Source organism: Pelophylax lessonae, assembly GCF_965119305.1.
Source record: "Pelophylax lessonae genome assembly, chromosome: 8".
In the NCBI taxonomy this organism is placed as follows: domain Eukaryota; kingdom Metazoa; phylum Chordata; class Amphibia; order Anura; family Ranidae; genus Pelophylax; species Pelophylax lessonae.
The window spans coordinates 28,311,923-28,384,011 of NC_138775.1; the positions used below are offsets into that span (position 1 = coordinate 28,311,923).

Here is a 72,089-nt window from a genome sequence, read left to right on the forward strand (position 1 = left end):
ACCTATATATATATATATAGATATATATATATATATATAGATATAGATATAGATATAGATATATATATCTATATATATCTATATCTATATCTATATCTATATATATATATATATATCTATATATATATATATATAGGTATATATAAAATTATTATTATCTTTATGTACTAGTCTTAAGGGCACACAGTATTATATTATATTATATACTATTTATATATTTAAAATAGTAGTAGTAGCAGTATTAATAGTAGTAGTAATAATAATAGCAATTATAACGATGGAGTGTAAAATCTTCACAATATTGTGTAACCTCAATGATCCAATCATGTGCAGATTAAATATTTAAACAGGAATGTTTTTTTTTTTTTTTTCTCACCTGATTGGCTAATTGAAGTGAATAGCCACATTTATTATGTGAAGATTCCCAACACGTTTAGTAAGGTGGGGCTGTGGGCGAACCTTTGCATTTTAAATGATCAAAACAGGTACAATTTGTATGTTTTGAGATGTAACCAGCTTTGTGCAGTATAGTTAAAATTAATTAACTAAAAAAAAAAAAAAAAAAACTATTAATGAACATACTGCATTTTTTAAATTTGAAAAAGAATACATTTTAAATTGCTAAAATGCTGAAAGTATATTTTTGAAAGGACATTTATATATATTTTTTAAAAAGTAAAAAAAAAAAAAAAATCTCACACTTTCAGGTATTGCACCACCTTTCCTGTTCAGATTCAGAGAAATGAATGCAATACTTTACCTCTGAGTTGGCTTGAAGAGATTTCCCCACATTGCATGGGTCGCAGTTTACACAAATACTTGCGTGTAAAAAAATGACTACTGCATGAACACAAAAGAAAAATTCGTGACTGATTGATTGTTTTTGTAGAAATTTAAGCCCTCCAGTCCTGCTTCCTGCCTCCAGATCAGGGCAGAGGGTGGACACTTACTTGTCTGCAGCATTCTGCTTTCAAAATTCCTTAACTGGAATACAATGAGCATTGCTGGGTCTTCTGGGTCTTTTATTTTTCAAGAACACTCCATAAAAATAAAAAAAATGGCATTAATAAATAAAAACCAAACTGCAAATGATTGCACCCCACAGAGCTTGCAAATATCACATCCTAACATCAGATTGATCTGAACGTTGCAACTTTCACTTTTGTTAATATATTGTTACAATGCTATTTACTAGAAATGTCACAAATGAAAGGAGATGTAACAGATAAAAAGAAACATAAATAGAATATACTGTAGTATATGAAAAATACGGATGTTTTCTGGCATATCGTGGGTTTAAAGGCTAATTAAAACAAAATAAATCTGGGTTTCTAGTGTTTACCTGTCTGTGATGTGCAAATGTCTGGCAACCAAATCAATGTTGCGCCTAAAATGAAATGTCGCAGGTCGGGTATACTGTAGAATGCTGTAATGTGTGCGATTTTTTATGTGTTTGTGAAGGACAGTGCAAAAATATTGTGAATTTGTTTTTAAAGAAAGAAATCCGGTTTCTTCGTGTTTCCATTTAGAAGGGAGAGAGTGTGTCAACTGTGGAGCTACAGCCACCCCACTGTGGAGGAGAGACGGGACCGGCCACTACCTCTGTAACGCCTGCGGGCTCTACCACAAAATGAACGGTCAAAACCGACCACTTATTAAACCGAAACGGCGACTGGTAGGTGCCAGGCATTGGGGTGGGGACAGGGGCTCCTTTCATTTACTATTCATTTTCTGTTATATTTGCCTTTTTTATTGACTATAAATAACATTGTTCTAAAACAATTGTCTATTGACTAAAATAAATAAAATAAAATAAAAAGCAGCACTTAACTCCTTTTATTACCCAATTGAAGATCTTGTCTGCAAAGCTAGCAATCTACTTTAAGGAATGCTAATAGCCAGGGCAATGCCATAGCTTGCTATGTGGCTGAACCTAATCCAGAACATTTTCAGTACATTTTAAGAATATGGTCCTTTAAACCACTTGGCTGCAGAGTTAGCAATCTACTTGTCATACAATGTCATAGCTTGCTATCTGGCTAAAACTGGTCCAGATAGTTTTTAGAACAGTCTAGGAACATGGTCCTTTAAATCATTTGGCTTCAGAGCTAGCAGTCTATTTTTGGGAATGGCAAGGGACAGAGACCATATCATAATTTATTCCAGTGAGCATCTTGTGTGTGAAGCTAGAAATCTAGTTTATTAAAGGACAAGGGACAGGTGAATGTCATATGTGGCTGAACCTGGTTCAGATAATTTGAGTATAGTTTATGGACATGGTCCTTTAAATCATTTGGCTGCAGAGCTAGCAGTCTATTTTTTTGGAATGGCAAGGGACAGGGACAATATCATAATTTATTCCAGTGAGTATCTTGTGTGCGAAGCTAGAAATCTAGTTTATAAAAGGACAAGGGACAGGTGAATGTCATATGTGGCTGAACCTGGTCCAAATAATTTGAGTATAGTTTATGGACATGGTCCTTTAAATCACTTGGCTTCAGAGCTAGCAGTCTATTTTTGGGAATGGCAAGAGACAGGGACAATATCATAATTTATTCCAGTGAGCATCTTGTGTGCAAAGCTAGCAATCTAGTTTATAAAATGACAAGGGACAGGTGAATATCATACCTTGCTATGTGGCTGAACCTGGTCCAGATAGTTTGAGTATAGCTTATGGACATGGTCCTTTAAATCACCTGGCTGCAGAGCTAGCAATCTATTTTCAGGAATGGCAAGGGTCAGGGACAATGCCATAGCTTGCTATGTGACTGAACCTGGTCCAGATAATTTGAGTATAGTTTAGGGACATGGTCCTTTAAATCACTTGGCTGCAGAGCTAGCAATCTATTTTCAGGAATGGCAAGGGCCAGGGACAATACCATAATTTACTCAATTAAGAATCTTGTTTGCACAGCTAGTAATCTACTTTAAGTAATGGCAAGGGACAGGGACAATGCCATTGCTTGCGGTGTAATCCATATAATTTTCAGTACCATATAGGAATATGGTCCTTTAAATCACTTGACTGCAGAGCTAGTAATCTGTTTTAAGGGGTGATAAGCAATATGATATTGTTTTTTTTTTTTTTTTTTTGGGCTAAATGTGGTCTGTAAAATGTTAGAGACATGTGCCAGTGTTAGTCAGCAGAGCTAGCAGCTTTTTTCTTGTGATGTGTTAGGGCTGATTTACTAAAGGAATTGAAAAACCTGGTCCATATTCGTCTGCTTGTTCTATTTGGGCTTGTATTATCCTTTTAAATGTAGAGCTTATGTCCTAGATTGTAAGCTCTAATGAGCAGGGCCCTCTAATTCCTCTTGTATTGAATTGGACAGAAAAGGGTATAGGTGACCTGTCTTCTATTAATTACAGTAGTTCCTATAGCTCCCATTTCATGCAAACTAGTCTACATGCACAGGATAGGTGGTGTAGTTTGTAGGCTGCAGAGCTTACAGTCTAGCTATACAGATAGCATTTCATGCAGATCAGTCTACATGCACAGGTTTGGTGGTGCATTTTTTAGGCTGCAAAGCTGACAGTCTATTTATACAGATAGCATGTCATGCAGACCAGTCTACATGCACATGTTTGGTGGTGTAGATTTTAGGCTGCAATAGCATTTCATGCAGACCAGTCCACGTGCACAGGTTTTGTGGTGTAGTTTGTAGGCTGCAGAGCTGACAGTCTAGCTATACAGATAGCATTTCATGCAAACCAGTCTACATGCACAAGTTTGGTGGTGCACTTTTTGGGCTGCAAAGCTGACAGTCTATTTATACAGATAGCATTTCATGCAGAGCAGTGTACATGCACAGGTTTGGTGGTGTAGTTTTTGGGCTGCAGAGCTGACAGTCTATTTATACAGATAGCATTTCATGTACTACATGCACAGGTTTGGTGGCGTATAGTTTTTGGGCTGCAGAGCTGACAGTCTATTTATACAGATAGCATTTCATGCAGATCAGTCTACATGCACAAATTTGGTGGTGCAATTTTTTTGCTGCAAAGCTGACAGTCTATTTATACAGATAGCATTTCATGCAGACCCGTCTACATACACAGGTTTGGTGGTGTAGTTTTTGGGCTGCGGAGCTGACAGTCTATTTATACAGATAGCCTTTCATGTAGTCTACATGCACAGATTTAGTGGTGTAGTTTTTGGGCTGCAGAGCTGACAGTCTATACATATAGCATTTCATGCAGACCGGTCTACATGCACAGGTTTGGTGGTGTAGTTTTTGGGCTGCAGAACTGACAGTCTATACAAGCTTATTGTATAAATTATCCTGGTTAATTTTGGATTTGTACTTGTTGTGCACCAATGATCCTATATACCTGCAGAGCTGCATGGGAGACCACTGTATGATTCTGGTCGGTTCTGGCTGATGCCAGTAATTGACCTAAAGGGGATTAATCACGGATCAGCTCTTCCCATATCCAAGATTGATGTGTTTGTTTTCAGTAAGCCATGCAGAGATTTGACATCTTCCAATTCATCAGACCTGGTGACATACAGCAGTCTTTACATTGCTCATACAGCCTTGCACTGACCTTTGCTGGGGGGTCACTTCCAGTAAATAGTGAGACTACCTGCAACACGAAAAGTTTGTTGTTCCTCCCAAATCTAGGGCTAAAGAAAACGGGTAACTGACTTAAGCTTCCCCCTCCAGGGCAAATACCTAATAAACGGTCAAGCATTTTGTTTATTGCCCTGGGGGGCAAATATAGCACCCCCCTTTAAATACTTAAAGTCTACAGCAAAGGGCAGTAAACCATCACAAGCCAGAAATCTAATTAGCGGCTATAGGTTACTGTAGTGTGATCAGCAGGTCATGCTTATTTTAAAGGCTGATGGGGAACTACAAGTTCCAGCATGCCCCGAGCTCTGCAATTGACAGATCCACATCTGCTAAACTATTTTCTCTGATACAGATTAACGGAAATATCATTCAGATTAACGCACATAGCATGCGAATATCGCAGACAGATGCGATCCAATTGCGAAACAATTAGCAAACTCAGGCTTGGGCTGACTGCAAAGGCTCCTGACTGACCTAATAGCAACAAAAAGTCCCTTTTTTTATCAGCCTAATAAATCAGGGGAACCACCCCAGGCTTAATGGGTCTTTCTAAAGGACATGGAGTCATTTCACTTGTGTAGTCTACAAATTGTGCGAAGTATTTTTTTTTTCTTTCTCTCTCCCTTTTTTTTCTGCACCACTCAGACAATCCATGGATTTTTTTTTATAAGCTATTCATTTTCCATGGAGTCACCTACACTTTGTATTCAGGACCTTTTCTCTTTGTTGTAATGGCAACATCTGATCTCATGCTACAAGTTTCCTATCCGGATATCTGCACTGGGCTGATAAGGAAACCTAGGCCCTCTGTTTCCGGACATAAAAAAAGAAAAAAAAAAAATTAGAGTTTACCCTAGGCGAGGCTGGGCTGTTTTCGAATGTCCAATACTTTGCAAATATTGCTGCTGAGGTTAAGAATTATAATGGATTTTTTTTTTTTTTTTGTATATAGCAGCAAGGCTTTGTTTTCTTGGAAAGGGAGCAGTCTGATTAACTGTTGCAACACTGGCTGGGATAGAGTGGCAGTTGGAATTCTTAGAGAAATATGTGGGACTTGCTCATGTGGAAGGGGAATTCCTCTGAGTCACCTTGCTGGAGAACAGCTCTTCTCTGGCTAATTGACTTTCAAGCTTAGTAGGCTGGAATCCCTGGTGGGGGCATTGTTAAGAAGCTTGAAAAAACAAATTATTAAGGACTTTGAAATGATGGAGCACATCCTTTCCTTACAGACAACCCCCCCTAGTCACAATTTAATGTCATATTTTAGATATAAAGGACAATGCTGGGGGGAGCGGTGTATATATTATATAAAATATAAAGCCAGTTTGATGCAAGCTTTGACCCCCGCCCCCCTCTATTTGTGCAACATGTGTCTTGCATATATATGATAAGGACGCTTTCCTGATGTTGGGTCCCTAATTTTTTTTTAAATAAATGTGTGTGACCTGTGTTGCCTCTAGCAATTACCAACCATCCTCCATTTTCATGCATTTAAAAAAAAAAAAAATAGAGAATTTAGGAAAAGCAAAATTGGGAAACAAAAATGTCATCAAGCTTAGACAAGTATGCAATTGGGGGGGGGGGGGGATTTAGGAAAAGCAAAATTGGGAAACAAACATTTCATCATCATCATCATCATATTTTAGATATATAGGGCAATGCTGGGGGGAGCAGTGTATATATTATATAAAATATAAAGCCAGTTTGATGCGAGATTTGACCCCCCCCCCCCTTCTATTTGTGCAACATGTGTCTTGTATATATATGATAAGGGCGCTTTCCTAATGTTGGATCCCCATTTCTTTTTTAAATAAATGTGTGTGACCTGTGTTGCCTCTAGCAATTACCAATCATCCCTCATTTTCATGCATTTAAAAAAAAAAAAAGTAGAGAATTTAGGTAAAGCAAAATTGGGAAACAAACATTTCATCATCATCATATTTTAGATATAAAGGACAATGCTGGCGGGAGCAGTGTATATATTATGTAAAATATAAAGCCAGTTTGGTGCCAGCTTTGGACCCCCTCTATTTGTGCAACATGTGTCTTGCATATATATAATAAGGGTGCTTTCCTAATGTTGGGTCCCTATTTATTTTATTTTTTTTTAATAAATGTGTGTGACCTGTGTTGCTTCTAGCAATTACCAATCATCTTTCATTTTCATGCATTTAAAAAAAAAATAAAATAAATAGAGAATTTAGGAAAAGCAAAATTGGGAAACAAACATGTCATCAAATTTAGAAATGTATGCAATGGGGGAGATTTTTTTCAAAATAAATGTATGTGACGCTATGCTTCTAGCAATTACCAATCATCTTTTATTTACATGCAATTAAAAAGAATAGAGAATTTAGGAAAAGCAAAATTGGGAAACAAACATGTCATCAAGTTTAGCAATGTATGCAATGGAGGAGATTTTTTAAATAAATGTGTGTGACATGTGTTGCTTCTAGCAATTACCAATCATCTTTCATTTTCATGCATTAAAAAAAAAATAGAGAATTAAAATGAAGGAAAAACAAAATTGGCAAACAAACATTTCATCAAGTTTAGAGATGTATGCAATGGCGGAGATTTACTAAAAGTGGTGCACACAGAATCTGGTGCAGCTGTGCACAGTAACCAATTAGCTTCCAGGTTTTATTGTCAAAACTTATTTGAACAAGCTGAAGTTAGATGCTGACTGGTTACTATGTACAGCTGCACCAGATTTAATAAATCCCCCATTGTGTGCATAAATATGATAAAAGCGCTTTCCTGATGTTAGGTCCCCATTTAAAAAAAAAAAAATGTATATGACCTGTGTTGCCTCTAGCAGCCACCAATTATCTTTAATTTTCATGAATTTAAAAAAAAAAAAAATAGAGAATTCAAGATAAGCAAAACTGGGAAACAAACATTTCATCAAGTTTAGAACTGTATGCAATGGGGGAGATTTACTAAAAAGTGGTGCACACAGAATCTGGTGCAGCTGTGCACAGTAACCAATCAGTTTCTAGGTTTTGTTGTCAAAATTTAATTGAACAAGCAAAGGTTAGATGCTGATTGGTTACTATGCACAGCTGCACCAGATTCTGTGTGCACCAGTTTTAATAAATCCCCCCATTGTGTGCTAAGTGCCGTAAGCCACAGCAACCAATCAGAAATGATCTCTCCTTGAAGAAAGCCAGGATGGCAAGAGCTCTGCACCCAGGTGTGCAATGATGTGCATCGCACATACTTTGGATCCAGAGTCTTATCATTGCAGAATTGGGTTCCTGTGCTGACATTTGTACTGCAAACTAGTTGTTGGCCCAGTATAGGTCTATAGGATTTCCCTGACAACCAGTCTGTTTCAGAGAGGTGAACAGAAGGCAAAACAAAGCATGCAAGATTTGCATGTTGCAACTGAAGATCTCTGGATAGGGGCATGGGGGTATATTTAAATCTGTCCCTACAAGTTACAGTTTGCTTGTACAATCTCACTGCAACATATGTAGACCTTATTCGCCTAACAGACATAACATGATCATAAAAATTGACTGATCTTTAGGAAAGGGACAACAGTTCCTACCTAAATGATTAGTAAATAGATCCCTTTTTTAATGCATAAAAAAATCCCTGTTCTCTTTTTCAAAGTTATGTGTGTAATGCACATGCCCTGAGATGCAGATTTTTGGATTTTGTACTAAAGTTCTGAACGTAACACATGTTTACGCATCTGCGTTCAGATCTGTAAAAAAAAAAAAAAAAGAAAGTTTTTTACGACTGTGTAAACGAGGCCTTACCTAAACTGCATAACATGACCTTCCTAAACAACCTATTCAGTTGTACCCAGTTAGGAAGGCACTTGCACTATAAAGTTGTTGGTAGATTTAAAGATGATCCCCTAATGTGTATGGTCCACTATTGTGCTTGTCAATGCTCAAGGCTCGTACACACTTACTGAAAATCGGACAAAATATCGTCCAATTTTTCTAGCTCTTGCTCATCGGTCATAACCGTTTTTATTTGACAGTGCATAATGTTGCACAAAATTTCTCGTCCGATCTCTTTTTTTTCTTGGGACGATTGATCGTAGAGTGTGATGTAAGTACGTATACATGTGATCCCGAGGCCACGCCTTTGAGATCCATCTTGTTGATGTGTCGTGACTTCTGTATATATATATATAAATAGAGAGATTGCACAGAACAGTGTATACGCATAGTGTATATTAATTAATTGATATACACACAGAAATACAGTGGATATAAAAAGTTTACACACCCCTGTGGTTTCTGTATTCTGAAATTTCAACATTGGTGTATAGACTTTATATATCCCCTGTACTGTACACTGTATGTGTGGATAGAGATAGATAGATAGATAGAGAGAGAGAGTGAGTGAGAGCTCAGTTCATATTAGTGCAACTAATATGGATACGGATTATCCATTTGTGTTTTTTATTGATGAACGTCCGGGTCGTCAGCAACTTCCGATCATGCGCGGTCTTTCGTATCTGATTTTTTGCGGGCGTATTGCATACACATTTAATGAAAATTGGTAGTGCTTAGTACGGACAATGAAAATTTTGGAGTTTGTCCCTCTGTTTTTTTCCGTTAAGAATGTCGGAATTGGCTGCTGAAAGTTGTGTAAACACTAGCCGAAAATCGTACGATCTACGAAGATTTTCGGACAATTTTCTTATAGCGCGTACCCCACTTAAGAGACCTTGTGCCATTTTATGGAACCCCTTCAATGTTTTTGGGCTCTAAAATTATTTTTTTTACTAGCCCCCTGTACTGAGAGGATATTATGTCTAATAAATTACACACCCCATTACACCAATTTTGCAGCCCCATATCACATGTACATATACACACAATTGTGAAATGGGATATCTTATTGTGTTTATTTAAGGATGTCTATTAAACCCTCATTCACATTGGAGCAACTTGTAAAGCAATTTGACAGGTCAAATCGTATGACAACTTGCACCCTATTGCCAGCAATGGCACTGTTCAATTCGATGTGACGCCGACTTTGCGGTGCCGCATCGATATGAAAAAATAGGATCCCTTTTGGGGTATCTTGGGTGTGACTTGCATAGATATCTGTGCGTAAAGCCACACTGATGTCTTCAAAGGTACATACACATTCGCACGCACACCATGGACCTTGCCTGACGAAGGGGGTCCTGCGTGACTCCGAAACGTTGCACTGTTTTTGATGTGATCCTTTCTGCAATAAAAAGATTTTGGACTGCTTTTGCAAGATCCATGGTGTGCTGGCGAATATGTATGTACCTCTGATAGATCCAGTGTCCAGCTTCAGCACCCACAATAGATGTGCCTATATCCAGGAAGGTGTGCGATGGGAATATGAACTTTACTGATGTCTTCAAAGTCGCACCTGAAGTTGCACTGACATGCAGTTTCAAAATTTTGCGATTTCAGATAAAGGCGCACAATTTCAAAGCCGCATTTAATGTGAATGAGGGCATATAGCAGCAAAGTGGCGTCCTCTTCAAACATACCACAATTTTCTGAATAGGTCTACTATGAACTGGCATCAGGATATTCAGTACTTAACCCCTTTGCAGTTATCATGTTGATCCCCATTACAACAGATCACTCCTGAGGTCAGAATTCTTGAGTGATTTTCATGTACAATCAGTACTTTAGGATGTGTGTAGCAGTTCAGCGGTCAAGCAGTTGTGGAATTTGTAGCCAGCCTCTGGAAAAAAAAATTCTCCAACTGAGAGCAAGCCCGGCATTACATGGCACTCAGGGAAGAAGTAGTTCCATTGCAGTTGGAATTCTGTTTATATCATTCATGCTCGCTTAGTTGCAGTGTCCATGTCTCTTAAGGTGCACATAAGCAATGCTCAGCAAATGAAATTGTAAAGATTTTGTGACAGCTCTGTAAAAGGTTGGATTCTGTAAAGTAGGGACGGGTAGAAGGTGCGCACGTATGCGCTCGTGTTACCGCTCGTTGACGTAACGCATTCTAAGGCGTTGCATATATGCATTGCAGTACATAGCCGTCCATTCTAAATGGCACTCCAATGCCATACGCTCACATTCATGGGATGCAGATTTCAGTGTTGCCCAAAAAAAATGTTTTTAAGAACCCATTTATTGACATTTAGGAAACACATTTCAAAATAAAACTCGCCATGAAAAATAATCACATTTTTTATTATGTGTGACTTCTTAAGGAAAAACTGCTTTCACGGGAAAGGTGGTCGGTTTTCTGAAAACTGGTGTTATTTTCCCAGTCTATTGTTCACCTCTTCCTTAATTAAATGTGTAATTGTTCTGCCATCGGTGGACATGAATGACCTATATTGATCTGTCTCTCCACAGTCAGCAGCAAGAAGAGCAGGCACCTGTTGCGCAAACTGCCAGACGACCACAACGACCTTATGGCGACGCAATGCTAACGGAGACCCAGTGTGTAATGCCTGCGGATTGTACTACAAGCTACACAATGTAAGTTGCCCTGGCCATTTCCTGAACGTCATGTCTAAGCTTGGCTTGGTAGGAACTGAATAGGATTGGTTTCTTTTGGGTGTTTCCCCTGGGGGGATATCCCCCCCACCACCACCATTCACCCTCTAGCATAGCAATGCCCCATCCAATATGGCTTTACAATGCGGATAGCTTGGCTTCTACATCTCTATGACACCGAAGGGAGATGGGCAGACAATGGCCACACATTCTCTGCTTCTCTTTCAATTTGTTGGAAGTTAATCATTTAACCCTTCAATAACTGGCTTAGACCTCCTACGTAGGATTTTTTATTTTTTTTTTAGAACTGTTTAACGCAGTATGAATTTATCCCTACTATATTTGGTACAGTCTACATAATGTTCTGCTGCCCAAAAAAATCTTAAAAAATGCATGCAATTGGAAAATAAATGGATAATGAAATGTGCCTTTACCATTGCATGTATACTAATTTCTTTGTGCTCAGGCTCTTAGTTAAACAACATTGGGATATAATTATTATGCAACTCATGTTACAGTAAATTGGTGACAGCTTTGTACTACAATTACTATGGCCTGGCCAAAACAGATATTACTTATTCAATTACAAGTCAAATGCCAACTTGGTGGATCAAATCTCATTTACATGAGTAGTTAAGTGTTGGCCCCAGTAAGGGTCAAATTTTTAATTATGGGTGGAGTCTTGACACGGGAAAGCTGTATATTTATGGGCCTTCTTATAGCTATAATGGAACTCCTTACTCCAATCCCACTCTGCATTTTTTGTAAACATAAATTAAATAATAAAAAATTCAGAAGATGTCCTAGTTCCTCCCAACCATGCCTGGGAAGAGCAAGGAACTCGAGTTCTGAGATGTTCTCCTTGGAGGCGTAGGAGAAATAAGGAGCGAGTGTAGACAAGCCGTGAGTTATCATGTTGGACTAATTATTTGAAGAGTACCTGTTGCATTTAGACAGGGAAATCTAGCTTTCCCCAACCTTTCCAACACAGAAGTACCCTTGAAATAACTTTCCGGTCTCAGGGAACCCATGTTAAAAATGACTAAATCTACAACTCATGATACTCAGGCTGTTATAGTAAAAATGTGTCAGCTTTGTACTACAATTACTATGGCCTGCCCAAAGCAGATATTACTTATTCAATTACAAGTTAAATGCCAACTTGGTGGATCAAATCTCATTTACATGAGTAGTTAAGTGTTGGCCCCAGTAAGGGTCAAATTTTCAATTATGGGTGGACACGGGAAAGCTGTATATTTATGGGCTTTCTCATACCTATCGTGGAGCTCCCTACATCAATTCCACTTTTCTACCTGCATTTTTTGTAAACATAAATTAAATAATAAAAAAAACTCAGAAGATGTCCTAGTTCCTCCCAACAATGCCTGGGAAGAGCAAGGAACTCAAGTTCTGAGACGTTCTCCTTGGAGGCCTAGGAGAAATAAGAAGTGAGTGTAGACAAACAGTGAGTTATCATGTTGGGCTAATTATTTGAAGAGTATCTGTTTCATTCAGGCAGTGCAAGCCAGCTTTTCTCAACCTTTCCAACACAGAGGTACCCTTGAAATAACTTTCCGGTCCCGGGAAACCCATGTTAAAAATGACTAAATCTACAACTCATGATACATTAGTGTGATAGTCAGTTGGGAGAATGCTCCTTACACTTGTGGCCATTGGGAAGAATTTCCCCCCTTAGAGATAGCTAAAAAGATCAATGGTGTCAGTGGGAACTTATCTGAGAGTCAGTAATTGCTCAAGGAACCCCTAGCAACCTCTGGTGGAATCCATGGAACCTTGCTTGAGAAACCCTGGTGTAAGCAGTGTTTTGGGGTTAATCCAATGCTAAACTTAGATATGTGGCTTTACTTTGCTCTGAAATGTTTAGAGCCCATTCACATTAGCGTGACTTGTCAGCCTGACAAGTCGTGCTCGGTCGCGGTGCATTGATTAGCACAGGACCCGTTCTAATAGGAGCGACACTAGTCACTCCGACTTAGAAAAAGGGTCCTGTACTACTTTGGGGTGACCTGGAGGCGACTTGCATAGACTTTCATTATGTGAAGTCTCTGCAAGTCGCGCCGAAGTCGCGGTGCACGCGACTTCACAGGTCGCCCCCCAACGTTGTGTCGCGCTAGTCTGAATGGGCTCTAGAGATAGCTAAAAAGATCAATGGTGTCAGTGGGAACTTATTTGAGGGGCAGAAATTGCTCAATGCTCAAAGAACCCCTAGCAACCTCTGGAGGAATCAATGGAACCCTGGTTGAGAAAGCCTGGTGTAAGCAGTGTTTTGGGGTTAATCCAAACTTAGATGTGTGGCTTTACTTGGCTCTGAAACATTTTATGCATGGAGAACTTTTCCTTTTACTAAAGTTTTTATTAATATTCAGTAGGACAAACAGAGCCAACAAGTGGATAGTTACAATGCGTAATAAACATGCAAGTAGGATAGACGTACATTTTCGAGGCTTAACGCCTCACAGGCTAGGGGAACTTTTTCCATCAAGAATGGCCACCAGGTGTATGCAACAGGCACACTTTTAGGGTCATTGCACATTGGCTTAAAATAAACGCTTTAGTCAGAAAAAAAAAATTATATTTTGAGTTTTTTTTTTTTTTTTACACAAGCGTTTAGCAGCTTTTAGGGTTTTTTTTTCTAGAAAACCACTCTCAAAAATGCAAAACAGAGGAGTTTTTTTTCTGCCTCTAAACACTGAGCTGAAAATATGCCTCTAATTATTCTAATGTGCATGGACAATTAGCAGGGCTTTTTTTCTCAGAGAATAGGTATAGGAACTGTCACCTTCTGAGTCACCCTTCGTCTTTGCCCCCTACCCACCTTTAAGCAGGTTTCACCCCCTACCCACCTTCCAGTACAGCCCCTTTTAGAGAATGCAGAACAAAGTATCATTTTGTGCTACTAAGTATTTTGTATGGAATTTGATAGACCCCAGCAACAGTAGACCCCCTCCAGCAACAATAGACTCTCCTGCAGCAATAGACCCCCACAACAAAATACCACCCTAGCAACAATAGACCCCCATCAGCAACAAAAGATTTCCCAGTAGCTAGCATCAATAGACCCTCCAACAGCCAGCAACAATAAACCTCTCCCAGCAACATTTTACCCCCTAGCATAGGCGTGCGCAGGGGGTGTGCTGGGTGTGCCCGGGCACACCCTAATCACCCTGTGCGGCGCAGATTCCCCATGCTGATATTTCACCAAAGCCCCCCAACGGGACTTCAAAAACAATTGTACAAAAATAAAAATCTACTAAACACTGTCCACTACCCTACTGACACCAACCTCTGCCCTACTGACAAGTTCACTGCCCTACTGATGCCAACCTCTGCCCCCTCTGCCCTACTGACACCAACCTCTGCCCTACTGATGCCAAACTCTGCCCTACTGACAAGTCCACTGCCCTGCTGACACCAACCTCTGCCCTACTGATGCCAACCTCTGCCCTACTGACAAGTCCACTGCCCTACTAACACCATCCATGTTTTAATACATTTGGGGTGCACACCCTAATGCAATAGGCTGCGCACACCTATGCCCCCTAGCAACATAAGACCCCCCCCACCAGCCACAATAGACATACCTGGCAACAGTAGACCCCTACACAAAGATAGATCCCAACTATCGACAATAGATCCCCCAGCCGCCAGCATCGATAGACCTTCAGGCACACCCCAGCACTCCTTGCTATAAAATACATTCAGTGCTAGAGGTGCCGGAAATGCGTTCCCCCGCGTTCCTGCTGAAAAAAAGCCCTGACAATTAGGATAATATTAGTTGCTTCTACAGGCAAAACGCTAAACTCCTAGGAGCAGCGATTTTTGTGCATGGACCCTTAGAAGTTATATACAGTAAAGGCACAGATCATAAGTGATTTAAATGTAGTATGGAGTACTAACACTAAGACTAACTCAATATCTAGCAGCTCTGCAAAGGAAAAGCAATATAATGTGTTGTCACTGCACAAGTTTTACGTACATAGGCCATGATATTTTTACTTTGTTTTAATAAAGAATGTAGCTGCATGCTCCTCTGCCCTCAAACTGTTTTTTCTATGTATTGTTCTTTCGGAGAACAGCTCTGACATCAGTTCTGCAGGGGATTCACATGCTCCGAACATGTTTTAGATTAGCCAGTTCATGATGTACTTGTATTTTGTTACAGGTGAATAGGCCCCTGACCATGAAAAAGGAAGGAATTCAGACCAGGAATAGGAAAATGTCCAACAAGTCCAAGAAAAACAAGAAAGGCTCAGAATGTTTTGAGGAACTTTCCAAGTGCATGCAGGAGAAGTCTTCTCCTTTCAGCGCGGCAGCCCTGGCCAGTCACATGGGGCCCATGGGTCACTTGCCTCCTTTTAGCCACTCCAGCCACATTTTGCAGACGCCGACCCCTATCCACCCTTCCTCTAGCCTGTCCTTTGGGCACCCACACCCATCCAGCATGGTAACAGCAATGGGATAAAAATAGAGACTTCTGCAGACTTGAACTCGAGAGCATGTGGGCATTGCCTTGGTTTTTGGCGCCCGAGTCCTCCAGGAAGACAATGGAGAAGTGTCTTGCACCTCGTCTGTTGCATCAGATAGGCCTTTGCACTGGACTCAAGCAGGACCTTTTTGGTGGGACTATATAAGCACTTTCCTCCCTCCGGACTGGAAATTGAAAAAAAAAAAAAAGAAAAATAAATAATCTGTTTTCCACTGACCAACTCACAGTGAAGGTAAAAAAAAAAAAAAAGGTGGACATAGCGGGCTTTTATCTTTTTTTTTTTTTTTTTTATTATTACTGTGAATATTGTAAATATGTTAACCGTCTCTTGTGGGTGAAAAGGACCCAGTGATAGATGATGCTGGATTTGTACTGCAGACTCATTTCAAATGGACGACTTTATATATTAAAAATATTAAAATTATAATGCTTAATTTTAAAAGAAAAAAAATATTTATTTTTTGCTCCTGATGTTTTTTTTTTTTTTTTTTATTGCGTTTCTGGCCTGTCATGAGGTCATCTGGCCTGTAAGCTTTACTCTTTTTTTTTTTTTGTGTTGCCACCCTTCTTGGACTAGACCACCACAACATGCTTGACCTGAGTTTAACCCCTTCTGCTGCTGGAAGGCTGTCGGTGAAGAGGTCTTAGAATAAGAGACCATGAAAGCAAACATTGAAAATTATTTAATGTGGTTCTTTTTAAGTGATTGCACCTGGTTTTAAGGTTTTGAGGCTTTTTTTTTTTTTTTTAGATGCTCATTGGCTTCGTTTCTCGACATTCTTTGAGTGCACATACCAGGTTGTCTTACAATACAATGTGCTTTCCTCAAATCTATAAAAAAAAAAAAAGTCTCTAAACCTAGCTAGCATAATTCAAGATGGCTTCTTTGTTTTACTGTAAGACTGTTAGCTCTTTGGGCGAGCAAGATGAAATCCAGGAACGCTTTCACTGTCTTTGTAACTAACAACCAAACTTTGCTAGCAAAGCCCGATTCTGGCACTAAAAGTAGTTGACTTAAAAGGCAAAGAATTCAATTCTGGCGTTATATGAAGCCAGCGCTGAAAAAAAACCTACACATGGCATGTCACTGAAAACATGTATGATCACCAAAGACCAAATGTTTTTGTTTTAAAAATGTAATAATGTGACCGTGTAACGTATTAAATGCTTACCCACCCCCCCGTTCCCAAGCATTCTACTGTTAACAACTTAACATAATGTCATTATGTATATATTTAAATAAAGAGAGCAAACCTGGGTGGAGGAAAAATATAGCTATAGACAGTGAACTAAATCATGTATCTAATGGCAGATGTACAAAAATTTTTTTTTGTAATGAACATTCCAGCCTTGGCAATTATATAAGACAAATATAAATTGCAGTCATTTCAATAAACGATGTATTTAGGGGCCAACTCAGATTAGAAAAAGGCTTAAAAAATAAAAAAAAGGTCAAGGGGACAGGCTTAGTTGATTTACGTGTGACGGTTGAAATTAGATCAGATTTAAAAAATAAAAAAAAAAAGGCTTGCTGGGGTTTGTGCCCAATGTTAAAATGTGGTCCTTTAAAATTTCTTTAAACTCTTAACAGCCAAACGATTAATACAGAATTTATTCTGATCATTTGGCTGTATAGAGGGTTAATGCTTAATGGTACAAGCTGTACATTATTTTGTACCTTTTTTTTTTTTTTTTTTTTTATATATATCTATTTTTTTTTTTTTTTTTTTAAGGGGTGGGTGGGGTACAGGAAAATATTACTGATACAAGAGTAACTGAATAGTGCAATATCTTGCCAGCCTGCAGTTTATATCTGGGGCCCAGAAATAAATTATTTTGTATCGGTAGCCGCATAAAATTATACAGTATTTTTTTTTACATTGTTTTGATTAGTGACCTTAAGTTATTGTTGATTCTGTACACCATGTTTATATATTGTCTGTAAAAAATTGTATGCTATCCTCCCATTCAATGAAGGTGAATACTAAAAATAAAATGAACTTTTTTGTGCAATCTGGTCTCTCTTTCTTTTTTTTTTTAAATATCTTTGTTTCTTAAACATTTTAAATTTTCTATTCATGAATGGAATATTTTTCACATTCTTTTATATAAAAATTCTCAAAAAAAAAAATTAAAAAGCAAAAATGTAACATTTTAGGCCAATTTGTTTTCTGCTACACATTTTTAAAATAAAATTCAACCATGTGTGCTCTGTTGAGTACACCCGGTGGAGTATTTTAAGATTGTAAGTTGTTGAATAAGGATGGTCAGAATTTATTTATATGGAAATTAAAGTATGCTAAATGTTTATGTTTAACTGAAATATTTCAATATTAAATTAATTTATTACAGCCAGGAAATAGCTGAGCTCAGGTTTCAGGATTTTTCTTTGCTGTGCTGTACTGATGAATGGCTTGTTCATGAAATCATTATTTTGACATTCAACTTATTATCGTATTTTATATAACAGAATCAAATTGACATAATTCCGTTGGCGTGAGATTGATACCAGTTATATTACTATATTTCTGCATTGATATGCATATAGTTTTGCATGATCTAATATTAAATTATATTTAAAGAGCTAGGCTTCTAATAGGTAGCCCTATTTTACTGGTATGTGTGGTCAAATTTTGGTCCGTTAGTCCTAAAGCCAAGGGCAGCATAGGATATTTTTCAACACATCTCTACTCTATAATGGGCCATACACACTATAAGATTTTCTGAAGACGTTTTCCTTCAGATTTACCTTTTCTATGTAGTGCAAGGGCCTGCCAGATTGCATACAAATTGAAAGTGTTTAGGTTTGACCTCATATTATATGGTTTTGGTAAGTCTGAAGGAAAAAGTCTTAAGAAAATCTTATAGTGTGTATGGCCCATTAGTCCATACAACATGCAAATGCATGTGTAAAGCCTCGTACACACGTACCGATCGTCGGCCGAACGATCGGCCGTCTTTTGTCTGAGGGCTGTCTTGTCTGTATAAAAAGTGCAAAAGACTGCACACGAATTTTGTCGGCCAACAACAGCCGACTGCAGAAGTGATGTCATGTGATGGTTAACTTTCCTTGTCTTTTTTCTTCTCTGAGCATGCCCAGTCTTGCTAATCTGCTGTCTGTCGGCCGAAATCTGTACTGACTGGCGAACAATCGGCCGTTCTGGTGTTGGCCAACAAAAATTTTAATGCTTGCACGACAGATTCTGTTCGGCCGAAAATGCGCTATCGGCTGTTGGCTGTCGGAAGCATCATACTAACAAGCCTACAATCGGCCGATCGGTCGTCGGCCGAATATTTACGTCCGACAATCGGTACGTGTGTACGGGGCTTAAGATTTTATTTTTTTAATTTTAAAATGTTCACTTTGTTATCTGATCCAACCTATTGATGTCATAGAACGCCTGATTTTTATTTTTTTTTAATAAAAATGAGATGTCCTGGGAAAAATATATTTCAGTTTTATCTGACAGAAGTTAAAAAAAAATTTGAAAAAATCACATCTCTACTCTTGGTCCATACAACATGCAAATGCGTGTGTAAGATTTTATTTTTTTAATTTTAAAATTTTCACTTTGTTATCTGATCCAATCTATTGATGTCATATAGAACGACTGATTTTTTTTTTTTTTTTTTTTATAAAAATTAGAAGTCCTGGGAAAAATATATTTCAGTTTTACCTGACAGAAGTTAAAAAAAAAGTTTGAAAAAATCTTTACGAAGCATGTACAGTCAGGAACCAGTCTGCATATCTATGATTAGGAAATGTATATGATTTACACTTTATTGTATACCAGCTTAAAAATCTGAGTATCCTTCCATACCTAATTAAAGTTATAAAAAAAAATATTAGGAAATTTAAAATAATATACACTTTATACCAGCTTCAAAGTTATAAAAATAAAGTTACAAAAAAATATTAGGAAGTTTATATAATATACACTTTATACCAGCTTCAAAATCTGAGTTGTAAAATGAAAACTGAGGAATCTAAAGTTATAAAAAATAATTAAATAAATAAACACAAAGGGGTTGATTTATTGCTGGGGTTGAAGACTGGACAGTGCAAAATTTGGTGCAGCTGTGCATGGTAGCCAATCAGCTTCTACCTTCAGCTCGTTCATTTAAGCTTTGACAATAAAACCTGTAAGCTGATTGGTTTCTATGCAGAGTTGCACCCCATTTTGCACTCCCTAGTTTTAGTAAATCAAACCCAAAGTGGGAAATTTAGACTTTAAAGGCACAAATATTAGAAAAAGTACACATTTTATTAATAATTTAAATAAAAACACATCTATACATAATAAACCTTACAATATAGAAGACACAAATGATTATTTAATCCATTTAAATAATAATTTGTGTTGTCTATATTGTAATGTTTATCATGTATACACGTGTTTTTATATAAATTGTTATCAATAAAGTTTGTACTTTTTTAATTTCTGTGCCTTCAAAGTCCATATTTCCCACTTTGTCTCTATATACTTTTTTTTTCCCCCCATAAAAGATTTTATTGAAAATAAATGAATACAATGTAAAACAGGAAACCTCAACATGTTGCAGGAAAATTACAAAATGCATCTTTAAAGTAATACTCTTAAACCCAAATATATATTTATAAAGAGCATATTATCCTAAATTCCGGAAAGAAAGCTGTGTAAAGCATATGGAGGGGTAAGGGTAGGGAAGGGCATATACGTCTCTATATACTTTAATCGTGAGGATGCGCCACTTTTTTTTACCATTCATACATCCACGGTACCACCCTGTTATTATTAATAATTTCTATAAAAAAATAAAAAAAAATTAAATATTAAAAAAAAAAAAAATTAAATAGTTAAAAAAAAACTTTTATTACAAAATGTATCTTTAAAGTAACGCTCTTAAACCCAAATATATATTTATAAAGAGCATATTATCCTAAATTCCGGAAAGAAAGCCGTGTAAAGCATGTGGAGGGGTAAGGGTAGGGAAGGGCATATAAGTCTCTATATACTTTAATCGTGAGGATGCGCCACTTTTTTTTACCATTCATACATCCACGGTACCACCCTGTTATTATTAATAATTTCTATAAAAAAATTAAAAAAAAATTAAATATTAAAAAAAAAAATTAAATAGTTAAAAAAAAACTTTTATTACAAAATGTATCTTTAAAGTAACGCTCTTAAACCCAAATATATATATTTATAAAGAGCATATTATCCTAAATTCCGGAAATAAAGCTGTGTAAAGCATGTGGAGGGGTAAGGGTAGGGAAGGGCATATAAGTCTCTATATACTTTAATCGTGAGGATGCAGCACTGTTTTTTTTACCATTCACACCCACGGTACCACCCTGTTATTATTAATAATTTCTATAAAAAAAATAATTAAATATTAAAAAAAAAACAATTAAATAGTTAAAAAAAAACTTTTATTACAAAATGTATCTTTAAAGTAATGCTCTTAAACCCAAATATATATTTATAAAGAGCATATTATCCTAAATTCCGGAAAGAAAGCCGTGTAAAGCATGTGGAGGGGTAAGGGTAGGGAAGGGCATATAAGTCTCTATATACTTTAATCGTGAGGATGCAGCACTGTTTTTTTTACCATTCACACCCCCACGGTACCACCCTGTTAGTATTAATAATTTCTATAAAAAAAAAAAAATCAAATATTTAAAAAAAAAAATTAAATAGTTAAAAAAAAAAAAAACTTTTAATACCAGAATTGAAGTTAAAAGTCAAAACAGGTTTGTCAATTTGAAATGTTTATTTAAAGACTACATGCTTGTTGATTTACTGCATCTTAAACATTTCTTTGGACCTTTGTTGTATGTTAAAGGGGTAAAAGGGGCTCATAAAAATACACTAATGTTTTGGTCCAGCAAAGTATCCCTGCTTTTAGTGCATTTTAAAGATTAGAAGGAGTGACCAGCAAAACTGCTGCACACTTCACTTGTAAAGAGAAAGGGCCTATTAAACATGCTGGGACAATTACAGTATTTTGTTGCCAGGCTGAACCAGTTTAACAGGATCGGAGGGAAGCCTATTCCCAGGTCAGCCTGCTGCTTTTCCACCTAGAACAATTTTGATAATGTCTCTTAAGGGTACGTCACTGAATAAACACGCTGCGGCAAAACACAGAAGACAGAACCAGGGTTCCGACCTTTTGAAAACACTCTTTAGACGCTCATATGTAACCAAAGAGGTAACATTCGGTGTGTGATCCTGACCATTTTATTCAATGATCTGATTGTGTAAACGCAAAATGTTCCGATCAAAGAATTAACAGATAAAAAGTTGCTCAATTACAAAAAAAAATAAATAAAAAAATCTCAAAAACATTAAATGGGAGTTGGATGTGTAGGCCAATGGCCAAAAGATTTTGTCGAGATCTTTCCAAAAAATATGCACACTTAGATCATCTACATATGCCTGTTTTATGGTCAAGAAAAAAAATTATAGCACAAGTTTACCTTGGGGAAAACAAAGCAAAAAGGTCATAAAGCCACACCTAGCAAACGGCTTTTCCCCTCTGAGTTTGGATACATTAAGACAATCTTAGGCAATATTTGTCAGCCTATGGACTAAAGGGGGCCTCAAATGCGGGCCCTGATTTCACAAAAGGGTCGCACATAATGTTCAATATTATTAATGCTTGAGACAGAGGTGTAACTAGAATCTTCAGGGCCCCTGTGCAAGAAACCATTAAGCACCCCCCTGACCCTGTCCTGGGGCCCTTTCTCATGTTCTGAAGTTGCCCTCTCCTGCCGTCTTGGGGCCCCAACATGGAGGTGGAACGCTAGGGTGCCAGGGCCCAGTCAAGAGTGCCTACTGTACTAGGAGGGTGCACTGGGGAAGGATGTAAGGGGACACTCTGGAGGTACTAAGACAGTGGTTTTCAACTCCGGTCCTCAGGACCCACCAACAGCCCAGGTTTGCAAGATAACTGAAATACATCACAGGTGATATAATTTACTGCTCAGTGATTGCAATATTCTAGTCTGCATCTCCCCAAGGTAATACTTAAAATCTGGCCTGTTAGTGGGTCCTGAGGACTGGAGTTGAGAACCACTGTACTTAGAGATAGTACCTCTAGGTTAGGGTCATGATCTCTTTTATTACTTACCTTCCGAACCAGTCCTGGGGCCCTTTCTCATGTTCTGCAGTGGCCCCCTCCTGGCTTCTTGGGACCCCACATGGTGGTGGAGCGCCAGGGTTTCAGGGCCCAGTCAAGAGTGCCCGCTTACATCGTCCAGAGTGCTCTCTTGGTGCCTGCAAAGTGCTCATTAAATCCTCCAGAGTGCCCCCTTACATCCTCTGAGTGTCCCCCCTAGTATCTCCTGAGTGCCTACTGTACTAAGGGGGTGCTCTGGAGGAGGATGTAAGGGGACACTCTGGAGGTGCTAAGAGATAGCACCTCTAGATTAGGGTAATGATCTGTTTTATTTCTTACCCCACTAAGCCGTCCCGGGGCCCTTTCTCATGTTCTGCAGTGGCCCCCTCCTGCCGTCTTGGGGCCCCCACATGGTGGTGGAATGCCAGGGTGCCAGGGCCCAGTCAAGAGTGCCCACTTACATCTTCCAGAGTGCCCCCCTGGTGCCTCCAGAGTGCTCCTTACATCCTCCAGAGTGCCCTCTTACATCCTCTAGAGTACCTCCTCAGTTTTCGCCAGAGTGCCTACTGTACTAAGGGGGTGCTCTGGAGGAGGATGTAAGGGGACACTCTGGCGGTACTAAGAGATAGTACCTCCAGGTTAGGGTCATGATCTGTTTTAGTACGTACCTCCTGAACCTGTCCCGGGGCTCTTTCTCATGTTCTGCAGTGGCCCCCTCCTGACGTCTTGGGGCCCCCACATGGTGGTGGAACGCCAGGGCCCAGTCGCAAATGCGACCTTTGAGACCCTGGTAGTTCTGCCACTGACCTTACTATTACTAGGGGGCATTTTGGAGGATGTAAGGAAACACTCTGGAGAATGTAATGGGGAACTCTTTAAGATACAAGAGGGTACTCTGTAGGTACTAAAACAGTACCTCCAGAGTCCTTGCTTACATCCTCCAGAGTGCCCCCTTTAATTCTCCATAGTGCCCCCCTAGTGCCTCCAGAGTACCTACTGTACTAAGGGGGTGCTCTGGAGGAGGATGTAAGGGGACACTATGGAGGTACAGATAAGACCTCCAGGTTAGAGTCATGATCGGTTTTATTACTTTCTGTGATTTTAAATAATTTAAATAATTTATTTCAATTTATTTAATTTTATTTCAATTCGCAAGCAACGGGGCTGGTGGTATAACATTAAAAATATTCCATTGTTGGCTACTCAGAAATGTGCACACGCACTTCCAAATTCAGCCGATTAGTGTACTGCTGAGCTGGGTCTTTACTCATCCGGCGGGGAATCCGGCGGGGCATCCGGCGGGGCATCCGGTAGGGCGTGTAAATATAAGCCACACCCGCTGCCTGATCTGAGACCAAGCCTGTTCAAAGTCGCTGACAAGGACATTTTTACTGAAAAGGTGACTGTTAACACTGCCCCAGACAGGTCTGGTCACAAGTGCAACCTGTGCTACCTGGTAGCTCCGCCACTGGTGTAGGGCAGAGATCCTCAAACTATGGCCCTCCAGCTGTTGCAGGACTACATATCCCATGAGGTATTGTAAAACTCTTACATTCACAGACATAACTAGGCATGATGGGAATTGTAGTTCCTGAACAACTGGAGGGCCATAGTTTGAAGACCCTTGGTGTAGGGGATGGGGGCAGTGGCAGTGTTGGGGGAGGGGGGATGGGATCAGTGGCAGTTCTGGGGAGGATAGGAAATGAGATCAGTGGCAGTGCTGGTGGTGTTGATGGGGTGAGTGGAATCAGTGCTAGTGGTAGTGGGGGTGGGATCTGTCCACTGATGGTGGTGGGGGGGATGGGATCAGTGGAAGAGGGATGGTGGTGGGGAGGATGGAATGGTTACACTGGCACTCACTCGCTCTCAATATCTCAATACTGACATGGCTACTACTTGGAGAAATGGGCGGAGAGGATAGGTGGGCAATGCGCTGTGCCAGTGACAGTGAGTGCTCACGCAGCCACAGCGTACTACTATGTTCCGACTCCCATGATCTTTTCCTCTAACTAGAATCGGCGGGCGCCCCCCACAGTATGCCACTGCACACTGATCATTGCCTAGAACCAGCGGGTGGTAACAGGCAGGTCCACCCACAGTAGCGGAACGCCAGGGCTCAGTCGCAAGTGCGACCTTTGCGACCCTGGTAGTTCCACCACTGACTTGAGAGAACTGTCAGAAATAGCAGGCCTAACAGAGGAAATGAGCATCAGAGAGTGTGGACATGCTACGTATTTGGCTGGGGATATGCTGTAGAACAGTGGTCCTCAACTCCGGTCCTCAGGGCCCACTAACAGGCCAGATTTTAAGTATTATCTTGGGGAGATGCAGACTAGAGTACTGCAATCACTGAGCAGCAAATGATATCACCTGGGATGTATTTCAGTTATGTTGCAAATCTGGCCTGTTAGTGGGCCCTGTAGGCCAGGGTTGAGGACCACTGCTGTAGAAGACAATATTGGGACCATGCTACATGAGGCTAGTAGAGATCAGTATTTTAACCCTATTTATTGTTCCCACTACAGACTGCTGAGGTCCGAGGGCCACACATCATATACCAAAGGGCTACATGCGGTCCTTGGGCCTCAAGTTGGGCCCCAGGGCTCTATGGGGATGGCGGAAGGCAGTAGAGTTGGATTACTAAAGAAATAGTGAAGACTTTCTCAACTTTCTTACCCCAGAGGAACCTCTAAAAAAACCTTACTAAAACCATTTTTTTGTCGGGCAATGGCAAACATGGCGGTTACAGAGGTGGTCAAAATGCCAACAATACAGATAACTAAAAAGATCATTGGTGTCATGCTGCTGCTCTGCCAAGTGCCATTGGTCCTTCATCTATGCAGGCACCATTGGATGGGAGGTCAATCAGCCACAGCTCAAGAAACCTATGGAAATTTCTGGAGGAACCCTGGTTGAGAATGACTGGAGTCAAGGCTTTCCACAAAATGTATGTTAGCCCACAGGCTTTTTACAGGTTTTAGTATAGCACCGACAATTACGCAGCACTTTATATACTGTATATTGTACATTCAAATCATTCACTGGCCTCCAGTGGCTTACAGTCTAAGGTCCCTATCTCACATCCAAACACATGGTGGGGCAAATTTAGACAGGAGCCCATTAAGCTTTAATTCAACTAGTGGGTTGAATGAAAAAAAAAAGTCTTGATTCCTCCATCCACATACTCGCTGTGGATGGGGGAATCCTCCCTGCTGAGCCTTTGCATTCTCATCAGCTGTGCCAGCCAGAGCCAGAGGAGCTGATCAAGCGGCACAAATCCAGTTGTGCAGAAGTGGATCAGTAGATCAACATTTGTACAAACAGCCTGCCCATAAACAGATTGATATTCGGTCGATCCCAGCTGAACCGGCTGAATTTCAATCCATGTATAGCCTTAAAGTGATTCTAAAGGCTCAAGGTTTAGGTGAAAACCTTCTGAGTGCAGCATCCCCAGCCCCCCTTATACATATACGTACCATGAGCCCCATCTCGATCTAGTGATGTGCACAAGAGCAGCGACTCTCCTGTGTCTCTCTCTTCTCATTGGCTCTCACAGCAGTCAATGCTGTCAATCCTAGCCAGTCAGCCAATAAAGAGAGAGTGGGGCCGGGCCGAGCCACGCTCTATGTGTGAATGGACACACAGAGTGCGGCTCGGGAGCGATCCTGCTCAAGTGCCCCCATAGAAAGAGGTTTGCTATTGGGGGCACTCGGTAGTGAGGAGGTGCCAGGAGCAGTATTGCAAACCATTGCACAGAGCAGTTAAGTATAAAATGTTTTCTCTTTTTCTTTTTTTCTTATTCTTTCTTTTAGAATCACTACAGTATAGCGATTGGAAATAGTCATTGTTGATTTTTGATTTTTTTATGCATCTAAATGTCTCTTTTGAGCATATGAGTACAGGGCTGCCATCCCGGGGGGGGGGGGGGGGGGGGACAGGGACAGACCATGCACATGTAGGGGGCCCGGGCATCCCGAGGGGCCTGGCCGCCCATGCCCAACCACGAGATTGAGTTGTTGCTGCTGTAGTAACTAGCAATTACTAAAGCAGGAAGGCCACAGAGTAAGCCGATGCAGCCGAGGGGATGTCTCTTTGCTGGATTGGACTGTCTATTTGCTGAATATATGGAGATGTCTCTTTGCTGGATTGGATTCATTTTCATAAATTAAGTTGTAAAAATGTTAAAATAAAAGTGGGTGCACTGAAGGACTCAGTGGGATGCCTAGTGGGTTTATTTGGTGGGACGGCCCTAGGGAATGTTGGTTGTCAGGCCCTGAGGTGCCCAGGCCTAAAGCTGTATAAGGGGCCCCAACATTTCTGATGGCTGCCCTGTATGAGTATATCAGAGCATATCAAAGCAGAGTCAAAAGAAACACATTAAGCTGGCCATACATTAGTAGACTTTCGAGTGAATGTCTGTACAGCAATTCTCAGTACATTCAAGAGCTGGACGGATGTTGTCTGAATGTGTTATAAAGTTTCTTTACAATCAATTGTGGAATGAATGGAAAACAAAATTTCCATCCTTTCGCCTTTGAATTTTCTCGTTGAAAGTCCATTTGACCCCACTAACCATTGGAAAATCGAACGAAGGTTCTTAAAGTGATACTAAAGTCTTGTTTTTTTTTTTTTTAAATAACAAACATGTTATACTTACCTCCTCGGTGCAGTGGGTTTTGCACAGAGCAGCCCGGATCCACCTTTTCTTTGGTCCCTCTTCGGCTCTCCTGGCCCCTCACTCCTGTCGAGTGCCCCCACAGTAAGCAGCTTGCTATGGGGGCACCCAAGCCGAGCCGCAGCTTTGTGTGTCCATTCAGACACGGAGCTGCGTTTTCGGCGCCACCCCTTCTCTCTCCTCATTGGCTAACTGGTTTTGATTGACAGCAGCGGGAGCCAATGGCGCCGCTGCTGTGTCTTAGCCAATCAGGTGGGAGAGTCCTGGATGGCCGAGGCACTCGTGGACATTGCTGGATTGAGAGCAGGCTCAGGTAAGTGTTAGGGGGGATGCTGCACACAGAAGGCTTTTTATCTTATCTTTATCTTAAGATAAAAAAATCTTCTGACTTTACAACCAATTTAATGCAAAACATTTCAAAGGAAATTCTACCAGTGTATGAACAGATTTAGACTGCCACTTAAAAACAATTGTTTCGCCTTGTTAAAGTGGAACTACTCTGCACCTGAGCACCACAAATCAAAAATGTAATTCATTTTTAACCATTTGCCGACCAGACGCCGTTGTTTTATTACGCAAAATGACGTACATGTACGTCGCTTCGTGTAACAGATAGTGGGGGCGCGTGTGCACCGCCAGAGGCATGCACATGCGCTGATTGGCCAGAGGGGGAGCCAATCAGCGGACGCGATGTCTACCGGGCACCAGCGATCGCTCCCCATGGAGACAGAACGGCGGTCTGCTAATGTAAACAAGGCAGACCGCAGTTCTGTCACAGATGAACACAGGGATCCTAGATTCCATCTCTTCCCCGAGTAAAAGAACCTCACACAGTACACTAAAACACTGGCTAGGCACACAGTTAACCCTTAAACAAGGCAGACCGCAGATCTGTCAGATATGAACACAGGGATCCTCCGTTCCTCCTATTTAGGAACACAGGTCTCTGTGTTCATCCAGTGAGCCCATCCCCCACACAGTTGGTAAGCACCCCCTAGGGACACACTTAAACCTTTGATCGCCCCTGGTGTTAACCCCTTCCCTGCCAGTGTCATTAGTACAGTGACAGTGCATATTGTTAGCACTGATTACTGTAGTAATGTCACTGGCCCCCTCAAAAGTGTCAAAAGTGTCAGTTAGGAGTCCGATCTGTCCGCCGCAATGTCACAGTCCCGCTAAAAATTGCTGAACGCTGCCATTGCTAGTAAAAAAAATAAAATAAATAAATAAAAATGACATGAATCTTTTCCCTAGTTTGTAGACACGATAACTTTTGCACAAACCAATCAATATACACTTTTTTTTTTTTTTTTTACCAAAAATATGTAGCAGAATACATATTGGCCTAAATTGGTGAAAAAATTAGATTTTTAATTTTTTTTTTTATTGGTGAATGTTTTATAGCAGAAAGTAAAAAATATTGTTGTTTTTCTTTTCAGAACTGTTGCTCTTTTTTTGTTTATAGCGCAAAAAATAATCAAATGCCACCAAAAGAAAGCTCTGTTTGTGGGGAAAAAGTACATCAATTTTATTTGGGTATAGCGTCGCACGACCGCGCAATTGTCAGTTAAAGTAACGCAGTGCCGTATTGCAAAAAATGGCCTGGTCATTAAGGGGTTAAAATCCTTAAAGCGGAGTTCCGGCCTCAAAAACACCTTTGGGCCATCCGCTTGCTTTAATTCCCCAAAAAACAAATGGATAGTCCCAATTTTTTTTCTTTACTTACCTTGTTATTGAAGAAAATATACTCACCTTCCTTCTACTTTCTCCCTCTGCGGACACGGCTTCCGCCCTCTCTTCCTGCTTGCGTTGACTCCTAGGAGCTGAACGTCATCGCTCCCAGGAATCAATGCGCCTGCACCGGCCCCGCTCATCACTTCCGGTGCAGGCGCGTCATACCCTGCTATACAGCTTCTGGGCATGCCCAGAAGCTGTGCAGGGATGAAGAGGACACGAAAGAGGACACCGAAGAGGACGCTCCGGCTTCAGCTGCCCACACCTGAGATGGCAGCGCTGGACAAGACATTTTCAAGGTAAGTATTTCTTCTAAAAGGTAAAGCTATTTAAAATCTATTACTGTAAATGTAGGCTAGTATTAGAAAACAAAAACTCATATAAGCAAAAGGATATAACAAATTGCCCCAAATAAATATGGATATAAATAAATACTTACAAATGGTAAGGTTATAGATTTTAAATAGCTCCTGAAGAGTGGACCACGAGCCACGAAACGCGTAGAGCTTATGAATAGAAGATATACTATTTGGAGACTGACTACACGTTTATGATATACTATATTTATGATACAGTTATTTATTATTATGAAATGTATTTATATGAACTCATTTACCCCATGTCTTGTTCTTCATCTGTTTATGTCTATATTTACTATCCATATCTGTATTTTACACTTTTGTGTCAATCATGAAACATCCAATAAATTATTGATTATCCTATGATTTCATATTCTCTTTATACTTAGTACAGTGACTGACCCCACAACCATTACCTTCATTCTCTTTGCATATTCATTAGGGATGGAGGTCAGCCACTGCGCATACCTCAGATCATATTTTTTCTTTTTTAATACTGTGATTCAGTCTATAAGGTGAGTTTACTGCTAAAATAAATGTAAAATTCAAGACTTGAACTTCATTCTCTTTGCATGAATCACAGTATTATATTCTTATTATTATAGAAATATAGTAAATAGAGCGAGAAACCTGCAGGTAGAAGGTGGCGACGGCCATCTTGGTACACCCAGTGCTGCTCAACAACAAACTGGTTATATAGTGAAATAGACTATGTCACTCGGTGGCAGTGAAAACGTCTATTTCCGTATATAAGGTGAGTTTACTGCTAAAATAAATGTAAAATTCAAGACTTGTGTGGGTGTAAGAAGATGTCCGCCGCTGCTTCGCGTTCTGTCACATTAGGAAACCTATTGGAACGCATAGCGGCCATGTTGGAACGCATGGCGCATTCGCTGTAAGTTGTTCTACACCGTCAGTCACTTCCGGTAGCAGAATCTGATAGGAAGCGGTATTCTGACAGAACATCGGTGTTCTATCAGAATAGGCGACCCATCTGATTAGGTAACAGAAGTGAAGTTCTGTCATCTGATTACTTGTTGGAACGCATGGCGCATGCGCAGTAAGTTGTTCTAGTCCGTACGTCACTTCCGTTAGCAGAATCTGATAGGTAAAATTCAAGACTTGCATGGGTGTAAGAAGATGTCCGCCGCTGCTTCGTGTTCTGTCACATTAAGAAACCTATTGGAATGCATAGCGGCCATGTTGGAACACATGGCGCATGCGCAGTAAGTTGTTCTAGTCCGTACGTCACTTCCGTTAGCAGAATCTGATAGGTAAAATTCAAGACTTGCATGGGTGTAAGAAAACGTCCGCCGCTGCTTCATGTTATGCCACATTAGGAAACCTATTGGAACGCATAGCAGCCATGTTGGAACGCATGGCGCATGCGCAGTAAGTTGTTCTAGTCCGTACGTCACTTCCGTTAGCAGAATCTGATAGGTAAAATTCAAGACTTGCATGGGTGTAAGAAGATGTCCGCCACTGCTTCGTGTTCTATCACATTAGGAAACCTATTGGAACGCATAGCGGCCATGTTGGAAGGCACGGCGCATGCGCAGTAAGTTGTTCTAGTCCGAACGTCACTTCCGTTAGCAGAATCTGATAGGTAGCGGTAATCTGACAGAACAGCGGCAGGAGGGTGTACTTGGCTGAGAAAACCCCGCCTCTCCCCCTGAAGACTCCTGGGATGCATGACATCATGGAAACCAGGAAGTAACAGAAAAAATGTGAAAAATAAAAAAGTTGAAAACAAGTAAATATTATATACCTTCCTATCAATTTACTAATGATAGCAGCATAAGGATTAAACATCGCCAATGTTGTCTGAGAGAGTGAAGTTCCACTTTAATGTTTAGCTTTGTTTCCTACATAGTGAATGGATCCCAGGAGAGACACAAGATTTACTTTTGGGCACGCCATCAATGCCTTTCCCTTTTTTTTTTTTCTCGCAGCAATGTTAAAAAAAAAAAAAAAAAAGGTCGTCACTTGTGTATTATATAGGGGGTAATTCAAGTTTGAAAATTGTAGTTTGGAGTAAAAAAAAAAAAAAAAAAGAAAGACTCTGTTACACTAATTGCTGGTCTCCTAATTAATCATAGCACAATTATATTGTCCGGCATTCTGTTAGTTTCAAGGCACTTGGAGGATTTACAAAGGAATAAAGAATGTAGTTCTCCTAATTGTCCCCTGTAATTGTGACAAATTAGTGGGTTGTTTTAATTGGAGCCCGATATGGAGGTTTCTCCGCGGAGAGACAAATACAGTCCTCTGTCTGAAGTTTATCTGCGGAGAGGGTATCAGTAAAGCATAATGTCGTTTTAGCAAATGAACTTAATCCTTCTAATTCTAACATGACAAAAGCATCTATTGTTAAAGGATCAGTCCATCCGAAACGGCATCGCTTTTTGGGTGGATACTGGAGGATCAGATCAATAAATGGCCTTTTTAAAAATATATATAAATATATATATATATATATATGTATATATAAATAAATAAATATATATATGTATATATATATATATATATATATATATATATATATATATATATATATATATATATATATATATAATAAATAAATAAATATATATATATATATATACACATATACATATGTATATATATATATATATATATAGAAAAGTTATTGTGCTTAGCTTGAAATAAATATATGCTGACCTGCTGCTATTTATGTAACCCAGACACTGACATCAACACCAAATCTAAAACAAAAAATAGTGCTCTATCCCTTTAAATCATGTAATAAATGATCAAATCAATCCTAAACCGCATTCATCTGTGAACTCAGAGTGCAAAATATGCAAAAAAAAAAAAAAAGAAAAATCCTTGCAAATGAAGCAAGGATGGTCGGATGTTGTAAACACAGCTGACCGTTCTTCGCCCTGCAATGATCACAGAGCTCCTGTGATCCTTCTATATAGGATCACAGGTCTCTATGATCATTTCACAAGCCACGCCCCCCCACAGTTATAAACACGCCCCTAGGTACACATTTAACCCCTTGATCACCCACACTGTTAAACCCTTCCCTGCCAATGGCATTATTACAGTAACAATGCATATTTTTAGCACTGATTACTGTAGTAATGTCACTGGTCCCCCCAAAAGTGTCAAAAATGTCAGTTAGGGGTCCGATCTGTCCGCTGCAATGTCGCAGTCCTGCTAAAAATCGCAGATAGCTGCCATTACTAGTAAAAGAAAAAACAATAAAAATGACATAAATCTTTCCCGTAGTTAGTAGACGCAATAACTTTTGCGCAAACCAATCAAAATACACTTATTGAGATTTTTTTTACCAAAAATATGTAGCAGAAAACAAATTGGCCTAAAATGTTAAAATTTTTTGATTTTTACATTTTTTTTTGAGAATTTTACAAACCCAATTCCAAAAAAGTTGGGACACTGTACAAATTGTGAATAAAAAAGCAATGGACTAATTTACAAATCTCTTAAACTTATATTTTATTCACAATATAATATAGATAACATATCAAATGTTGAAAGTGAGACATTTTGAAATGTCATGCCAAATATTGGCTCATTTTGGATTTCATGAGAGCTACACATTCCAAAAAAGTTGGGACAGGTAGCAATAGGAGGCTGGAAAAGTTAAATGTACATATAAGGAACAGCCGGAGGACCAATTTGCAACTTATTCGGTCAATTGGCAACATGATTGGGTATAAAAAGAGCCTCTCAGAGTGGCAGTGTCCCTCAGAAGTCAAGATGGCCAGAGGATCACCAATTCCCCCAATGCTGCGGCGAAAAATAGTGGAGCAATATCAGAAAGGAGTTTCTCAGAGAAAAATTGCAAAGAGTTTGAAGTTATCATCATCTACAGTTCATAATATCATCCAAAGATTCAGAGATCTGGAACAATCTCTGTGCGTAAGGGTCAAGGCCGGAAAAACCATACTGGATGGCGGTGATCTTCGGGCCCTTATACGGCACTGCATCACATACAGGAATGCTACTGTAATGGAAATCACAACATGGGCTCAGGAATACTTCCAGAAAACATTGTCGGTGAACACAATCCACCGTGCCATTGGCCGTTGCCGGCTAAAACTCTATAGGCCAAAAAAGAAGCCAAATCTAAACATGATCCAGAAGCGCAGGCGTTTTCTCTGGGCCAAGGCTCATTTAAAATGGTCTGTGGCAAAGTGGAAAACTGTTTTGTGGTCAGACGAATGAAAATTTGAAGTTCTTTTTGGAAAACTGGGACGCCATGTCATCCGGACTAAAAAAGACAAGGACAACCCAAGTTGTTATCAGCGCTCAGTTCAGAAGCCTGCATCTCTGATGGTATGGGGTGGCATGAGTGCATGTGGCATGGGCAGCTTACACATCTGGAAAGGCACCATCAATGCTGAAAGGGATATCCAAGTTCTAGAACAACATATGCTCCCATCCAGACGTTGTGTCTTTCAGGAAAGACCTTGCATTTTCCAACATGACAATGCCAGACCACACATTGCATCAATTACAACATCATGGCTGCATAGAAGAAGGATCCGGGTACTGAAATGGCCAGCCTGCAGTCCAGATCTTTCACCCATAGAAAACATTTGGCGCATCATAAAGAGGAAGATGCAACAAAGAAGACCTAAGACAGTTGAGCAACTAAAAACCTGTATTAGACAAGAATGGGACAACATTCCTATTCCTAAACTTCACCAACTTGTCTCCTCAGTCCCCAGACATTTGCAGACTGTTATAAAAAGAAGAGGGGAGGCCACACAGTGGTAAACATGGCCTTGTCCCAACTTTTTTGAGATGTGTTGATGCCATGAAATTTAAAATCAACGTATTTTCCCCTTAAAATTATATATTTTCTCAGTTTAAACATTTGGTATGTCATCTATGTTGTATTCTGAATAAAATATTAAAATTTGAAACTTCCACATCATTGCATTCTGTTTTTATTCACAATTTGTACAGTGTCCCAACTTTTTTGGAATTGGGTTTGTATATAAATTAATGTGAAAAATATTGTTTTTTTTTTTTTCAGAATTGTCGCTCTTTTTTTGTTTATAGCGCAAAACATAAAAATCGCACAGGTGATCAAATACCACCAAAAGAAAGCTCTATTTGTGGGAAAAAAAGGACATCAATTTTATTTGTGTACAGTGTTGTACGACCGCGCAATTGTCCAGTAAAATAACGCAGTGCCGAATCGCAAAATTAGGCCTGGTCATTAAGGGGGAAAATCTTCCGGTCCAGAAGTGGTTAAAGTGATGCTAAAGTCTCAATTTTTTTTTTTTTTTTGCACAGAGCAGCCCGGATCCCCCTCTTCTCTGTTCCCTCGCCGGCGCTCCTGGCCCCTCCCTCCTGCTGAGTGCCCCAACATCAAGCAGCTTGCTATGGGGCACCCAAGCCGAGCCACTGCTCCGTGTGCCCATTCAGACACAGAGCCATGGCTCAGCCCCACCCACTCTCTCTCCTCATTGGCTCACTGACTTTGATTGACAGCATGGGAGCCAATGGTGCCCGCTGCTGTGTCTCAGCCAATCTGGAGCGAGAGTCCCGGACAGCCGCAACGGCACTGGATCGAGAGGGGCTCAGGTAAGTATTAGGGGGCTGAGGGTGGCTGCTGCACACAGAAGGTTTTTTATCTTAATGCATAAAATGTATGAAGGTAAAAAACCCTCTGACTGTACAATTCCTTTAAGTAAAAATTGGTGCTTACCTTTTTAGGTGTCTTTTAGTTGCTTAAAAATTCTACCAAGATCCTCTCTGCTATGTCAGGCTATGGAGGGAGTTGTGGAGTAATATTTACCATAAATAACCCTGTGTGTACTGTGGTGGCTGATTTCATCAGTTTTAAACTAGATTTGCACACTATCAGGGTTAAAGATCTCAGGGCTTGGGTTCCCGCATGTACATTTTCACCCTCTTCTTACCCTTATCTTCACATTGCCATCTTGTTAAAAAAAAATAGAAGCTGCCCACAGAGTCCTATATATAAATTCCACCCTTTGCAGCTATAACAGCTTCAACTCTTCTGGGAAGGCTGTCCACAAGGTTTAGGAGTGTCTATGGGAATGTTTGACCATTCTTCCAGAAGCACATTTGTGAGGTCAGGCGCTGATGCTGGCTCACAGTCTCCCCTCTAAATCATTCCAAAGGTGTTCTATTGGGTTGGGCAGGCCAGTCAAGTTCCTCCCCCCAAAACTCGCTCATCCATGTCATTATGGACCTTGCTTTGTGCACTGGTCCAAATCATTTGGTGGTGGGGGGGGAGGATTATGGTGTGGGGTTGTTTTTCAGGGGTTAGGCTTGGTCCCTTTGTTCCAGTGAAGTGAACTCTTAAAACGTCAGCATATCAAGACACTTTGGACAATTTCATGCTCCCAACTATGTGGGAACAGTTTGGGGATGGCCCCTTCATGACTGCACACCAGTGCACAAAGCAAGGTCCATAAAGACATGAATGAGCGAGTTTGGGGTAGAGGAACTTGACTGGCCTGCACAGAGTCCTGACCTCAACTCGACAGAACACCTTTGGGATGAATTAGAGCGGAGACTGCGAGCCAGACCTTCTCTCCAACATCAGTGCCTGACCTCACAAATGTGCTTCTGGAAGAATGGTGAAACATTCCCATAGACACACTCCTAAACCTTGTGGACAGCCTTCCCAGAAGAGTTGAATCTGTTATAGCTGCAAAGGGTGGGCCAACTCAATATTGAACCCTACAGAGGGTTCAATGCCATTAAAGTTCAAGCTTGTGCCTCGTTGAAACGTCAATTAAGCCGTCATTGTGCATTCACCTTTCAAGACCCATGAGTGCCGCTCCCTTTTTGGTTTATATATATATATATATATATATATATATATATAAACCAAAAAGGGAGCGGCACTCATGGGTCTTGAAAGGTAAATATATATATATATATATACCGTATATAATGTGAATACAAAAAAGGAGCTATGCTTAAAGTTAAAACTATAGCCATTATAGCCCAATTTACTATCATGGGGCCAGCAGTAGAGGGGGTACATTACTGTCTGGGTATTTATTGGTTTTTAAAATCTTCAATAATACTTTTAAATAGTTTTAAATAAAATAGATTGTAAGCTCTTGTAGACAAGGCTCTCCACCTTTAGGTTTTCCTGTTTGTTATGTTAAGCTTAATTAAACCCTTGTGTTCATTACTTTAAGGCTGGGTTCACACTAATGTGGTGTAACGCATCGAATGTCATTTGTACAGGAATCACACTGGATTCCAGTACAAATGACATTATGTATGGCTCAATTCACACTGGAGCCACACCAAAAATTTGCAGCACCCTTTTTTTTGTCTGCATTGGAATCGGATCGCATGGGTGTTCACACTCATACCATCCGATTCCACAGTTCGCACTGCCTTCTGTGAACCAATTTGGGGGTGTCATTAACTTTATATTGTCAACCGCCGCGGTTGAACAGTGTGAACTGCCTGAGATTCTAATGCGGTGTGGAAACCAACACTGGAATCACGGTGGCTCCCGCACTGCATCAGTGTGAACCCAGCCTGAAGGAGTCAGGCTGCATATACTGTACATATTCTGCTCGTTTAGTTGTATATTTTTTCCCAAGCTCCACTGGCTGTGTCCATGGGCGTCCGCAGAACTTTTTTCAGGGGGGGCATCAATTTAAGGTCACCCATGCTCCGCCCCTTTTTAACAATGTCACAAAAGGGAGGGCCTTAGTCATTATACTTATTTAGAGTATTTCTTTTTAAAGGGAAAGCATTTGTTAACCTAAAAAAAAAAAAAAAAAAATGATCCTGTTCCCTTAAAGCATGCTATACAGCACAGTGCTTGTGCTGTGTAATTTGTCCCCTTCTATCACCTAAAATACCTGGCTGATCCTGCCTCGCTATGTCTTTCCCTCTGTAAACTGACCACAGTATACTATGGCTGCTGAGCCCTGACACCGTGGTCAGTTTACGTGCCTCAGACATCCGCAGCTGACCTGTCCTCCTCTGTCCTCTCTCCCCCCTCCCTCCCTGCCTGTCTGCTCCTCTGTCAGTGCCCCTCCTGCTGCTGTAGTTTCAATTAAAGTTTAATATCCTTTCTACAGTCTGTTTAATAATCCTGTGTGCCCCTGTGTCTGCGTTTTATAAAAATAAGCCATTTTTTACAAGTTTTCAGAGCGCCAATCGCCGCTCACGTGACCCGCTACCTCTCCCCTCCTCTCCCCCTCCCCTCCCGACTGACGACAGCAAGGAATCCTCGGCCCCACCCGCTGCAGGCAGCTGTCAGGGAGAGGAGAGAGCCGACGGGTCACGTGAGCGGTGCTCGGCACTCTGAAAACTGGTAAAGAACGCCTTATTTTTTTTACAACACAGACACAGGGGCACACAGTATTGTTAAACAGACCAGACAGGATGCTATAAAGTGTCTTAACAACCACTTTAAAGGGGAAATTGAGATTCCGGGGGGACGCCCATGGCTGTGTCTATAGACCAGGACACAGAAGGTAGCTTTACCTTAATGCAGAGTGGAAGTTCAATCTAAAACTAGAATTTCGAACTATACTGGCATCCACATTCTAAGACTAACCTATCTAACCCTGTAAAGAAAAAAATCGCAATACATACCTTTTGTGAAGCCGATCCGGTCCGGTCTCCAGCGGCGGAAGTTTGGTGCAGTTGACAGCCAACAGCTGGGAAATGCCTGGGAAGTGACGTCACCCACTATGGGGGCTTCCGTTGTCGGCTGCCTCTTCTCCACACGCCTACACAGAGAAGCCGCCGCTGACAGCTCAGCCTCAGCAAAGGTATGTATAGCGATTTGCTCTTTACAGGGCTAGATCGGTTAGTCTTGGATGATGGATGCAAGCAGATTTAGAGATTTTAGTTTTAGCCTGAACTTTCACTTTAAGTTTAAAAAAACCTTACGGCTTTAGAACCAAAAAAAGGGTCATACAGTTTGAATGGTTGAATTACTAACACACTGGCATCGCATGCAATCTGCACAGCAAGGCAGTGCGAATCACATGCGATGTCTGTGATCGCACAAGTGTGAACCCAGCCTAAATGCTGCAGCAAGGGTTAAAATATCCTGTGCTGGCAGTACATTGGAGAGTCAGACCGCTGTTCTCACACACAAGCAGCAGTCCTGCAATCCAATACCCCCCTCCCTACACTGCTATAAACAACACTGCCCTGTTGATTGGAGCATTGGGCAGGGGATAGGCAGGGCTAGCCCTACCATAGATCCTACTGGGTCCATTGGACCCAGGAGGCACTTTGAGAGGGGCGGCAAATTGACGCCCAAGATTTTTTTCCCACAATTTTTGTGCGTCATCCATGGGCAGCTGCTCCGCTGCCATGTAAAAATGCTGCAGTGCTGCTCTCAACACACATACTTATATTTGCCAGGCATGAGGGATTTGCCAGCTGTTAAAGCCCCGAGCACACATGAAGAGCTCAGGTGTGTGTGCTGCCGGGGGCGGGGTACCTAAAGGAGACAGAGAGCAAATAAATATCCCTTCAGACGCAGCTTGCGTTTCTATTGGTTGGAACTGGAGGAGGGGGTGCGGCGGGCCTTGCGCCCGGCCCATCTTCCTCCAGCTCTGGTGCGTGCATTAGGGTAGGCACTCTAGTCTGCCCTATACTACCCTAGCCCACCCCAATACTGCCCTAGCCCATCTGTATATACTACCCTAGCCTGTCTAGGGTAGTATATAGATGGCTAGGGTAGTATATGGGCAGGCTAGGAGAGAAAGACAGGCGCCACTCTAAGTGTAATATGACTTTGTGTTTATTAGAAATTCACCAATTTACATACTCACAATCGTGCAAGTAGCAAAACAGCAGTGGATATGCATCTCAGGGGTGCGATTAATCCGGATGCCTTAGCAGAAAAGAACCGACTGGTCCATTTAGAAGATCCGTTGCAGCCAGTGGAGATCGGTGTAGCCCGGACCCTGGGGACACTGTCAGAGCTTCCGGCGGCGTACTTCCGGCTTGGGCGTGGAGCGTGATGACGTAGGCGACGCGTTGTCGGAGCATGCGCTCCTTCCTCAGGCCTCTAGTGTGACGCCCAAGCCGGAAGTACGCCGCCGGAAGCTCTGACAGTGTCTCCAGGGTCCTGGCTACGCCGATCTCCACTGGCTGCAACGGATCTTCTAAATGGACCAGTCGGTTCTTTTCTGCTAAGGCATCCGGATTAATCGCACCCCTGAGATGCATATCCACTGCTGTTTTGTTACTTGCACGATTGTGAGTATGTAAATTGGTGAATTTCTAATAAACACAAAGTCATATTACACTTAGAGTGGCGCCTGTCTTTCTCTCCTAGCACTCTGCAAGTTCACCTTCTCCACTTGTGACAGAGCTGCCTTCAAGTGTTCACAGACCTGCTGTGTTTTATGTACTTTATGGACTCTGTTTATACATTTTAAGGTCCTCCATTTATCCTATATGTTTTGTTCAGAAGGTTTATTGATGGTTACCCTTCAATCTTTTTTGCGCCAGTACACCCTTGTTATGGGCAGGCTATACTACCCTAGCCTGCCCATATACTACCCTAGGCTGCCCTTATACTACCCTAACCTGTCTATATAATACTCTAGCCTGTCCATATACTACCCTAGCATGCCCCTATACTAGCCTAGCCTGCCCCTATACTGTTCTAGCCTGCCCCTATACTACACTAGCCTGCCCATATACTACCCTAGGCTGCCCATACCCTACCCTAGCCTGTCTATATACTACCCTAGCCTGCCTTTATACTGCCCTATCCTGCCTCCATACTGCCCTAGCCTGCCCCTATACTACCCTAGCCTGCCCCTATACTACCCTAGCCTGCCTTTATACTGCCCTATCCTGCCCCTATAGTGCCCTAGCCTGCCCCTATACTACCCTAGCCTGCCCCTATACCGCCTTAGCCTGTCTATATACTACCCTAGCCTATCTAGAGTAGTATAGATGGCTAAAGTAGTATATGGGCAGGCTATACTAGCCTGCCCATATAATACGCTAGCCTGCCCATATACTACCCTAGCCTGTCTATATACTAACCTAGCCTGCCCCTCTATCACCCTAGCCTGCCCCTATACCGCCCTAGCCTGCCCCTATACTACCCTAGCCTGCCCTTATACTACCCTAGCCTGCCCTTATACTACCCTAGCCTGCCCATATACTACCCTAGACTGCCCTTATACTACCCTAGCCTGCCCCTATACTGCCCTAGCCTGCCCCTATACTGCTCTAGCCTACCCCTATACTGCTCTAGCCTGCCCCTATACTGCCGTAGCCTGCTCCTATACTACCCTAGCCTGCCCCTATACTACCCTAGCCTGCCCCCATACTGCCTTAGCCTGTCTATATACTACCCTAGCCTATCTAGGGTAGTATAGATGGCTAAAGTAGTATATGGGCAGGCTATACTAGCCTGCCCATATAATACGCTAGCCTGCCCATATACTACCCTAGCCTGTCTATATACTAACCTAGCCTGCCCCTCTATCACCCTAGCCTGCCCCTATACCGCCCTAGCCTGCCCCTATACTACTCTAGCCTGCCCATATACTACCCTATCCTGCCCATATACTACCCTAGCCTGCCCTTATACTACCCTAGCCTGCCCATATACTACCTTAGACTGCCCTTATACTACCCTAGCCTGCCCCTATACTGCCCTAGCCTGCCCCTATACTGCTCTAGCCTGCCCCTATACTGCTCTAGCTTGCCCCTATACTGCCGTAGCCTGCTCCTATACTACCCTAGCCTGCCCCTATAGTGCCCTAGCCTGCCCCAGCCTGCCCATATAGAGTCCTATCCCAGTGGCAAATCATCCATGGGTGCAACTTGTACACTGCACATGGGTTCTGAGGGGTGGGGGGCCAATGTTCTGACACACACTGCACCCATGGATGCCCTAGGGCGCCAAGATGGGGGAGTGGTAACATAGTGGTATGTCAAAAATGTTCCATATAGACAAGGTGCTGTTGCATGTAAATCCGACTTCCTGATAAATTTAATTTTGGTTTTAATTATCATGATATAAAATAATGGATGTGGTGGCCTTTTGGTGGGGGTGACTTTTTTGGGGGCTGATGGGGGAGCAGCATTTTATTCTTGGACCCAGGCAGCCCAATATCTTTGGCCAGCGCTCGGGATAGGTCAGACCAATGGAGATCCAGGCTGCTGCTTGTGTGTGGGAGCAGAGGTCTGACTCTCCAAGGTGCTGCCAGCACAGGATATTTTAACTCTTGCTGTGGCACTTATGAACTAAATATACCCATTGGAGCAACATATTTATTACTGTATATATATAGCCTGACTACAGTACAGTAATAAATACAGTGGCTTCAGAATATAAAGCACTACAGAATAAGTTGGCTCTATATGAAGAGTAATGATAACTTATAACCAAGAAGAAGTGACAGAGCCACCAGTACATTTTCCAAGAGACTTAAAGTGTTAATAAACCCAGGACTCTGCATTCACTATATCTGATCTCCCACAGTACACAGAACATGGAAATGCGATTATTTTAGTAACTATAAACTGCTAAATACCTTTTCTCATCAGCAGTATTTAGCAGTCTTGTGACTTCTATCAGTGTCCTGGCCAAGCACTTGTGAAAGCTTGTAAGAGGAGTTTTCATTCTCCTCTGACTGTCCTATGAGACTGCATGACCCCTGACCCTCTGTCTGGACAGTGCTAATCACATGCACCCTCCCCAAAAAAACAAAAACACTCTCTAGCAATACACACCAAACTGAGCATGTGCAGAGTGCCTCTAAGCTGAAGGGGTGTCCTAACTATGGCCCTCCAGCTGTTCAGGAACTACAATTCCCATGAGGCATTGTAAAACTCTGACATTCAGAGACATAACTAGGCATGATGGGAATTGTAGTTCCTGAACATCTGAAGGGCCATAGTTTGGACATAGCTGCAAGGGCTCTGTACTATCAGGAGATGTACTGGGGATTATGGAAGAAGGGGAGGATCTGAGAAGATGGGATCAAACAGCCTTTTTACACAATGAGGAGGAATAACCCCTTAGGTTCCACAGTGGGTAAAACAAGCATGCTTTACTGCATTTTCAGACTACTTTTATTGTTGTGGGTTTAGTAACACTTTAATCCACCAAGTACAGGTGATGTTTAATTTCTATCAAGTCATTACATGGTATGGATAATGTCCTTGGATGGAACAGAAGTTGCTTGCTGGTGCTGCAACCTAACCAGTAATTGTATGTGTAGGGATCAGTATACCAGCAAAGTTTGCTTGCTTACGTAACAGTCCTTACAGGGAAGTACTATACTATCTTATTACTTGCTGTCCTAATACCTATAATACTTCCTTATTAAGGCTGTTATCTCATATGGGGCAGGAACTGCATATCATTCTAAATGTTTGATTTTAATTGCATCCTGTTTGCCCTAATGATTGGAGGTCACCAGCAAAGGGCAGGAAGCATCCAGCTGGAGGATACTGTGTGCACTGCAATGCCTAAAGTAAGCCATTGATGATACCATTTTCTTTTCTTCCATCACGGGTGGAAAGGAAAGAAAATTGCTTGATTCCCCCATCAACTCATTCAAGTTCGGTTGGTCCCTGCTGAACCGGCCGAATTTCAATCTATGTATGCCTGGCTTAACCACTTGCCGACTGCCTAACGCCGATCTACGTCGGCAGTCAGCCCCTCACAGGCAAAGTGACATAGGGCTACGTCACTAGCTTGTGAGGGTCTAGGGAGCGAGCGCGCGCCCCCGGAGGCGCGCTCCTGCGTGGTCACGGACCCCCCCGCGCGTGTGACCGGCGGACCCGATGTCCGCCGGTCACTCGGCGATCGGCGGGGGAGAGGGAGAATGTCAGGCAGCTTGTGTAAACAAGCCACCTGTCATTCTCCTTGCTGTTAGGATACTGATCACTCGGATCTAGTATGTAGATCCGTTGATCAGTGTCCATACAGCTCAAGCCCCAGCCAATCACAGTAGAAAGCACGCCCCTAGGGACACACATAGCCCCTCCCTCCCAAATAAAGTTAACCCCTTCACTACCAGTGTATTTTTACAGTAACAGTGCATATGTATAGCACTGATTACTGTAGAAATGTCACTGGTAACCCCAAAAGTGTCACAAATGTCAGTCAAGGGTCTGATCTGTCTGCCCCAATGTCGCAGTACCGCAAAAAAAATCGCAGATCGCCGCCATTACGCGTTAAAAAAAAACAACAAAAATGACAAAAATCTTTCCCTTAGTTAGTAAACGCGATAACTTTTGCGCAAACCAATCAAAATACGCTTTTTGCGATTTTATTTACCAAACATAGGTAGCATAAAACAAATTGGCCGAAAATTTTAAAAAATTTTGATTTTTACTTTTTTTTTGGGGGAATTTCATATAAAAAAATGTGAAAAATATTGTTATTTTTGCAAAATTGACGCTCTTTTTTTGTTTATAGCGCGTGATCAAAAAATCACACAGGTGATCAAATACCACCAAAAGAAAGCTCTGTTTGTGGGAAAAAAAAGGACGTCAAATTCGTTTAGGTACAGCATCGCACGACCGCGCAATTGTCCGTTAAAGTCACGCAGTGCCGAATCGCAAAATACCCCCTGTTCAGGAAGGGGGTAAAATCTTCCGGGGCTTAAGTGGTTAAGCTGGCCATACAAATTTTGGCTGGCTTCTGATAAACCAGGTGAAATTCAAGCAGTGGGTAGTCCAGTTGGCACCCTACCACCCAACATTTTTCTGAAAATAAAAGGAGCCCAATAATTCTCTGATGAACAGCTACTGCAACCAATCAGTTTTAGTCACTATTTGGTACAGTGCCCAACAGTTGGAGCCGGAGTTTGCTTTCAGAATACAAATGGTAGTGGTAGATTTGTCCATTCCGGTTGATTATCAAGGATAGAAGAATCTGTTATCTATCAGAGTTGTATAAAGTACTCGAAACCCATACTTGAGTAAAAGTACAAGTGCTCGATCAAAAAGTGACTTGAGTAGAAGTACTAAAGTATTCAACATTTTTTTTACTTAAGTATTGCAAGTAGTTTTTTTTAAACATTTTGCTACTCAAGTACTGAAAGTAAAAGTACAAGTACTGTGTTATGTAGTTATTAAAGAAAGAAGTCAAAAGTTTGAACATCATATTGTTTTTTATTATTTCAAATGCAGCTTTTATTTATACATACAGTAGCATTTATTTTTGTATGCGCTGATAATACACATGTTTTAAACTTCATGAAACCTGCCATCTACTGTTCTGGCAGTGGTAATTTTTATAATTGTAACGAGTAACTATGCAGCACAAAAAAAAAAATATCGGAGTAGAAGTATTGAAATCTTTGAAAAAATGTAGTGAAGTAAAAGTGGACGTAGGAGAAAAAAATTCTACTCTAGGAAAGTACAGATACCGCCTTTCCGTACTTAAGTACAGTAGTGAAGTAATTCTACTTAGTTACTATACATCTCTGGTTATCTTGTGGGCTAAATGAAAGAAAATGTATTTGTGTATGCTTCAGCAGGCGAGGGGTGCAAAAAGGGCAGGACCTGCAACCTATGCTGCTAAAGTAGTTCACCGCCTATGGGGGGAGGCACGTTGGGCTTTTTTGCCTTCAGTGCTAAAGGACCTTGTCCTGGTAGTGTTTGGACCCATGTACTAGAGTCACTCACTCCACCTTTTATGGTCAGTTGGTGAAGGAGGTTTCCCCATAAGGGAAGTCTTAGAATGGCATAGGTCTAACAAAATGGTAAATGCCAATACAGCTGGCTCCTGGCCATGATAAATACCTAATATCCTAAATTTAGTAAGGCATGGCAGAAAGAAAAGACTGGCATTTCCAATTGCCATCTCCGCACCCTTCTTGATTTATTTGTTCACCATCATGTTCCATAATGGTTTATTGTCAAACTCCTTCTGGCATCAGAGACCAGTCATCGCTGACTGCCACCACTGGCCTTCTAGGTACCAGGCCAATGTTGACATCATGGATGCCAGACATTGCTTCCTTTGGATTGGGCTTAACTGCTTGCCGACCGCCGCAAGTACATATACTGCGGCGGTCAGCCCCTCACAGGCAAAGTGACGTATCGGTACGTCACTAGCCTGTGAGGCTCTGGGGAGCGAGTGCGCGCCGCCGGAGGCGCGCTCCTGCTCCCGCGCAGTCACGGACCCCCCTGCGCGTGTGCCCGGTGGACCCGATGTCTGCCGGGCGCTCGCGATCGTCCGTGACAGCGGGAGAAAGGCAGGCGGCTGATGTAAACAAAGCCGCCTGTCATTCTCCCCTGTGTATGAACAGTGATCATACGGTTCTGCTATGTAGTACCGTTGATCACTGTCCCTACACTTCAAGCCACAGACAATCACAGTTAGACTCACGCCCCTAGGGACACACATAACCCCTCCCTCTCAAATAAAGTTAACCCCTTCACTACCAGTGTCATTTTACAGTAACAGTGCATATGTATAGCACTGATTACTGTAGTAATGTTACTGGTAACCCCAAAAGTGTCAAAAATGTCAGTCAAGGGTCCGATCTGTCCGCCGCAATGTCGCAGTCCCGCAAAAAAAATCGCAGATCGCCGCCATTACTCGTTAAAAAAAAAAAACAACAAAAATGACAAAAATCTTTCCCTTAGTTAGTAAACGCGATAACTTTTGCGCAAACCTATCAAAATACGCTTTTTGCGATTTTTTTTTACCAAACATATGTAGCAGAAAACAAGTCGGCCGAAAATGTTAAAAAATTTTGATTTTTACATTTTTTTTTTGGAATTTCATATAAAAAATGTGAAAAATATTGTTATTTTTGCAAAATTGACACTCTTATTTTGTTTATAGCGCATGATCAAAAAATCGCACAGGTGATCAAATACCACCAAAAGAAAGCTCTGTTTGTGGGAAAAAAAGGACGTCAAATTCGTTTAGGTACAGGACCGTGCAATTGTCTGTTTAAGTCACGCAGTGCCGAATCGCAAAATACCCCCTGGTCAGGAAGGGGGTAAAACCTTCCGGGGCTTAAGTGGTTGAATTCAGCTTCATTAGCACCTCGATTCCACATACATTTCCTAGCCAATTCCTATCCACAGGCATCCATCACCCCTCCCCATAATGGTGCGGAAACTCATTTTCAGGTAACCATATGCATTGCAGCCTTGCCAAATTACTCTTCTCAACCAGGGCTGATGCCTGAAGGGCTTTCAATGTTCAGGGCATTATGGAACTGATAAATTGGTTTAAAAATGGTATACAGTAGAAAGTTTCTTTTACTTGCATTTGTCTGCAGAATACAGGAGACCAGATTGAACCAACTACGGCTGGCCAAAGGCAGAGCCATTTTCTTTCCTGCAACCACAGTCAGTGTTGGTGGGGAAATCCATACCATATCCATACTGTAAAGCCATTGTGTTCTCCCGGTGGGGGTGGGGGGAAGCCATACAAAAAATCGCATGTAAAAACCGACAGGCTGGTTGTACCCAAGTTGATCGATCAACCAACTTGGGTACAGCTTGCCCATACATGGTTCGAATCTCTGCTGGTTCCTGCTGAACCGGCTGATATTCGAACCGTCTATGGCCGGCTTAAAGAAGTACTGTATTCACTGTGCAGAGTTTAGCTTTAAAGATGAAGTAGATGCAAAATGAATATATGATATATAGTATTTATATAGCGCTGACAACTGACGCAGCATACTGTGCTTTCACATCAATTCCCGCCCTCAAGGAGCTTACAATCTAACGGTTCAGCTCGCTTTTGTGCTTTTCCACTGCTGGTACCGTATAGTATAGTGTAAGAGCGGTTCGGTACGGTACGGCGGTGCTTTTCCACTGCATGGAACCGAACGGTACGGCTCTCAAAAACAGTACCTACTCGATTGTGGTTCCAACAGGTACCATACCCGGTACCATATCCCACAATCCTTTGCATGCAGTCACTACTAGCCACTGATTGGTCAGAGAATCCCACCCACCCCGTTGTTATCCCACCCACTTAACTTTAGTACTACTTTAGAGGAAAAGCAAACCATACCGTACCGTACCGAACCGTTCCAACACCGTACCATGTGGTACCAGCAGTGGAAAAGCAAACCGGGCCAAGCAGGGCCAAGCAGGGCCGAGTAGAGCCGAGCCGGTACTTGCAGTGGAAAAGTGCCATAAGGTTCCTATTTCACATACATGCATGCACACACATACTAGGGCCATTTAACCGGTTGCCGACCGCCGCAAGTACATATACTGCGGCGGTCAGCCCCGGCCAGGCAAAGTGAGGTATCGGTACGTCACTAGCCTGGGAGCCAATAGCGAGCGCGCATCACCGGAGGCACGCTCCCGCCTCGGCTCGTTCACAGACACCTCCGTGCGTGTGACTGGCGGACCCGATGCCCGCCGGTCACTAGCGATCGTCCGCTGTGAAGGGAGAAAGGCAGGCGGCTGATGTAAACAAAGCCGCCTGTCATTCTCCCCTGTGTAAAAGCACAGATCTAACGGTCCTGCTATGTAGGACCGTTGATCTGTGCTGTTACACACACAGCCACATCCCTGTACAGTTAGAAGCACGCCCCTAGGGACACACTTAACCCCTCCCTCTCCAATAAAGTTAACCCCTTCACTGCCAGTGTCATTGTTTACAGTAACAGTGCATATGTGTAGCACTGATTACTGTAGTAATGTCACTGGTAACCCCAAAAGTGTCATAAATGTCAGTCAAGGATCCGATCTGTCAGCCGCAATGTCACAGTACCGCAAAAAAAAAAAAAATCGCAGATCGCCGCCATTACTCGTTAAAAAAAAAAAACAACAAAAATGACAAAAATCTTTCCCTTAGTTAGTAAACGCAATAACTTTTGCGAAAACCAATCAAAATACGCTTATTGTGATTTTTTTTACCAAACATATGTAGCAGAAAACAAATTGGCCAAAAATTAAAAAAAAATTTGATTTTTACATTTTTTTGGGGAATTTCATATAAAAAATGTGAAAAATATTATTATTTTTGCAAAATTGTCGCTTTTTTTGATTATAGCGCATGATCAAAAAATCGCACAGGTGATCAAATACCACCAAAAGAAAGCTCTGTTTGTGGGAAAAAAGGACGTCAAATTTGTTTAGGTACAGCGTCGCACGACTGCGCAATTTTCCATTAAAATCACGCAGTGCCGAATCGCAAAATACCCCCCTGGTCAGGAAGGGGGTAAAATCTTCCGGAGCTTAAGTGGTTAAAAGCTGGCCATACACTAATCTTTTTTTTTTTTTTTTTTAGATGACCCAGCGGGCTGATTCCAAAAAACTGAACAAATTCCCCCATCCTCACTGTAGAAATGTAATAAAAACCATACCTGGAGTTCAGTTTTAAGGCTGCATTCACACTTAAAAAATAGTGTAATTTTGTGCACGTTCACAAAATGCAGAAAAACTTTTGTTGTGCTTGTGGTGCCATTCATTGTTAATGGCACCCCCAAATGTGGCATGCAAGACGCACAGTTTTGGGTATGAAAAAATGCATGTCAAAACAAGCAAAGCTCAAAAAGTTATTTGAACTTATTTGCCGCGTTTGTCACTTGTAGGGCAGCCTATTGGAATGCATGGGCTGCCATATGTGCGAAATGGGACAACACTCAAAAAAATGTGCACTTTTTTTGAGTGTTGTCACATTTGTGATGCTTGAGGGTATTCTGACAGAGGGGACTCCTCCACTGTTGGAATACACTGATCAACTATTTGGCTGCAGCGCTGATTGAACAAAAATTTTCTACCAGTTCTGTTCCAGAGGAGTCTAAATATGACCGTTCCTTGCTGAATTGGCTGTTTTTCCATCCATGGCCACCTTTAGACAGAAGCCAATTAACCTGGCAGCATGTCTTTAGAGTGTGGGGGGCATATGGAGTACACAGAGCAAACCCATGGCAAGCACAGGGTGAACATGCAAACTCCATGCATATAATGTCCTTGTTAGTATTCAAAGCTATGTGCTGCGTAGCAGAAGAGCTGACTTTTGCTGAACAGCTTTGCCAAGAAGTGGAAAAATTAAAGATCTACTGGCAGGATCACCAGGTAATTGACAGACTGCATCATCTTTGTCATTTTTATTTGTTTATTTATTTATTTTGTGCAAAGTTTCACTTTACAGTGCGTCTGCAATACTGGAAAAAATGAAAAAGGGCAGAAAAAAGTCGCTAGCCCTGTTTTGTCTTTGTTAATGATGAAGGTTTTGGGATATTTTGAAATGGTGGCATTAAGCCGTCCTCGGAAAGGTAGACTACAAATCAAAATTGATAATGAAGCCTTGAAATGCATATAGGGATTACAGCCTTGCTTCAGATTTCCATCCAGGCATTGCTATAGAGCGCCAGTCCAACCAACTCCTTTATGCCGGTAATCTGATAACCCCTACTTCTGATGCAGGCTCCGTGCTGTCTCCCCCATACAGAAAGCCTCATGTTAAAAAATGTCAGAACTAGGAACCTTCTCCTAGCCAACAAACAGATTCAAACCTGCCTTGGAAGTCCAAGTGTGATTGGCAATACTGGAAGCAGAGGGAAAGGAAGAGGACTCCCTGTAATCTGCATGGGGGTTGGTTGCAAAGGGATACAGACATCTCAAATTTGGGTAAACTGAATGACCCTTCTGACCCACCTTCCACACCTAAACCTGTCCTCTTACATATAGAAACCTATTCTCTACCATTAGTCCCCCAGCATTGCTCATATGCACATTTTTTGAACGTTGTCACACTTTGCGCATAGGGAAGGCCATCCATTCTATTAAGCTGCCTTAGAGGTGACAAACGCTGCAAAAAAAGCTCAAGTAACTTTTACCTGTTTTGCCGTGATTTCCAAAACTGTGCGTCTTGCTTTCCACATTTGGGGTGCCATTAACAATGAATGGCACCACAAGCACAGCATGCATTTTTCTGCATTTTGTGAACGTGCTCAAATGCACATGATTTTAACCACTTAAGCCCCGGAAGATTTTACCCCTTTCCTGACCAGGGCCTATTTTGCGATTTGGCACTGCGTGACTTTAACGGACAATTAAAGCGCGGTCGTGCGACGCTGTATCCAAATGAAATTGACGTCCTTTTTTCCCCACAAACAGAGCTTTCTTTTGGTGGTATTTGATCACCTGTGCGATTTTCTGATCATGCGCTATAAACAAAAAAATAGCGACAATTTTGCAAAAATAACAATATTTTTCAAAATTTTTTATATGAAATTCCCCCCCAAAAAAATGTAAAAATCAAAATTTTTTAACATTTTCGGCCAATTTGTTTTCTGCTACATATGTTTGGTAAAAAAAAAAATCGCAAAAAGCGTAGTTTGATTGGTTTGCACAAAAGTTATTGCGTTTACTAACAAAGGGAAAGATTTTTGTCATTTTTGTTGTTTTTTTTTTAACCACTTTACCACCGGAGGATTTTTGTGCTAAAAGACCAGGGGTTTTTTTGCGATTTTTTACTGCGTGACTTTAACAGACAATTGCGCGGTCGTGCGACGCTGTACCTAAACGAATTTCACGTCCCTTTTTTCCCACAAACAGAGCTTTCTTTTGGTGGTATTTGATCACCTGTGCGATTTTTTGATCATGCGCTATAAACAAAAAAAGAGCGTAATTTTTGCAAAAATAACAATATTTTTCACTTTTTTTTATATGAAATTCCCCCCCAAAAAAATGTAAAAATCAAAATTTTTTAACATTTTCGGCCAATTTGTTTTACGCTACCTATGTTTGGTAAAAAAAATCGCAAAAAGCGTATTTTGATTGGTTTGCGCAAAAGTTATCGCGTTTACTAACAAAGGGAAAGATTTTTGTCATTTTTGGTGTTTTTTTTTTTAACGAGTAATGGGGGCGATCTGCGATTTTTTTTGCGGTACTGCGACATTGCGGCGGACAGATCGGACCCTTGACTGACATTTTTGACACTTTTGGGGGTACCAGTGACATTACTGCAGTAATCAGTGCTATATATATGCACTGTTACTGCAAAAATGACACTGGTAGGGAAGGGGTTAACTGTATTGGACAGGGAGGGGTTAAGTGTGTCCTAGGGGCGTGCTTCTAACTGTAGTGGGACATGGCTATTGGTGTAAAAACAAAGATCAACGGTTCTACATAGTAGAACCGTCTGATCTTCATTTTTACACAGGGAGAACTGACAGGCGGCTTGTTTACATAAGCCGCTCTGTCTTTCTCCCGCTGTTCCGGCGATCATAGTGTGACCGGCGGACATCGGGTCCGCCAGTCACACTCCCGCACTCCTCCGTGAACGAGCCGAGGCGGGCGCGCGCCTTGGTGGGCGCGCGCCTCGGCGGGCGCACGCTCGCCCGCTATTGGCTCTAGAAGGAGTGACAGGCGAGCGACATAGACCTACGTCACTCTGCCTGGCCGGGGCCGACTGCCGCAGTAAATATACTGTGCGCAGTCGGCAAGTGGTTAACGAGTAATGGCGGCGATCTGCGATTTTTTTTGCGGGACTGCGACATTGCGGCGGACAGATCGGACCCTTGACTGACATTTTTGACACTTTTGGGGGTACCAGTGACATTACTACAGTAGTCCGTGCTATACATATGCACTGTTACTGTAAAAATGACACTGGCAGGGAAGGGGTTAACTTTATTGGAGAAGGAGGGGTTAAGTGTGTCCCTAGGGGCGTGTTTCTAACTGTGATTGGATGTGGCTTTTCATGTAACAGCAGAGATCTACGGTCCTACATAGCAGGACCGTATGATCTCTGCTGTTACACAGGGGAGAAAGACAGGCGGCTTTGATTACATTAGCCGCCTGCCTTTCTCCTGGTGTAACCGACGATCGCTTAGCTTACATTAGCCGCCTGCCTTTCTCCCGGTGTAAGCCGCCTGCCTTTCTCCCGGTGTAACCGACAATCGCTTTGCTTACATTAGCCACCTGCCTTTCTCCCGGTGTAACCGACGATTACGAGTGACTGGCGGACATCGGGACCGCTGCTCACACGCGCGGGGGGGGGGGGGGGTCCTTGAGTGAGCGGGAGCAGGAGCGCGCCTCCAGCGGGAGCGCGCCTCCGGCGGCGCGCGCTAGCTCCCTAGAGCCTCACAGGCTAGCGACGTAGTACTACGTCGCTTTGCCTGTGAGGGGCTGACCGCCGCAGTAAATAGTCGTGCGGCGGTCGGCAAGTGGTTTAAAAGGGTTGATGCACTACACAAGTATAAATGTAGCCTTAAAGCTGAACTCCAGGTATGGTTTTTATTACATTGTTACAATGGTCAAGGTTGCACCAATGTAACTATACATAATCCATAATAAATCATACTGTAGAAGCGGAGAATCACTGTAGTGTTGGCGCTAGCTGCGCTACTACAGTGATTGCTACCGATTGGTATGCACAGCACCCTGCCAGCCCCACAAGCCATGATCTGCCTGCATTGCACATTGTAGCATACAGACCCATTGATGACACGACCAGGTTCAAAATCAGGTATGCAATGAAAACAGGAAAGGTTTTATTTAAAAAATATCATCAGTATGTTAATGAAAGGAGGAACCAGGGAAGGCAAAATACAAGCAGACTAAACTTTAGCTGTAAATATTTATTAGGGTTGGTATTATTTCCCACAACTTGAACAGGACACTTGCTTGTGGCTTAGAAAAAGAGGAAGTGGATACTGACACTCATTCTGCAGAAATTCAGCTAAACACATATCCTCAGTTGGAAATGGCTGTGAAATAGGAGATATCTTCAGAAAGAAACAGAGCCAGGAGTGCAAATAAAACACTAACTGGGCAGGTAGAAAATGAGAAGACAGTGGAGGTGTAACTGAAGGTCAATAAAGTGGTATACAACCTGCAGATGGAACCTATTCCACCCATATCTAAAAATATAACGTATAAGTCTATGAAGGTTCTCATTTACCCCAGTCATTAAACAGGCATACCCTGTTTTAAGTACACTCACTTTACATCATGGGTGTCCAAACTTTTGGCTTCTCTGGGCCACATTGAGTGTAGAGAAATTTTCTCGGGCCGCATATAAAATATATACTATAGTCAGGGCTTTTTTTCAGCAGGAACGCGGGGGAACGCAGTTCCGGCACCTCCAGGACTGACTGTATCTAATGGCAAAGGGTGCTGGGGTGTGCTACAGGGTCTATTGATGCTTGCTGCTGGGGGATCTAGTCTAACTGGAGGGGATACATTTTTGCAGGGGGGGGGGTCTGTTGTTGCCAAAGAGGTCTATTGTTGCTGGTGGGGGATCTACTGTTGAGGGAGAGGCCTATTGATGCTGGCTGTAGGGAAATCTGTTGTTGCTGCTGGGAGTGTATTGTTGCTATGGGGGGACATTTTGTTGCGGGTGGTCCATTGTTGTTAGAGGTATATGTGTATATGTGTATATATATATATATATATATATATATATATAATTTGCAGTTGCTAGCTGCAGGGCATCTATTTTACTGCTTTTCTTGTTATCATTCCCAAATTCCATACAAATGACTTAACACCACAAAATTATACTTGGTTCTGTATTGTCTAGGAACCTAAGGAACGGTGCTCAGAGGTGGGTAGGGGGCGGAGAAAAGGGGTACGCCTGAAACAGAGAGAGTTCCGGCACCTCTGAGAAAAAAAGCCCTGACTATAGTTAAGGTATATAAGTAATAAAATGCCGCTTCGCCCTTCCCGTGCTAAAGCCCCCCCAGCACTAATTTAACACAACTAGTGGATGATCCCCTCCGAGGCAGCCTCTGTGGGCGTGCCCCTGACTTGACTTCCTTCCTCCCCAGCAAAAAAAAAAAAAATTGTCATGGGGCAGTGGGCCGCATTGCTTGCAGTTTTGGGCCGCATGCGGCCCCCGGGCCGCAGGTTGGACATGCCTGCTTTACATTAACTCGCGAGTACAGACACAGCCTGGTCAGCTTGGCATGGCACTACTCCTGGTTTTTAACTTTGGTGTCTATGGGAAATCTTGGTCAGTTTGACATGGCACTGCTCCCAAACCATAAGTGACAGGGATACCAAACTTAGGGAGTGCCGAGAGGGGACCCCGGACTACAACATATATTATTTGTGGCCAGCCAGCTTGCAAAAGGTAATCTACCATATCATAGTCCTGGATCCCCTTAACATGCTCCCCAAGCTTGGTGTCCTTGTCAGCAGTGCCATGTCAAGCAGACCAAGATTTCCTATAGAGCTAGTGTATTTACATGCATTGAGAAAAAATGTATTGCTTCACTTTAAGTACATTTTCCTTTTACATACATGCTCTGGTCCCATTGTGTACTTAAAAGTGGGGTATGCCTGCATATAGTAATAGTCACATCACCACCCATCACCACCCATCCAAGGGTCTATGAAAGCTCCCATTTATCCTAGTCACGATTTATATTAGTAGTGACATCTAACTGGGCTTGTTCTATAACATTGAAGGGGTTTCACCACCCATCCAAGAGCCTGAAAAGGTTTTCACCAGAATGCCTTCATCAAAATGGTGTTAAAAGCTACAAATGGAAAATATGAAATATACGTCTATGAAGGTTTTCATTTATCCCAGGAGTGGTATACAATAGTAGCCACATCTAACTGGGGTTGTTCTCAAACACTGACAAGGTTTCAACATCCATCCAAGAACCATCATGCAAATGGTATATAAGCAACTAATAAAACCTATTCCTACATATCTAAAATATTACATATATGTCTCTAAAGGTTATTATTTATTCCAGCAGTTGTATACAGTAATACTTACATCTAACTGGGCTTGTGTTGTAACACTGAGGAGGTTTCCCCACCCGAGAGTCTATGAAGGTTTTACATAGTTACATAGTTAGTGCAGGGCCGGATTAAGAGCATCATGGGCTTGGTGCTGAGGATTTTGAAGGGCCTTAAGGGCCGTGCCTTGGCATGCACCCAGAGGAGGAAGGGTGCAGCCATGCATGCCTAATTCAACATGGGATGCTGTCTCTGAAGCCCATAAACACATCCATGCATCGGCAACTGTCCCTCCTTGTCTGGCCTTCGTGCTGTGTGGGGAGGTTCTGAGGGAGCTGCCTGGGGAAGCGAGCATAGAAGCCAGACTTCTGTGTTTACAAGTGACAGAAGAGCGGTAACAGTGAATATGGCCAACCCGGGGCCTATATAAAGGTAGGGGCCTGGAGCTGCAGCTCCAATAGCCCCTACGTTAATCTGGCCCTGAGTTAGTGAGGTTGAAAAAAGACATCAGTCCATCCAGTTCAACCTATGATGTGTGTGTGTGTATTTGCTGTTAACCGTACATTGTATACCCCTGTATGTTGTGGTCTTTAAGGTGCCCATCTAATCGTTTTTTGAAACTATCGATGCTCCTTGCTGATATGACGGTTTGCGTAAGAGAAATCCACATCCTTACTGCTCTTACAGTGAAGAACCCCCTGCGTATTTTAAGGTTAAACCCGCCTTTCCTCTAGTTTTAGTGAGTGAGTATGCTTTATCCCAGTATTGGTATATAGTAGTTGTTCGCATCTAACAGGGTTTGTTCTAAACCACTGAAAAGGTTGCACCACCCATCCAGAAGCCTGTGAAGGTTCCTATTATCCCAGTTATGGTATATAGCAGAAGTTACATTTAACTGGGTTTGTTACGCTGAAAAAGTTCCACCACCCAGCCAAGAGTCTGTGAAGGTTTTCACCAGTTAACCTTCATCAGAGTGGTATATAAGCAACAAATAGTAGCTATTTTCACCATATCTTAAAGCGGAGTTCCAGCCACAGAATCATTTTTTTTTTTTTTAATATCCCCCAAACAGTGACCCTTAGACCTCTATACATCCGCTAATCCTGTTTCATACATTGTAATAATATGTTTGCAAGCATGAAATCTTACTTTATAAAAATTCTTGTGAGCGCCGCCATCTTTGTCTTGGATCGCCGAGTCCATTGTGGGGAAATGTGTGCCCTGCTTCCTGGTTGTAGTGGGCGGAGGCCGGTGAATCCAGCGTGAAATCTCGCGCATGCCCAGTACTATGTACTGTGGAGTACTGTTCTCCGCCTAACATCGTGTAATTTCCTGTTTGGAAATCACGCGATGAGAGGAGCGGACGGCCGCCTTCGTCACCGCCCATTGCATCCTGGGAGCCACGAGTAAGAGCTCCCAGGACGCATTGCGGGACAGGAAGTGACGGCGCGGGCCACGGCCGAGGAAGGAGGAAGTGGATGGTAAGGTGAGTATATTATCCTCTCTAAAAAGGTAAGTAAAAAAATAAAAATGCCGGGAATATCCAATTCGGGCTCAGGAAAGGATAAGGAAGCAGATGCCATAATATCGGCAGGCATGATTTTGGGGCTGTAACTCCGCTTTAAATATGGCATATAAAGTTATGAAGGTTATCATTTATTCCAGTAGTGGTATATAGCAATAGTTACATCTAACTGGATTTGTTCTATATAGCCACCTATCCAAGAGTCTTTGAAAGTTCCAGTAATACCAGTCATTTTACATAGTAGTATTCACATCTAACTGGGCTTGTTCAGTAATACTGAAGAGGTTTCACCACTCATGCAAGAGATTGTAAAGGTTTTCATGGTATAGCTAGTGATAGCTGGTAATTGTTTGTTACATTAACTCAGGAGTAGGGAACCTATGGCTCGCGAGCCAGACGTGGCTCTTTTGATGGCTGCATCTGGCTTGCAGACAAATCTTTAATAAAGGGGGGCGTGTCCGGACGTGAGCCACGCTGGACATGTAGTCTCAGAGCTCCACCGCGTCTACCACTCAATCCAGAGCCATCCCCGTAGCTGTGCCCGGTGCCAAGGAGATTTCTGCACCCATCGACGGTACATTTTGTGGGCTTCCCACCGCTACCCTCAGTTCATCTCTGGGTGACCGGATTGCCACCGCCGGCTCGTGTGCTGTGCATCTGAGGGCCTTGGCAATCACTGCCCTGTAAGGAGACCTGCCATCCGCTACCTGTGCCCCGACAGACACAATCTCCTTCCCCTCTGACACCCGGAGACGCGCGGGAGCTGCCTCTCACATCCCCTTCTGAGGCCTTCAGCAGCCGGCCGCCATTTTCTCAGGGCCTATACTCACCTCCATCACTCGCAGGCCTGCAGACGCATCACCACTCCGGCCTCATTGCATACCGGCCTGCTCTGCTCTCTTCTCGACCGGACTCCAGGCACTTTCACACGGCTCCATCTACTCACTGTATAGCTGCGGCCCATGAATATGAATATTAAACGAAGGTTCCCGACCCCTGAAATATAGTGTATGGCTCTCACGGAATTACATTTGAAAATATGTGGTGTCCATGGCTCTCTCAGCCAAAAAGGTTCCCAACCCCTGCATTAACTGGACTTGTTTTGTAATCCTGAAGAGGTTTCTCTGTTCATCCAAGTGTCTTCATTGGCTTAGTAGAGTCAGTGTTGGGAACATACCTTTGGCATTTATACCAGCATGGCATGATTAACCCTGAGCATCGCTTGGGATCCCCTTTTTACATACAGTATAATTCTGATCCCAAGTAACGCTTGGGGTCAATGCCAAGGTGACCGGATAGGCTTTCCCAGGTGAGCAGAATAGAGTTGGTGAACATCCACTCACCAATTATCCCACATGATGTGATCCTGGAAATGCTCTGAGCCTATGGCTGTAAGATCTCCTCCGGAGTAGTATCTGTACTCAGATAGTTCGGAACTGCAGGAGAAACATCAAAGGTGTGACATAAAAATTTACAACTACTGTCTTTCTATTCTTCAGGTTCTGAGCTTCCAGAAAATATAGACTGTTTTGGGGTTTCCATGCTTAAAATATACATGTTAACATATGTTGGAAAAGAAAACTCTTTTGCATGTTTTTCTGGAGTGGGGGGGGGGGGGGCATGGCGATAAGGGCATTAATCCATAGACCATGGTGTCATTAAATGTACCCAGGCAGATAGTGACCTGATGGGAACTCAAACCGAGAACCCCAGTGCAGGGTAGAAGTGCTAACCACTAAGCCATTGTTCTGGGTTATGCTTTCATACAACTTTGTCACCTGCCCATTTAGGACAGAGTTATAGTGTCTCCTAATAATAAACTTCCCCCCAGCAAAGTATACTCACCAATCCACATTTCTTACTGCTTGAGCTTTCCTTGGGTAAGTTCCAGTGTTAGGGGTTGTTGGCATGTAGCCAGGTGGTTGGAGCCTGAGTTGGCCACTCAGGCCTGAGCACTGGCACATAAGCACTGAGGTCACATGTCCCCCATACCGGGAAGCATTGTTTCATTAGAAAAAAGGACTGAGAACTCCTGAGAGCAGGAATGCAACTACAGAGTGAGGATAGGTGAATATACAGTACTTTGCCAGGGGAAGTGGGCTATCAACAAACACTGTCACTTTTCCCTAAAGACAGGTCCACTTTCACAAGTGCATTGCATGTTACTTTCCTTTAATGCATCATATGTAACTCTTAAATAGAAGCTGTGAGTAACCCATAGTAATGATGACAAGATGGAGGAAGAATTGACATGAAGCCAGTGCAGAAGGACATACAGTAGATGGTAGAACACAGAATTTATACACTGAGGGAAAAAATAGCCTAAAATAATGAAAGCCAAGTACTGTAGACCACACCTGGAGTATTCTGTCCAGTTCTGGTCACCAATCCTCAGAAAGGATGTGCTGGAACTGGAAAGAGTCCAAAGAAGGGCAACTAAGCTAATTAGGGGATTGGAGGACCTAAATTATGAGGAGCGATTACAAGCGCTTGATTTATTCTCCCTAGAGAAGAGACGCCTGAGAGGGGACATGATAGCGATTTACAAATACCTCAACGGTGATCTCAGCATAGAAAAAAAAACTGTTCAGTCGCAAGGAGTGCAAGAGAACATGAGGCCATTCAATGCGATTAGAGTAGAAGCGATTAAACCTCAGGCTACGCAAAGGGTTTTTTACAGCAAGGGCAATAAGATTGTGGAGCTCGCTTCCACAAATGGTAGTAACTGCGGGGAGTATGGCTACTTTTATAAGACTCTTGGACATACATCTCCAACATCAAAACATTCAGGGGTATGAGAAATGAATACATCTACACACATCTATACAAGTTGAACTGGATGGACTATTGTCTTTATTCAACCTCAACTACTATGTAACTATGTAACTATGTATTTCTCTACTAATAGGAAGTTGACATTGGTCGTCAAAACTGAAAACCCAAGGAGTAACGAAATATAAATTACATAACACTATGGTAAAAATGCATCATTCAATACTTTGCTAAAGCTTGAACTAAAATAGCCAACGCAGATTGAAAAAACGTATAAAAAACTTCTCAATAGGAAACAATTGTAACTGAGCAGAGTGGAAGACCGGGCAATAAAACAAAACAAAAAAATAAAAAACATTATTCAGCTGGAAATTCAGTTCTTTCTATGGGTGCTCCACAAACTGAATCAGCCTTTTTCAACCATGGTGCCATGGCATCCTGGGGCATGTTCTGGGTTCTTTAGGGGTGCCTTGATAAAATGCCTAAAGATTGCCCAAATCGGCCTAAAATTGTCAACAAGCCAGCGAGTGGATCAAGCCTACATTTTTTTCATATGGGTCACAGGTTTTTATTATGTAGCATTGCAACCTTGGGATCGGTGCAGGCCAGCCCAAACAGCAGATAATGTCATTGGTTGATAAGGAGGACATCAGGCATGTGCCCCCTTATTTGCCCCATCCTTTCCATGATGGAATACAAGTTAGTACCAGTGTGCAAAGGTATAATGCTTGTAAGAATAAATCACTATTGTTGGGTTTCCTACGTGTGGATGATGCTGCATTGTGTAAAACTATTAGTTTCGTTTTTTATATTTTAGAATGAGGTGCCTCCAAATTGAGCCAATTTTTAAAGGGTGCCTTGAAAAAGTTGGCAACTAATATTTATCCCTTGGGCAGTCCATTGATGAGATATTTCCATCAGCCTTTTCATGAATATTCCACTGCAGTGTCCATTGCTAAGCTAAATGATGTTGTCACATCTCATAATCCAGGACAAACAGGTTCTCCTTCCGAAAGAGAGTGATACCTTCTGTGGTGTCCTAGGAGAAGACCTACAAATTGCAGCTGGTAAATCCTGGAGCCTCTGAAAAGTGTAAGAGGTTGCATGTAACTTAACCACTTGCCGTATATATTAGGGATAGACCGAGTATCGGCAAGGCAAATATATTGAGGGCCGATATGCACTTTCCGGAACTGGCCGATATTGCCGATATTTTTGTGACGTCATTCTTCCTTCTTAGGCCGCCTCCCTCGCCTTGGACAGCCTTGTCTGGGGTCGGGACTAGTCTTGCGGGAGCAGGGCAGCCATCAGAAATTTTGGGGCCCCTTACACAGTTTTTGTGTTATAATCAGTGTTAATTTTGGCAGCAAATTTCGATTTCGTTTTAGTTATAGTCTTTTGACTTAAAATGCCATTTTAGTTTTAGTCGTATTTTAGTCATCTGAATTGTTTTAGTTTTAGTCATATTTTAGTCGACTAAAATCTCCAGTACATCTTAGTCGAATAAAATCTCATACATTTTAGTCAACTACAAATCGAATGGGTTTAGGTTAATTGTAATGCATTATTTAAACATTTCTCTAGCATTTGCAAACGAATTGTATACTCCTGGAGTAAAAATCGAATAATATGTTATTATAAGGTTTGAACACGCACTACAGACACAGATTTTACCATTGTGATATAATATAACATCTTTACAAATAAAACCAAGTTTCATAAACAAACAGAAATATTGCTTTTTGACAAACCGAAGTGCAACTTTAAAATACAAAAAACCCCAAAAACTGTAAACTCCATTGGCTGTCATGTCATTGCACATATTACCTGAATATATTACCAACATTACTTTTTAGGGAAAAATATAAGAAAAGCCTTTTTCTTAATTGTTTAGTTTTCAGTAGCTTAGTAGATGCCCCTTACTTATGCGTATGCGGTGGTGCAATACATGTTTACACTTTAATGTGCTATTATTACATGCTCTGGATGGAATTGTGTTGCCGATATAGAAATGGCCAGCAGAGGAGTGTTCATTTTGATGATGTCAATTTTTAATTTAGTTTTAGATATTTAGTCTTATGACTAAAATGCCATTTTAGTTTTAGTCGTATTTTAGTCTTAAGACTAATATGCCATTTTAGTCGTATTTTAGTCATCTGAATTGTTTTCGTTTTAGTCGTATTTTAGTCGACTAAAATTGTGTTAATTTAACCACTTGCCGACCGCCGCACGACTATCTACGTCGGCGGTCAGCCCCTCACAGGCAAACTAACGTAGGGCTACGTTGCTTGCTTGTGAGGGTCTAGGGAGCGAGCGCGTGCCGCCGGAGGCGCGCTCCCGCTCCTGCGTGGTCACGGACCCCCCCGCGCGTGTGACCAGCGGACCCGATGTCCGCCGGCCACTCGGCGATCGGCGGGGGAGAGGGAGAATGTCAGGCAGCTTGTGTAAACAAGCCACCTGTCATTCTCCTCGCTGTAAAGACACTGATCACATGGATCTACTATGTAGATCCGTTGATCAGTGTCCTTTCACCTCAAGCCACAGCCAATCACAGTAGAAAGCACGCCCCTAGGGACACACACAGCCCCTCCCTCCCAAATAAAGTTAACCCCTTCACTACCAGTGTATTTTTACAGTAACAGTGCATATATATAGCACTGATTACTGTAGAAATGTCACTGGTAACCCCAAAAGTGTCAAAAATGTCAGTCAAGGGTCCGATCTGTCCGCCGCAATGCCGCAGTACCGCAAAAAAAAATCGCAGATCGCCGCCATTACGCGTTAAAAAAAAAAACAACAAAAATGACAAAAATCTTTCCCTTTGTTAGTAAACGCGATAACTTTTGCGCAAACCAATCAAAATACGCTTTTTGCGATTTTTTTACCAAACATAGGTAGCATAAAACAAATTGGCCGAAAATGTTAAAAAATTTTGATTTTTACATTTTTTTTGTGGGAATTTCATATAAAAAAAATGTGAAAAATATTGCTATTTTTGCAAAATTGACGCTCTTTTTTTGTTTATAGCGCGTGATCAAAAAATCGCACAGGTGATCAAATACCTCCAAAAGAAAGCTCTGTTTGTGCGAAAAAAAGGACGCCAAATTAGTTTAGGTACAGCGTCGCACGACCGCGCAATTGTCCGTTAAAGTCACGCAGTGCCGAATCGCAAAATACCCCCTGGTCGGAATGGGGGTAAAATCTTCCGGGGCTTAAGTGGTTAAAAACGAAAACGTTTTAGTCGACAAAATTAACACTGGTTATAATGTGAGCTGATAATTTCCTCTTCTCTCTGCATGTGCTAAATTCTTATCAGTAAAAGAAACAAATGGGGAGGGAGGGGAACAGCCTCATGGTGTACTACACTTTTATTCAAGAGATTATTAGGGCCGGTTCACACTGTAGCGATGCCAGACATTGCATGTGATTCGCACTGCATTGCTGTGCAGAACACATGTAATGTCTGTGTGATGCGAATTCAGCCATACAAACTGTATGGCTGAATTTGCATCGCATTCAGACCAAACTCATGCAGGACCTGTTTTTTGTCCGCACCAGAATTAGATCGCATGGGTGTTCACACCTATGCGATCCGAGTCCTGTCCTAATTCACAGTTCACACTGCGATCTGCGAACCGATCCGGGGGTGTTAATAACTTTTATAATGACCCCTGCAGCGGTTCGCAGAAGGCAGTGTGAACCGCCGGCGATTCAGGTGCAATGCGGGAACCCGAACTGGATTAGCAGGGTGTTCCGCATCGCACCAGCCTGAAACAGCCTTTAAAGCGGAGGTCTTCCCCCCAGAACAAAATTAAAAGTCAGCAGCTACACATACTGTACACATACTGTACCTGCTGACGTTTAATGTTAGGACACTTACCTGTCCTGGAATCCAGCGAAGTTGGCACCCCAGCACCAATGCTGCTGCCGCCATTGCCAGTAGGGGAACCTGGCAGTGAAGTCTTGCAGCTTCATGGGCGCTTCCTACTGCGCATGCCCGAAGCATGCTGTGCATTCTAAATGGTGCGGGGGCAGGCGAAGGAGGAGGGGGCCAAACTTGTGATGTACTTCGCCATGGCCGAGTCCACCGGAAGAAGGGACGAGTACCTAGTGCCGGGACAAGGTAATCTAGAGCCCAGGGTGAGCATGCCAAATTGCGCTCCCTGAAGATGTATGAGCATTATGTGTCAACCCCTCAACCCCCCCATAAAAACTGAGCACTAATCTGCATGCACACATCTTTGCCCCCCAGCTGAAATCCTCTCTCCCCATGTGCACCCAGCACAAATCATCCCCCCCCAAAAAAATATGTCCCCCTCCTAGCACAAATCTTCTACCCCTCAAAATGTCCTCTCCAAGCACAATTTCTCTCCCCCTCCCACTCCAACCTCCCCCCTCAACATGAATTCCCCCAATCTTTACCATCATAGCAAAAATCCCCCTCCCCTCCTAGCAAAAACCCCTTCTCCTACCTTTTCCAGCACAAACCCCATGAAAACAAATCCCCAAATTTCCCCTCCTGGAAACATTCTTACCTTCTACCGCCCCCAATTTTCTCCTCCCAACACAACCCCCCCCCCAATCTCCTTGAGGTGCCCCCTAAACTCACATGACACCACAGTGCCCAGGGCTGCCGACCCTCCTGCCCACCCCTTGTCCCGGCCCTGCAAGTACCTGTTAAAAACAGGTACCTGCTCCAACCCCTGATAGGTGCCAAATGTGGTGCCGGGGGGGGGGGGGGAGCAATCAGATAAGTGTAAGTTCCACTAGTGGGTGGAACTCCGCTTTAACCACTTGCTGACCAGCCGCTGTACATATACTGCGATGTACATATACAGGTACGCCGTTTTCGCATGTACCCATTCATCAGAGGGGAAGCTGATCTGCGGGGCCGGCGGCTGCGATTGCTGCCAGGTACCCTCAATCGCTGCCCATGCAGACAGAATGGTGGTCTGCTGTTGTAAACACGGCAGACCGCTGTTCTGTCAGCAATGACCACAGGGCTCCTGTGTTCCTCCTTTCTTAGGTCTGTGTGTTCATGCCATAAGTCCATCCCCCACACAGTTAGAAAACACCCCCTAGGGACACATTTAACCCTTTGATCGCCCCTGATGTTAGCCCCTTCCATGTCAGTGTCATTATTACAGTAACATAGCAGTAGCATATTTTTAGCACTGATTACTGTAGTAATGTCACTGGTCCCCCCAAAAGTGTCAAAAATGTCAGTTAGGGGTCCGATCTGTCCGCCGCAATGTCGCAGTCTCCCTAAAAATCGATGATCGCCGCCATTACTAGTAAAAAAAAAAAAAAATACATTAATCTTTCCCCTAGTTTGTAGATGCAATAACTTTTGCGCAAACCAATCAAAATACTCTTATTGGGATTTTTTTTTTTACCAAAAATATGTAGCAGAACACCAATTGGCCTAAAATGATGAAAAAATTTGATTTTTAAAATTTCTTTTTTGGGAAAGTTATATAGCAGAATGTGAAAAATATATATATTTTTTTTTCAGAATTTTGTAAACGCTATAACTTCTGTGCAAACCAATTAAAATATGCTTTTTTTCAATTTTTTTTTTTTTTACCAAAAATATGTAGCAGAATACAAATTGGCCTAAACTGATAAAAAAATTTAATTTTTAAAATATTTTTTTTGGGAATGTTTTATAGCAGAAAGTATAAAATATGGCATTTTTTTCATAATTGTCGCAATTTTTTTGTTTATAGCGCAAAAAATGAAAATCGCACAGGTGATCAAATACCACCAAAAGAAAGCTCTGTTTGTAGGGAAAAAGAGGACGTCACTTTTATTTGGGTACAGCATCGAATAACCGTGCAATTGTCAGTTAAAGTAACGCAGTGCCGAATTGTAAAAAATGGCCTGGTCATTAAGGGGGAAAACCTTCCGGTCCCGAAGTGGTTAAAATAAAATAGAATAAAATGCACTCACAAACAGGGAGAAGGAAGGCATATCAGTTATATGGAAAGTCCGTCTTCCGATGTGCTAACAGCCAGGGCTGGATGTGAAGGCAGACATTGCCGCTTGAGTGGAGCGCTGGCTGTGCCAGCTCAGTATAGGGAACCCTCCATGGGAACACCACTTCTAAGCCTAATGCTGGGATACGCGAACATTCCCTTCATCAGTCCCTTTTTTGTGCTATGCAAATTTTCACCCGCACTATCCCCTATCTACTCAGCTGTTGTATCAAATCAACCCTAGCGTGATCGGACTATTATTCAAATATATATACAGCGCTTCAGCAAAAAATTCATATGTGCTTAATAACTTCTCCAATTCATGCAAACATATACGTAAATTTAATATCATATAGAAATAAATATCCTATAAAACTCCAGTATAGGAAACTCTCCATGGGAACACGACTTCTAAGCTGCACCTGCTTGTAGGTGCGCATGGAATGCTTGGATACGCGTTTCAGAGCACAAGGACGTCCCCTTCACCACTTTCTTTTTTATGTGCAAATAGGATCAGAGGGGCGCCACACTGAGTGCAGTAATAAAACAAACGATTTAACCACTTCCCCACCAGGCCTATTTCGGACACTTTTTGTTTACAAGTTAAAACCAGTATTTTTTCCTAGAAAACTACTTAGAACCCCCAAACATTATATATATATTTTTTTAGCAAAGACTCTGGAGAATAAAATGACGCGGTATTTGCGCAGCGGTCTTTAAAACGCCATTTTTTGGGGAAAAATTACATTTCACTGCATTTAAAAAATACTAAACAGTAAAGTTAGCCCATTTTTTTTATATATTGTGAAAGATGATGTCACACCGAGTAAATAGATACCCAACATGTTACGGTTTAAAATTGCGCCCCCCCCCCCCGTGGGATGGCGACAAACTACCGTCAATAGAGATCTCAATAGGCGACACTTTCAATTTATTTAACGGTTACCAGTTTAGAGTTAGAGTGTAGCTCTTTTTTTTAAATTATTGCTCACGCTCTGGCGATCGCGGCGATACCTCACATGTGTTTATTTTATGCATACAGCCGTTTTTCAAATTTACCGTCGTTTTGCAGCACACTAACCCGGAAGTGACGTCATGGACGCCGCCTCCAGGTTACGTCATCGGAGACCTGATCGATGCTGTTTCCGGCATTCATCGGGACTCCATCCAGCCGGCGGACGCGCCGGCTGGGTGCTCGGGGCTCCCGGTGGGACGGGAGCCCCGGTAAAAGCCGCGGAAGGCGGCGGGAGGGGGGGGGACGTCCCCTCCCGCCCCCCCGGGTAACGATCGAGCGGTTCCCGAGCCGCATCGATCGGTACCGACGGAAGGCCAACCGTCGGCTTCAAACAACGGTACCGGGATGATGCCTCTAGCTAGAGGCATCATCCCGGTATACCCCCGCAAAGTTTACGACGTCATATGACGTCCACCCAGGGGGAAGTGGTTAAAAAAAACAAGACAAATGGCAACTCAAAAGATAGAAGAGTATAACAGGCTCAAATAGTAAGGACTCAACGGTTTCCAGCAGGGATGTTGTTAGAAATCATGGGGCCCCATAGAGCCTACCTGGTAGGGCCCCCCTGAATATGTTTATTTTCACAAAAAATACGCTAAGGCCCCTTACACACGGGCGATCCAATCCGATCCACCTGTCAGTTTTTCAGGCGGACCGGATCGGATGCTCCATGCAGCTCTATGGAGCGGTGGATTTAAGCTGAGACATCTTCACTGACACCCTCTGCTAACCCGATCCGATCCAACTGTCAGTATTTCAGGCTGGCCGGATCGGATGCTCCATGCTGCCCTATGGAGCAGCGGATGTCAGTGGAGACACTCCGTCAAATCCGGACGGATGGAAACCCTATTTTCTATCCGTCTGGAGGATCGGATCGGATGAAAATGGACAGGCGGTCCACTCTCATCCGATCTTCCATAGAGGAGAGCCGGGCTCTGACAGCTCTGTCTCTGCACACAGAGCGGAGACGGAGCTGTCATCCACCTGCTCAGCGGGGATCGGTGGATCAATCCCCCGCTGAGCAGAACGGACTCCATCAGGCGCACCGCCCGTGTGAAAGGAGCCTAAAATTATTATTAGCGGACACAAACATAACAGAGAACCTGTGGGAATTAGCCCTTTATAATTGTTTTTTACAATTTATAAAAGTTAAAAATATTCACAATTATTTTAGTTTACAATTTGTTTTTATTACAATGTTTCATTATTATTTTTTTTTTTACAATTTGTTATATTTTTTTACAGGACAGGGAAGCCTGAAGCGCTGCGGGATCAAGGGGGGGGGGTGCGGCACAGAGAAAGGGGGGCACACAGGGGGGGGGGGGGATCAAGAGCAGGCAGAGCAGGGAAGGGGATCGGTGTCTGAGAAGCAATTACAGGAATGATGCCCTGTGTCTTTGTCTCTCCCTGCAGCAGCTGAAAGCTGGCAAGAGGGGGAGAAACGGACTTTCAGCTGCTGCAGAGAGCCACACAGAGCTTCCTTCTGTAATTGCCCCTCAGCCCGACCGTACCGATCCCCGGCCTGTTGGGGCCCCCCTGTGTGCCCGGGCCCCTAAAGGAGGACTGGTGGTCCCCCCCCCTATCAGCGGCCCTGGTTTCCAGGCCTCTCTGAGCCGTCTGGGTATTGTAGGAGCCTGGAGCCCTGGCTGTGTCACTGGATGGAAGCAGGAAGTGGCCAATCGCCGCTATAACCAACATGTAGATGATCCCCAATTATTCGGAGCCCAGGATGTCCCTATGAAATGAGAAGAAAAGGCAAAAAAAAACACCCCTATAGGTGGGACTATGTAGGCTACCACACATCCAATTGTATAAAAATATAATTCTATTCAATTCATTAAAATTAGTGAATAGTTTGACACATCACCGGTCCGATTACAAATTACAAGACATACAAAATGAACAATGAAGTATATAAGAAATTAAATACACAAAATATTAAAATTGAAGAACACGGCTTGCAAAGAATGCTGGTCAAGGGTGTAAGAGGAACACTATGGAAATCCTCCAAACCACCATGGAACGCAAGATGCCGCCGGGCCGGACGCGATGTCACTTCGGAGGACGCGCTGACGTATGGATGGGTCGGTAACGCGTTTCGAAGCAACGACTTCTTCTTCAGACGGCTCAAGGCTGCTACAATACCTAGATGGCTCAGAGAGGCCTGAAAACTGGAGAGCCCTAACTAGTTTAGCCAGTTTACTCATCTATCTTGTGATTTACCATTTGTCTTGTTTTTATTAACCACTTTAAGACTGGAAGGATTTGCCCATTAATGACCAGGCCCTATTTTGTGATTCGGCACTGCGTTATTTTAACGGACAATTGTGCAGTCCTGCAACGCTGTACCCAAATAAAATCGATGTCCTTTTTTTCCCACAAATAGAGCTTTATTTTGGTGGTATTTGATCCCCTGTGCGATTTTTTTTTTTTTTGCGCTATAAACAAAAAAATATCAACAATTAAAAATAAAAAACAATATTTTTCACATTCTGCTAAATGAGATTCTCAAAAAAAAATAATTTAAAAATAATTATTTTTTTTAACATCTTAGGCCAATTTGTTTCCTGCTACATATTTTTGGTAAAAAAAAATCACAATAAGGGTATTTTGATTGGTTTGCGCAAAAGTTATCGCCTCGGGTCTTCGGGCCGTGCACCCCTATTCCCAGTGGTGTATTTAGGTTTTGTGCTGCCGTAGGCCTGACTAAACTTGTGCACCTCCTAATTTAAATATGAACCACTTCTTCTTGTAAAGGCCACACCCCCTTCCTGTTTATGACCCGCCCTGTCATCTGTAAACCACAGACCACAACCAGTCTATCAGTGCCCATCAGTCCAGCCTCATCAGTTCCAATAAGTTCAGCCTCATCAGTGCCCATCAGTGCAGCCTCATCACTGCCCATCAGTGAAGCCACATCAGTGCAGCATATCAGTGCGGCCTCATCAGTACAGCCCGATCAGTAGCCATCAGTGCAGCCTATCAGTGTATCATATCAGTGCCCATCAGTGTAGCCATCAGTGAAGCCTATTAGTGCCCATTAGTACCGGCAGGTAGCAGTGTGACCACTTTATGGGGGTGCCAGACTGATTTGCCCCATAGGACTGGCACTATACTAAAAGTGTAGTGCAAGCCGATAGGAACCCTTTTCGTGCGGGAGCCAGAAGAAGGCTGTTTTTTTTCCGTGCCGGGTGCAGCTTTTTTGCTGCCCCCCCTGCAAAGTGCTGCCCTAGGCCTGGGCCTTGTTGGCCTAGGCCAAGATACAGCACTGCCTATTGCCCTCTTGAAGTCCCGCCAGGGTCCCATGGACCCACCAGGACCCATGGTAGGGCTGGCCATGGAGGGGGGTGTTCTGTAGCTCATCGGGGCAGAATTGGGCAGGGCGGGCAACACCACTTGGCGTTTCAGTACAGCAAAGGAAACCTTGTCAGCTCACTACAGAAAAATAAGAAGCTGAGCAGATCAAAAGGTATTTTTCTGTAAAAGACAAAACATGGGGAAATGAGCAGGTATTGAGGATGTACTGATTTTGTTTTTTAGTTAAAAATGTAATTACATTGCTTTTTTTATTTTGCCCAGACCATAGGCGTGCACAGGGGGTGTGCCAGGTGTGCCTGGCCCTGGGTACACCCTAAACACTACATGCAGTGCCGATCCCCCCCCTGCCAGGCTTCCCCCTGTGATGAGCCTCCCCCCACAGTGCTGCTGGCTCCCTCTTCTTCTCTCCCCGGTTACTGCTGGGGATGTTTCAGAATGGAGAATGGAGTAAGGAGCTAATAAATATGTAATTTAGCGCCCAAATGAACACAGAGAACACACTCACCCACTGTGTTTATTCATAACTGAAGCATAGTAAACTGTGTTTTCTATGCTTCAGTTTGTGAATGAACAGGAAGCTGTTCAGCACGGAGCACTACCCATTCATACACTGTCCAGTGCAATTGAGGCTGCAGAGAAATGCATTAGAGTTTGAGCTTTGGGATGCACACCCTAATGCACCGGTGTCAAACACAAGGCCTGCGGGCAGAATCTGGCCCTCTAGGCAATTTCATGTGGCCCTTGCACCTCTCCTGCAGCTGCTTCATCTCCCTCATTTCTGCCCCACCTTGTCTTAGCAGACGGCAGCAGAGAGGACAGAACTCCTCTGCCAGATCCTGTGCTTCCCCCTTCAGCTGCAGAGAGGACCCCCCCCAACTCAGCAGTTGGCAGCAGAGAGAAGGACACAACTCCTCCTACAGATCCTGCATCTCTCTGTGCAGCTGCAGCACCCCTCCTCTTCGCCTCCACTGGTCTCGGCATTCAGCAGACTCTAGCCCTCCTCCAGACCCTGCCAGTGGCTGCCCGTTCATTAGGGGCTCAGGGGCGCCGCCCCCCCTATCCATGCGTCCGGCCCAATAATCTACACGCAGGTCGCCGGTCGCATGGATTCCAATGGGGGATTTTTTTTTTTTTTTGAAGCATGTGATTAGAGTCAGAGGCTCTAATAGGCTTCAAAAAAAGGGTGGGCTCGGGGCGCAGAGCACTTCACCCTGAGCCCACCCAGTTGTGTGACAATAGCGAATGAATATTCGCTATTGCCTCACTGATTCTCCTGTCGGCCAATCAGGAAGCGGGTCCTGAGACCTGTTTCCAGATTGGCCGAAAGGAGAAGGCATCCTATTGGCCAAGGAGGGAGGAGACAGCTGCCGAGAGGGAACATGGGGACTGAGGGGGAAGCGCCCCCGGAGCAAGGTATGTCTGCCGCTGGAGTGGTTGGAGGGGGGGTTTCCGTCTGCCGCTGGAGTGATTGGGGGGGTTCCGTCTGTCACTGGAGTGATTAAGGGGGTTCCGTCTGTCACTGGAGTGATTGGAGGGGGGTCTGGGTCTGCCGCTGGAGTGATTAGGGGGTTTCCGGGGAGGTTCCGTCTGTCACTGGAGTGATTGGAGGGGGGTCTGGGTCTGCCGCTGGAGTGATTGGGGGGGTTCCGTCTGCCACTGGAGTGATTGGAGGGGGGTCTGGGTCTGCCCCTGGAGTGATTAGGGGGGTTCCGGGTGGGGTTCTGTCTCCCACTGGAATAATTGGAGGGGGGTCCGGGTTTGCCGCTGGAGTGATTGGGGGGGGGGGGGGTCTGCCCCCAACTGATTGAGCACCAGCCGCCACTGGACCCTGCAGTTGCTGTTTTCCAGCTCTGCCTCCAGCTTCTTCCCAGCAGCAGCACATAGTAAAGGGGATGCACTGTGATGTAAGGGAGGGTGGGGGCTCCTGAATTCTGATAGTGGTGGGCTACAGATAGAACCGGCCCTCTGAGGGCAACCATAATGCTGATGTGGCCCGCAATGAAATTGAGTTTGACACCCCTGCTCTAATGCAGCACCTATGGCCCAGGCGTATTTTTTAAGCCTTAGTTGGAGTCTTGGACAGGATGGGTGGTCAAAAAAAACAGTGCATACACAGTGACCCCCAACTCTGTACTTCAGAGGGGCATTGGCTACCAAGGCACATTGCTGCTATGATTTTGGAAGCCGCCTTTCAACCAGCGATCTTTATTCATATTTATTGATGTCATGTGATGACAAAATCCCTCCGTGGTCTATAGATCAAGAATAATATAGAGGATTGTGAACATTCCGTACATAGGAGAAGAATGTAATATAATTCTCCAGTCACACAGTACAGATGCATCTGGGCTCTTGGACAGCTGAGAGTTATTGGTTTATTGGCCTTGATGTATGGC

The 72,089-nt window shown here is 42.7% G+C and overlaps 1 protein-coding gene across 1 annotated transcript; it reads left to right on the forward strand.

Annotated features, from left to right (window-relative positions):
- The first annotated feature begins 1,365 nt into the window (after positions 1–1,365).
- Positions 1,366–17,064, forward strand: GATA2 (GATA binding protein 2). The gene is made up of 3 exons (XM_082266434.1): positions 1,366–1,675; positions 10,910–11,035; positions 15,237–17,064. Exons 1-3 carry the CDS (start codon positions 1,631–1,633, stop codon positions 15,534–15,536), a joined length of 471 nt encoding a protein of 156 aa, XP_082122560.1. The 5' UTR covers positions 1,366–1,630; the 3' UTR covers positions 15,537–17,064.
- The last annotated feature ends 55,025 nt before the right edge of the window (positions 17,065–72,089 follow it).

Coding starts and splice junctions, on each gene's coding strand:
- GATA2 (XM_082266434.1), top strand. CDS start 1,631: ATGAACGGTCAAAACCGACCACTTATTAAACCGAAACGGCGACTG. Junction 1,676..10,909: donor TTAAACCGAAACGGCGACTG/GTAGGTGCCAGG, acceptor GTCTCTCCACAG/TCAGCAGCAAGAAGAGCAGG. Junction 11,036..15,236: donor TGTACTACAAGCTACACAAT/GTAAGTTGCCCT, acceptor ATTTTGTTACAG/GTGAATAGGCCCCTGACCAT.